Raw genomic sequence first — 60948 nt, 5'->3', positions numbered from 1 at the left:
GGCACTGTAGACATGAAAAAATGGTTCATTTCAGAACACCGATGATTTATCCTTGTTAGACTTCTTTATTCCTGAGCCTAGACGCGCCGATAGCGTGCAGACAGACCGGGCGGATACACTAGGCCTAAGCTTCGCTGGGTACAAATCTCGGCGCGGGTAGCTGGCGAAAGTTAATATGTGTGTATTTGAGCCTCAGGACTTTTTTTAATACAATAGGAAAAGTGGAAGCGCGCGAATCACCTCAGCTTTGTTATCGGTGCAATAATGTCAGTCAGCGGTAGGCTTCGAACACGGGGTCCGTTCGAGCGCCTCTCAACGACTTCTGGAGTTCATGGCCACACCACAACACTGTGACAACGGCGACAACTTCCAGTCATATGTTACGTGCAAACTACTAAAAAACGGGGCGTTCTCTGCGTTTGTGGGGTTTCATTCAAGAATTTAGCTATCCGCACAATCAAAAGGGAAAATTCAAAAAACGAAAGTGATCTTCAGTGTCAAATGTGCATGAATAAACAGGGCAGCTCGCCCACCTTTTTGCAAACTGCGACATGAAATAAAGTTTTATGACCCGAAGATATAGCGTTATTTAGGACAACAGACTAGTATCAAGCGATAAAGTTGCACAAACAAACTTTCATATTCAGAACTGCAGCGAGAACCAGTGCCTGTACAGCACAAGCCAGTGCACCCCAGCGTCATGGCAGTGGAATCAGCGTCTTTTCCAGTGTGACTCAACTCTAATCCAGCGTTCTCACTGATGTTCCAATGAGTCCCAGCGAGCGCCAGGGTACCCATTGCGATGCAGTTTCAAAAAACGCGCTGGTTTCACACTGGAAGGCACTGGAAGGCGCTGGTTTTTGCAATAGGGAAACATCTTGCCTGCAGGCAGAAATGATACCGCTTGAGAAAAGAGGGCGATGGAACGCGGCTTTCTTCAAATGAGGGGTCAGACCATGTCACGCTGTCACGTGTCTGTCCATATGCAAGACACCAAATCCCCTCGTCCTTGTTAAAGAACTCATTTCATCAAATTTATTCGGATATTCAAGGTGCCATCGGGAGCCAATTTACTTATGAACGATTCCGAAAGCCCCACTGACGTATCCTCCGGCGTTCCCCATGCAAGGGCCCGCGATCTCCAAGAGTTAACGCCGGAGGGTCCCCTGAGAATAATTTCGAAGTCGTAATCTTCGGGTCCTGGCGTCAGTGTAAGCACGTTCAAGTTGGCCTCGGAATAAAACTGGCCCGTACGCTCGTGCGTGACAGCCAGCACGCTCTCGTGATGCAGCAGGAGGACCGCCCGCACGCTGTTCTGCTTGTTGGTCGGATCTTGCAGTACGAGCTCCGCGTGGTCCTCTGCAGGACACAAGAGAGGACACTCAGCAAAAACTGGCATCAGGAACCACATCACGGCCTAGCTGCAACACCCTTCGCCACTTTCTAGCATGTTTGAGAGCGGTAATGTCGCTGCGTGCAAGTTCTTAGTCACTTTTTATCGCGACAGTGTCAAGGGCCCCTTGTCGCAAAAACTCCGGTGTCGGCTTCAGACGTCGCTTGACAAAGAATCGTTCCGAGCCGCAACCATGCAGTCGCTGAGCATGGAGCACAGGCCTTGCTGAACTAATTGAATTTCTCATAGTAAGATGCGTCATGAAAATCGTTATGTACAACCCAAACCCAAGCTGCCGACATGATAGCGTCGGACTGTAATAAGAAGGTGCCATAAAACGTGATCCTGTAACGCGGGGCCCCGCACATAAACTCCTCCTCCAGCGTATCTACCGTTCATAGAGCGACGCGGCATGCTCGGTGTCGCCATACCCTGCTCCTCCGCTTACCGCCTCAATTGTTCCGCTGCACCCTCCGCCTTCGCCATTCTCCTCGCGTTCTCTTCGTTATCGCCGTCTTTCATCCCTCGCAGCGCTCCCCGTTCGCTCTCTCGATCGTCGCTGCATTCGTTCGCTCAGATACGCTGACGGACAACGCCGACGCCGAGGGACGTCGAAACTCAACGCAGAAACGGTCGCCTAAGGGAGACGCTCTCAAACAACTGATTTATTTTACGAGCTACTACATCCTTTGTCGTGTGCGGCACGTAAGTGTGAGACCTTTTTTCATTCTCATTAGGCTGACGTGTCTTCCTTTTTATTTAAGATGGGGAGACGGTATTCAACAACAAATAATGCTGAGGAGGTACATGCCATGATGAGGCTGTGTAAAACATGCGCCTTAACGGGTAAGCGTCAGTGTGCTCCTGATGGCCCCTTCACAATTCCGAATAGCTGAACATGAAGGGTCGAAACATTCACTCACATCCGTTTTGCGCGTTAACATGCTTCCTGAGTCCATGTGATATATATAATTTTTTTTCGACGTTAGCACTGAAGTCCATCAATGACAACTATATTTTAAAAGGTCGAAATCGATGCATTGCGGTCCCCTTGTCCACCTGGCACCTTAGAGCAGTACTCCTGCACAGCTAGCTCCAGATTGCAAAGGCCAGTTTCCATGCTGATGCTACGGTGACATGCAGCGCAAGTTATCACTCCCAATCGTTACATTGGAATAAAGTTCGTGTTCTCTTTCTTGATGTACTAACTTACCGTGCACTTCCTTAACCGATGCGGCGTGCCGCAATGCCAGATGACTAGGCAGGTCATTGATGGAATTCACATAACCGCAGGTCGGAAAAAGGCACCGGACTTGCCTGCATACAAAAAAAACATTTCACCAGTTATTATCTTTCAGGTTGCACCAGGAATCCCGCTTGTTTTACAGTGAAGCTGTTTATGAGTTTAGAAGCTCACGAACACTTTCCATGCCTCCTTCACGATTTTCTGAGAAATACAAATAAACCCTCAAGTTTATATCTTGAGAAAGCAGAAAATATTGTAGCGGTGATAGGCGGCCAACATTTGACTACGTCGGTTATTTGGAATTGATGAAATATTGCTAAACCTTTGTTACCAGCCGCTTTAGAGTCTGTATACGAAACACATTAAGCTTCTATGCCCTTGGGGGGGGGATGGGGGGGGAAGGGGGTTCGGCGAAGAACTGCAGTAATTTCATAATTAGAAAGAAATTGACGCCACGCCATAATTGACGTTTATGGAACGTTTCAACTGGTGTAGGCTATTTTGTTTTAAAAATATTTATCGAATTTTTGTGATACTTGTTTATTCCCTATTTTGATATGTTCTACGAAGCTGGTAGTCTAGTTTTCCTGTCGCCTTTGAGACCTACGTGAATCTCGCCGCTTTTATTGTATTAAAGTATAGAATCACGTTAGGAATGACGTGCAATCAATGCTTCAGGAGAGTTAACTGCTGGGCTAGTTGGTGATCTGGCGCAAAATATTTTCAGTATGCAAAATCAATGCTTCATTTGCGTTCAATAATTATACCCTTTGTAAAGAATATTTATTGCACGGCAATAAGTTCTAAGCTTAGGTAAGGTTTTCCGGTGGCCTTACGGAATTTCTAATTATTGCATTCCACGGTACCAAGAGCCAGGATGTCAGTGGTGATGCTTTTGTCATGCTTAGCACACCTCAAAATTTTTAACGTCATAGCCACCATGCAATGGACATCTATTTAACTATAAAAGTACTACTCTAATAGCTTTCAACATTACCTTGCGCTGGTCTCCACGAAGCAAAGTTTTGTGTTTGGGAGCGGCAAGTGCTGAAAGATATTTTTTGCAAAATATATTGACCACCTAATTCACCCTATATGATATTATTTTTAAATCTTTATCGCGTTTGGAGGAAAGGTCCGTTTTAGGAACAATAATAGTCACGAAAAATAAAACTACACCACCCCTAACAGCCGAACAACATTAAGCTGGGGGGGGGGGGGGGGTGTAGCAGCATTGTCTCTTCAGGTTCTTTTTCGACCTCGGCCATAAAGCACATTTCTCCATCTAAATCCCGCAGAAAAGGATGCACACACAAAGGCCCGCGCACTTGTCATCGAGAGGTGATGACTGTCTTGGTGTCATTCAACCTTCGCAAGCTAGAGGCGTGCACATGGTTTGACGAAAAGGGGGGCTTTAGTTCGGCAGTGGTCAAGGCGAAGCGGGTGGATTCAAAGAATGTCACATGCTGTCGCCATCGATATCAGTTCATTTGCGACGCCGGCGTGGTATGGTCAAAGCGATGTAAATGTTTGGTGGTGTATTGTAGCAGCAATTTAGCTATCTCTGCTGTGGCTTATGATTATGCTGTGTCGTGGCTGAATCAGCAACAGAGGCACATAAGCCACCATGCTGGCGAAACCCACGGCGTTTTCATCTTTCCGTTACGTGGACGTTTCAGCAACTTCGCTGCCAACTGCGATACAGGAAGCGTACAAACACTACGTTATCACCAATGTCGCGATGACTTAATGCGTGTTAAATAATGTATAATCATGCACTCCGCCCTTACGTTTTCCTACTCAGGCTGTACAGGATGAGAAGTCGTGAAATATTTAGCTTATAATTTCAAGCTTGCCTGTCTTACTTGTTTAAAGCACACATCTGATTGTCAGACAGTAATACACAGCCTAACTGCTACTCACTTCCTTTTTTCTTTCAGGATACAACAGCCAGAATTGCAGAGCAATGAGGTCACAGAAAGAAACATATCTATTATAGGTAAGGTGCAACGTAGTCAAATACTTGCTTACCTGAAGCCACATATGGCTTCATGTGTGGCCATCAGGTCAAGCCTGGAAACTGCAGGGCAGCCGGCTGCCCAATTGCGACACCGCGTATATGGAAGCTGCATTAAAAAGTAGGCAAGTTTACTAATCGTAAAAGGCACAAAAATAAGGGTCAGCATTCTATAGCTGATAAATGGCACGCGTTCACTGCTATAATAACACGTATCTCATAAATACGCCAAGGAGGGCGACTGCTAGTCTGTGTTTCAAGGAACATGCGCGCTTCTAGCGGTTGTCAGGCATCCCAAGATCTCGCAGAAGATGTGAATGTGCACATTTCTTGTCATTCACAAGTTCTTAGAAACAATAAAATTTCAATGAACGGTAAGCAGCTCTTCCTTCTGTTTAGTTATTTGTATTTCTCTTTTTGTAAATTTCAAATCGGACGAAGTGCGGGCTCGCATCCACTCACCGTTGCCACTCGCTCAACAATATCAAAAGTCGGACCGCGCTTCGTCATCTGCTTCGGTTATCGTGCCACTTTTGACGATGGGAATATGAGCAGGATAGGCGTGATCAGGCGTGCAAGGAACGGAAGACGCAGGAAACCAGGTCAACTAATCATTAGACGAGGATAGGTAAATCGGGATGTCACATGTCTTATGCGGCTCTAAGGTGTTCTAGCACCACCATTGTCACTTCTGCGAAGTTTTGCAGGTTTCTGAATGAGACCAGGTAAGCACAAGTATATATCGCTAATTTCTGTGCAGGTATTCATTTTGCAAGAGTAAAACCGTTCTGTGAAAGCCTGCGTGGACTCTCATAGGACCAGTGTCACTTGACTCATTCGTCATGACGACAGCCCGTCTGCTGTCGGTGAAATAGGTGTAACGAAGGGATTGAATGCGTGTACGTCGATTTTGTTCACTCTTTGTTGACATGCACAGCCAAAGCAAGTAGTTCAAATGATAAGAGCTATTATAGGCAGCTTCCTTTCATGCAGCTTAACGTATGCAGTTTAAAATTCTGCCACTTTTTACTTCTAATACTGCCGCTGAAATGCGTGTATTGAACTGAACTTTCTATGAGGCACAATAAATGTGCACCATCATAACAGACGTGACAGCGTCAATTGCCCTATGACCAGCTCGTGACGATATTTATTTTCGCATTGGTTTCGATCTTGTAGAATCTATGTTCGCATATTGTGTACAAGTTTGAGTTGTCAATGAAGATTGCTTCTGCAGGCCGATACTTTCGTCTTTTCCCAGTACAAAATGTGTCAATGAAAAGAAAAACATTCGAATTTAACTTGTGTTGAGTTTTCGCTAAATAAGAAATAGACCCGCTTTACTTGATCCACTTCAGAATACACGAACGAAATTAACGATTGATGGTGCCATCAAGTTATTTTCTTTATCCTACCTCCCCCCGCAAGTTACGAATTTCAAAGTGACTACTTTCACGACATGACGAAATTTAACATTTTATCTGGGAATATTGGCGGTTAATGAGCTTTGCTATATAAACATTTCTCATAACTATTCGGCATTTGTGTGAATGGAAGTTTGCAAGGCAAAGGCGGCGGAAAAAACAGCGCTTCGTAAACACGGACCACTTCAGCGGGTTCTACTCCGCAATTCGGACAGTGTCGCCGTGCGCCCATGGGGGCCTGCAACAGAGAACCAACGCATCCCCCTTGCATACGAAGTGGGAAAAGAGGATTCCCGTGGCATCCCTCTTCCTCGTCACTGAGTACCCTTTCCTTGTACCTTTCGACCTTATCAGAGACGTTAAGAAAACATGGCTTTGATGGCGAATTCTTTGTAGTTGGATACCCGGCTACCAGCAGTCTGGTGGTACCCGGTTGCCTATACGGCTACCTATACGTGCCTATAACCTGCTTCCGCCGTCTATAGGCACGCGACAGAGAGTACCAAGGGAGGAATGGGGAATTTCGGAACCCTGGTTTCATTAACACCCCACAATCAGGGCAATTTAAAAAGAAGAAAACCATGATTGAATGGGGTACCCGCCAAGGTGGAGTAGCGAAAATGGAGTTGCGCAACTGATCGCGAAGGCGTGGGATCAAGTCACACAAGCCGCATTTAAATAGGGGCGAAATCTCAAATCGCCCGTGTACCATTCCTTGGGTACACGTTAAAGAACCCCAGGTATTCAGGATTGATACGAAGTCTAACACTACGGCATGCCTCTTAATCATAACGTGCCTTTAGCATGGAAAATCTCACAAAAAGGAACGGAAAATGTAAGTGAGCGAGTAATCTGACGACATTGCGGCTTCGGATAGAGTTGTAGAATCGGAAGCGTTGGGGCGATAGCAAAGAATTGTGTCCACAAACGAGGAAGGTTCGCAACCATAAAGAACAAACAAGTGAGAGAAGCCCGTGGTAGACTGAGTGGTGCCTTTGTAAGCATACTGCAACAAGGGGGGGGGGGGGGGGGGCATGTGGTCCCAGTTGGTGTGGTCATGGGAGATGTACATGGCGAGCATGTCGCCGAGAGTACGATTAAAGCGTTCAGTCATACCATTGGTTTGCGGAAGATAGGCACTTGTAGTTCTACGGACAATGTTGCATTAGCTAAGGAGGGTTTCTACAGCTTCGGATAGAAATGAACGACCACGGTCAATCAGTAGCTTGCGAGGCGCACCACGTCGAAGGACAAGGTTGCTAAGGATGAACAAGCCGAGCTCACGTGCTGTGGCCGCCGGCAGCACTGAAGTTTCGGCGTAGCGCGTGAAGTGGTCCACAGTGACGATAACCCAGCGGTTACCATCTGGGCTGTGTAGAGGTCCGTACAAATCAATGCCGATACGGTCGAAAGGTCAGGAGGGACAAGTCAATCGTTGGAGCGCCCCTACTTTCTGGTGAGGTGGGCTCCTACGGCATTGGCACTTGGAGCACGAGTGGACGTGCTGTCGAGCGAAGCGCTGCATTCCTCGCCAGTAGTATCGAAGCACAGAGGCACAGACGTCGGAGCGTATGTGGCGAGGAATCAATAGCAACCATTCACGGCCATCACTTAAGTAGTTGAGGCGGTACAGAAGCCCTTCGCGGAGGCCAATTCGACTAGGTACAAAATGTCCTCAATGACAAAGGCGAGCTGAGCATGCCACTGCAGGTTCAATGTGGTACGCGCTTGCAGTACGCAGGGAGACGTCGGAAAGCGGAATCGCGTTCTTTGTTAACTTGCGGGACAGTTCTCCACTAAGAACAGAAACAGCGGCTCCAGTATCAACGAGTGTTTGCCTGGAAACAGCCTCGATATTCATGGTTATTTCGTTCGAAGGTAGAAATCAAGGCCATGAAGTTGTCGACATGAGCGCAGTTCTTGCCTCCGGCACTGCGATGCCGAGTACTGCGAATCCGGGAACGGAGTTCCAGATCGAAAAGGAAACCAGCGCCTCCAACAATTGATAGACCTTGTCCTGCGGCTTCGCCGTCACTCTGCACCGACTAAAGTGAGCATAATTTCAAAATAAGAGATTACTATCCCATTACAAAATACATGAGTAGCATGAACAAGACTTAGGACGAGAAGGAGTAGCACGCAGAACACGTCATAAGTCAGTTCAGCTCTTGTAGTCCTGTCTCAGTAGGGATTCTTTTTACTTGCCATCTTCTACACTTACAGAGATTCCCTCATAACCCTGACGTAAACCCTGACGTGGGTTTACTTGACGTAGGCACTCTTTTCGTCCTTGTAGAGCAGTGCAAGTGGCACATACCCAGTTGCCCAAGTTGGCATCAGAGATTTTCCATGAACAGCGGTGCCTGCCCGGTCCCGCATCTGCTGTTAGTGTTGTTAAGAACGGCCAGCTGCAGTGCAAGTTTGCCAGCCAGTTACACCAGCGGTGGCAACCTCATCTTGGAATGCCGCCTCCAACCTCTAGCCACGGCGTGGCTAAGTCGACTTTGTGTCGGTCACAATACGCGCATCCTCCACTCTCCGTCACTAGGATGCGTTGTGACTGAAGGAGTTCGACGAAGAAGGCTTTGTGCGCAACACGACAACGCGGACCTGATCTCCTACGGGCGGGGGAGTTGCCGCGGAAACGCCCACGGAGGCTCCTTCCCACGCACCGACCAAGACGCAAGACAACGCGCTACCCGGAACGGCTCCGAGTTCTACGAAATTTGTGTGGTGTCGGTTTCGGACCGTGAACACGTGTGTGTGTGCATGTGTGTGTGTAAACCATCATGCGGAGAGGCGGCTAGTTTGAGATGACTATACGGACGTTCGCGTCACCTTGTATCGCGGGGCGACTGATAGTTTAAAAACTGCGGTTGTGCGGACGCTCGACACACTTTTCTTAAGCAGTCATGCTGGACTGAGACACTCTCTCAAGCAGTCGTGTTAGACTGACGTACTTTCTCTCGCAGTCATGCTAGACTGATGAACTGCATGTAAATACTGTAAATAAACCCGTATTCCTTGTTCTCGATGAGAAGCAGTCCTTCCCTTCATCCACGTCCTCAGCGTGGATAAGTTGGACGACGGCATGGGCCAGCTACCTTCGAATTCATGCTGCAGGGACTCCAATCTTGACAACGGATCACGAGCGATGGGATTGAGCCCCCAATCCTGACAGTGTACGTCAAATTTCTTGATTTGGGGAAATTTCTAAGGCAGAATCCAAGATTGCTCTTTTTCTAGAATTGTCTTGATTCGTTAACATGCCATATCATACACCTTAAGAAAAGTTTACACCCTTTGGAGTGCCCCTTCTGCTACGCAACAATAATCGTCATCTGCCTTGATGCGTTACCTTTCTTGAAAACGCCGCGCGCGCTACCTTCCTGTCGGGAATGCTATCATGCTGATAACGCGCATGCAGTTCGTTGCTGGAAAGTACCGGCCTCGCAGCGTTAAAGAAAGCAAACGCATCAAGGCAGATGACGATTATCGTTGTGTGGCAGAAGGGGACGCCAAAGGGTGTAAACGTTTCTTAGAGTGTAAGCGCTTACTGGGGATTTGTTCACCCAGCAAAAGCAAAAATACTTAGTTCATACATCAACGAGTGTTCTGAGGCCGAGTTTAGAGGCTGGAAAATTTGAGAAACATTCTCTTTTTCAGCACAGATGAAAAAACAATTTTGAACTTCCGTCAATACTGCGTGATGCTCCCTTCTTGCAGGTTTTGTTAATTTTTGTCAGGAGAATAGCTGTGATATTCTGTGGTAATATGTTACAATCGATGCTATTCAACCACCAACTCTCCAGCTGAGTAACCTTACAGCCACAGACTAAGTTTTCGTTGAAAGCTAACCCCGAGGTGAATTTCTGTGGCAGAATCCACAAGAACCGTGTGTGACAGATAGGGTGCTTCCGCATTTTATTTTTTCGTGTAGGCAACATTTTTTCCCGCAATAGTTAGATTGCATTGTCATCGGTGATCTGGCAGAAAACTGACATCTTTTTTTGATCAGAATTATCAACGGTCGTCGTATGTGCTCGGCCGTGTGCGCGCCCTTCCTACACGTTCAGCTACTTTGAGATCGGCGGAGGAGATGGCGCGCCCGGTGTTGCGTACCACTCTATGCAATGGCGAGACGAGCGTTCGCGAATAACACCGCAGACAGCAGCGCGTATTACTCTCGCGTATTGCATGCACTATGAAGTGTAGGCACGGGATAGCCGCGACCAACGACGACAATATCTGTTAAGAAAAGGAACACAACACGGACACGAGCGCAGTTACACGGTACAAAAGAGCATAACGTTCGCTTATTTCATGCAATCGCCTTGATAAACGCATGTTTTATTACGCATCCTATCTATATGTCCCTGCGTTCTGGCAGAACACTCTAAGAAAAGTTTACACCCTTTGGCTTGCCCCTTCTGCCACACAAAAATAATCGTCATCTGCCTTGATGCGTTTCCTTTCTTTATCGCTGCGAGCCCGGAACTTTCCAGTAACGAATGGCACGCGCGTTATCAGCATAGAACAGTTTACACCCTTTGGAGTGCCTCTTCTGATAACGCGCGTGCCGTTCGTAACTGGAAAGTTCCGGGCTTGCAGCGATAAAGAAAGGAAACGCATGAAGGCAGATGACGATTATTTTTGTGTGGCAGAAGGGGCAAGCCAAAGGGTGTAAACTGTTCTTAGAGTGAAGAAAAACCCGAAAGCTGGGGTTTGTTGATCAGCCAATTCTACGAGCACTTAAAATATGTATATATTACGTGTCGCACTGTAACTACAATAATAGCCGCAATCAATCTCTGGAGGTGTGTGTGTGTGCTGAAGTACCCTTTGTTTTGCCTGCATAGACACATCACGTGGTCTGCGAGCTTAGGAAGCCACTTTGCGTTTGCGTTGTGTGATAGTTGCGTCACGTGTAAAGCCGAATCGCAATAGACGTACAGATGGACAACAATCTGAATGGATACTTTTATTCGGTGAGAACTGCTGCTAGCACAGAAATAGCTCCCAAAGAAAACTGCTATGTCTACGGCTCTAAGAATGTTCAGCGAGATAGTTCGCAGTTAAATAGCATCGACTGTAATGCAATCCCTCAAAGTATCACTGCTATTAGAAACAATCATGTTTATTGGAGAGATAGAAGCAATTTCGACATTTTCAGATGTATAACCAGACCCTAAAGTTGCAAGTCGCTTTCCACTGTGCTCCCTAGCAAGCAATTGTTAATTTCTGAAAAGGAGGCCACAGGTAGAGCATACACACACATACTGAAATTGTATGAGAGAAGTATGAGCGAAATTGGCGCCGCTAACATGACGGCGTCTTCAAAAACTTGCTTACCGAAATGTACCGAACTTTTCACGAGCGGCCATGCAATGCAGGCTCAAAATTTCTGAACACCCGGACTGCCACTTCTTGCACTTTGTGTATGGGATCTGCATAAAATAGTAGGCAAGGTAATTATTCCTACAAGGCACGAAAATAGGAGTGAGCAGTTTGGCGCTTGTAAATAGCTCGTGTTCACTACTAAAAATTAAAGGGTCCCTGAACCACATTTCTTGAAGCCTAAAGTGTAACTTTGAGTGAGTACGGTACCTACCCAGAATATATTGCTGAAATAGTTACGTTCGCCCTCAGTTATCTCTTGCGTAGGAGTATAGAGGAACGCCGGTAGCGATAGAGTGACCGAACTCCGCCTACTGAGTACGCCAAGTGGGACGTACGGCAAATCGATGTATTTACGCTATGCAGAAGAGGCAGTTGTGTGTGGCTACGCACAGCTGAAAGTTCACAGTAGGGCTGGAGTTCGGGCTCCTGTGCTCCAGCCTGGCCGTGCCGTGTGGTGCGGACCGGCTTTGCCTCACGGGGACAGTAGGCAAAATCAGATTACGCATTGTGTAGTGCTCAACACGAAGCTCAATACGAAGCACGCTTAGCTACGAGCGCTCGGAAGTGAGCGAGCACTGGCGCGTTTTTTGAATACGTGCTAACCGTCATTCATAGCGAGGCGTGGTAGGCACAGCGTGCATGTGGTGTTGGTTTCGTTTCGCGTTATTGAAAGCATGTTGTGCTTTCAGACTAATTGAAGTTAGCGAGAGCTGACGCCTACGGCACCCGAATAAGCAGTGTGGCCAAATTTTTTTTTTAATGCGAAGGTAAATGCCTCAGGGCATACAGGGGTATGGGATGGTTTTGAATAAGGATGATTAAAAGAATGAAAAAAGGTTTGCTGACCTAATGAAGACGAAGAGGGATCTATAATGCGGTCCCTGTGTCCAAGCAGTGCAATCGCTCGGATTATGCAGCGAGAGTGCCGCTGCTGCGAGGTGTCGGAGCCTCGTCGGTTTCAGTGCAGGGCACACCCACAGCAGGTGGTGGATGTCGGCTTCAGCATTTCGCGACTTGCAGAGTGGACACTCAGGACGAGGATATAACGGGCGAAAGTACGGCCACTTCCTATAGTCACGGCAGGAGTGAGGGCAACGCCGACCCGGATCCTCCGAACGCCACCTCCTCTGCACGGGTAAGACCACGGGGGAGGTTTATCGCACACGGAGGTGTGAGAGCACGTGTGCGGCGCCGGAGGTGCTCCTTTCTTGTTAAAAGGAGGGTGGCATCATCTAGGTGAAAGAGTTGAGGCAGTGACGACGGAGAGGCCGCTGGACGGGTCGCAGAATCCGCACGGCCTTGGAAGCTTATAAGGTCGCGTGGGATCCACTCGACAGATATTGGCTGCGGGATGCGTGCCGCCAGAAGATGGATCTCTTGGCATATGTCAGGGCTGCGACTGTCGCGTCGCAGAAGACGCGTCGCCTGGAGGGCATAAGTGCGGATGACGATGCGGCCGTGGGGACCATGGGAAAGGCGGCCACAGAGCACAACGCTTCTCGGACAGCAAGGAGCTCAGCACAAAAGGAGGATGGAGGTTCTTGGATTTGAAACCGGGTGGTCTTATTAAGGGCAGGAGCGCATGGGCAATAAATTGCAGTGGTTGTTTCACAGTCCTGAATGCTTGCATCAACGTAAAGGACGATGGAGCCAAGTGCAGGTGGGCATCGTGAGCTATAATTCGGTGACGAAGCGGCGCGGCCGCGTGAGTTGATGTCGGGCGATGTATATTAGTTGGCTTGTTATCACTCAGCTGTACAAAACTCCAGGGACGAAGAACTGGCGATGGTGGTGGTAGAAGCGAGTTCGAGAAAGCGTAAGCCCTGAGAGCACACGTTGCGTGTGAAAGGCTGGCCTTGAAGCCTGCGAGCATCACGCCGCTGCTGCACCAGCTCATCCAGTGTGTTGAACTGTGCATTTTCTTGGAGAGCCACGATCGGGGTGGAAGAAAAGACTTGGCAGGCGGAATGGGGTGACGCTGGGTCTTCGAACATTGACACGGCAAACAGCAGCGAACCCAATCGCGAACTTGCGCGTTTAGCCGAGGCCAAACGAAACGACTGGAAAGAAGCTTCTGTGTCGCGCGTATGCCAGGGTGCGACAGGTTGTGCACGGTTTCGAATAGACGTCTGCGAAGGGATGCCGGAATGTATGGTCTAGGTATGTCGTTAGAAGTGTCGCAGACAACGGACGTGCCATCTGGAGTCACAACGACGTCTTCCAATTTCACGGACGTTGACGAATTCCGGAGTGTACGAAGTTCAGTGTCGTCACGCTGTTGACTGGCGACTAAGTCGGCGTCGATGATGAAAGGTTCCGATGTCACCGTGGAAATGACATTGACACGATTAAGAACGTCGGCTGGAACGTTGTCGGTGCCCTTGATGTGGCAGAACGTTGTTGTAAACTCGGAGATGTAGGAAAGGTGTCGAATCTCGCGGGGCGAGTAACAGGATGCCGAGCGATTCGTTGCGTGCACAAGGGGCGTGTGGTCAGTCAAGACAGTGAATGCACGGCCTTCGAGGAAGTGGCGAAAATGCTTGACAGCCAGGTAAACAGCGAGTAATTCAGGGCCGAACACGCTGTAGCGGGACTGCGCAGGCTTCAGTTTCTTGGAGAAAAAAGCGAGTGGATGCCATGCATTGTTGATGAATTGCTGCAGAACGGCACCAATGGCGTTGTTTGAAGCGTCGGTCATGATGGCAGTGGGTGCGTCTGGCTTTTGGTGTCTAAGCAGCGTAGCGTCGGCGAAAGTAGACTTCATTCTTGTCAAAGCGTCAGTGGCCTCTTCAGTCCACTGAAGCATTTGTTTGCGTTTGTTTACCAGGAGAGCGTCTAGCGGAGCCATAAGTCGTGCGCACTCCGGAATGAATCGGCGGTAGAAAGTGAAAAATCCGAGAAATTGGCGAAGCTTGGTGAGTGTGGTCGGTCGGGGAAGATTTTCGATGGCACGAATCTTCGACGGCTGAAGTCGAATGCCATACCCCGCACATAAACTCCTCCTCCAGCGTATCTACCGTTCATAGAGCGACGCGGCATGCTCGGTGTCGCCATACCCTGCTCCTCCGCTTACCGCCTCAATTGTTCCGCTGCACCCTCCGCCTTCGCCATTCTCCTCGCGTTCTCTTCGTTATCGCCGTCTTTCATCCCTCGCAGCGCTCCCCGTTCGCTCTCTCAATCGTCGCTGCACTCGTTCGCTCGGATACGCTGACGGACAACGCCGACGCCGAGGGACGTCGAAACTCAACGCAGAAACGGGCGCCTAAGGGAGACGTTCTCAAACAACTGATTTATTTTACGAGCTACTACATCCTTTGTCGTGTGCGGCACGCAAGTGTGAGACCTTTTTTCATTCTCATTAGGCTGACGTGTCTTCCTTTGTATTTAAGATGGGGAGACGGTATTCAACTACAAATAATGCTGAGGAGGTTCATGCCATGATGAGGCTGTGTAAAACATGCGCCTTAACGGGAAAGCGTCAGTGTGCTCCTGATGGCCCCTTCATATTTCCTAATGGCTGAACATGAAAAGTCAGAACATTCACTCACATTCGTTTTGCACGTTAACATGTTTCCTGAATCCATGTGATTATGATTAATTGTTTTTTGACGTTAGCACTGAAGTCCATCAATGACTACTGTATTTTAAAGGGTCGAAATCGATGCATTGCGGTTCCCTAGTCCACCTGGCACCTTAGAGCAGTACTCCTGCACAGCTAGCTCCGCATTTCAAAGGCCAGTTTCCATGCTGATGTTACGGTGACATGCAGCGCAAGTTATCACTCCCAATTGTTACATTGGAATACAGTTCGTGTTCTCTTTCTTGTTGTACTGACTTACCCTGCAGTGCAATCACGTTGACGCCGTGCTGCTGCGTCAGGTGGGCAGCCAGCTGGTTGAGGTTGCGGATCCAACCACAGGAATTGTAGCAACAACGGACCTGTCTGCATCCAAAAAAAAAACCATTGCACCACTCATTATCTTTGAGGTTGCACCAGGAATCCCGCTTGTTTCACAGCGAAGCTGTTTATGAGTTTAGAAGCTCACGAACACCTTCCATGTCTCCTTCGCGATTTTCTGAGAAATACAAATAACCCTCAAGTTTATATCTTGAGAAAGCAGAAAATATTTTAGGGGTGATAGGCGGCCAGCATTTGACTACTTCGGTTATTTGGAATTGATGAAATATTGCTAAACCTTTGTTACCAGCCGCTTTAGAGTCTGTATACGAAACACATAAAGTTTCTATGCCATGGGGGGGGGGGGGGGGGGGTCGGCGATGAACTGCTGTAATTTCATAATTAGAAAGAAATTAACGCCACGCCATCATTGACGTTTATGGAACGTTTCAACTGGTGTAGGCTATTTTGTTTGAAAAATATTTATCGAATATTTGTGATCCTTGTTTATTCCCTATTTTGATATGTTCTACGAAGCCGGTAGTCTAGTTTTCCTGTCGCCTTTGAGACCTAGGCAAATCACGTAGCCTTTATTGTATTAAAGTATCGAAGCACGTTAAAAATGACGTGCGATCAATGCTTCGTTTGCGTTCAATAATTATACCCTTTGTAAAGAATATTTATTGAAGCGATGCACAATGCCATTCCGCCATTATCTGCAAGGATGCAAGGAGTCCTAGAAAAACTGGCATTGAGTAGAAAATCAATAATATTGGCCGGTATAGCAAGTTTGATGTATGCCAAGCGTTGACGGTGCGCTAATTGGAAGCATTGCAAATAAGAATTCAACCCTAATTTTCCTCTTCTGTCATTAGCGCAGTACGAGGTGGGTAGTGTGTTGCCATCGTATTCTCGATGAACTCCAGAAAACTACGTTCGTACTTGGTGAAAAGGGGACACGTTATGTGTAATTGCAGGCTACCATTAATGTCCGTCGTTTAATTTCTTCCTTTGCAATAAATAACGTATTCATATGCTCCCGTGTTTTATGGGTAAGCTTTAACAGCAGCGCAAAATTGCTCTCGCTGAATAGCAATAACACATTCCGCCAAGTTTTAAATCTAGCGAAAATAGGGGAGAATGCTATGAAGAATCGGCATACGAAGCAAAATACCTGCGCAAAAAATACTGCCTTTACAAAAGATTCCTGACAAAGTGCCTGAATGTGTCTTACAGCCGAAATCAGCTATCCCTGGCAAAAAATCTCTATTATATTAATATTTAGAACTTCTACACAGTGTATCTTTACTTTACGGTCAATATATTTAAATTTACATTCTGGTAACATTTGTTCATATACTGTCAAAACACTTCTTTCTTACTTTTGTATGAAGGATAACTTAACTGCACCATTTAGAGACTTCTTCTGGGTTTTATATGAAGGATATTTTAAATACATTGTTTTAAGTATTCCTCCTTACTCTTATATAAAGAACATTTTTAATACACTGTTAAAAATTGTCATTCTTACTTTTGTATGGAAACATTGTACACCGTTACTAGGGTTCCAATTTAATTCTGTATAAAGAATATTTTAACCATCAACATACTTTCTTCTAACTCCTGCCTAAATACCCAAATTATTACTCCGTCAAAAGGATTGTTAGTTTTGTGTAAAGGATGTTTTATTAGTATACACCAAAATATTTTTTTTTCTGTTGGCGTTCTGAGCATGTAGTACGTCACAGCTTGTATTGTTCGCCGAAAAATATTTAGAGTAGGAAGTGACTTGAGAACTTTCGATGAATTTTTCTTAGGCACAATTATGTCGATATATGACGCACTCACGAATCAAGCCCTTTCTTTAAAGCAGCATTCCAATCCAAGTCGACGGCCAATTATTGACGGATTGCTACTAAAATGTTTAAAGGAATGTGTTAGTAAACTGCTATTAAAGATAATTTTTTATGGGTTCTACGTGACTAAGTGAGCCTACGGTGAAGCCACCGCAGTCCGAAAAAATTAGCTCGCGCTACACCAGTGGACCGGTCTGGCCATAGTGGAGTACTATGCAGGCCGCGCACCTGGTGCACAGACTTATCTCAGCTTTAGGGCGGACAATTAGAGGGCGATTTGCGCTCGAGCTGCACCAGACCCTGGCCGCACGCGTCCGGTCATGCGGAAAACTGCACATTTCGCGCACTGGTGCACAAATATAGTTGTACAGGCGCCCAAATCTTTAACTGGCGTGCGGGAGCGGCGACTTTTCCGTGCGTCAGCGCCGTATGACGGGTCGAGGCTGGAAACAGCCTAGCAGACGATGGGCCCAGCTGAGCGCGCTTTGTCCGCATGCGCTTAGCCTCAGACTGTTTCCAACCTCGCCCCGCCATACGGCGCTGACGCACGGAAAAGTCGCCGCTCCCGCACGCCAGTTAAAGATTTGGGCGCCTGTACACTGGGCCGGCACATACAGTGTACACTGAAGTGCGTGTACCAGTCTGCAAAATCAGCAATCGCTTGACCACACGCGTGTGGCTTGAGCGTAAATCGGCCCTCACCGCGCACTGCTTCTGCAAGGCCACCGATTTCCTTTCTAACGAGATAATCAGGTCAATGCACTCCGCGATATAAATAGTACGTCTTAATCTGGAACATGCCAGCACGTAGCGTCACAATATCTGTTAAAGCAAGAGAAAGAGAGCCGAAACTCAGAGTAGCATGGTGCTGGAACGTTGCCTCTAAAACACTAAAAGGTTGCAAAATACAGCCCCTGCTGAGTGAGAGCGTGTTGACATGAGAAAGCGCAGAGGGCGAAGACCGAGAAGCGCGCAACTCGTTGCAAGTGTCAGCTTTCTGTGAAGAAGAATGTAATGATCCTTGCTGCATAAAAAAAAAATGCAGCCTGGTTCGCGTCCCTATTCGCTCGCTTTCGTCTCTGCCTGTTACAGACGGCTCCTCCACATTAGAGGAAACTATTAGGACGTTGCATCGAAGCTAAATCAAATTAATTATAAATTTCAGCTGATCTGCTTTACGGGTGATTTTGGCTTGATGTGTGAAACCATATCGATTAGCGATAATTACTCCACTCCTAATATTCAGTGCTTTTGCTTCGTAGCACGGCAATAAGTTCTAAACTTAGGTAAGGTTTTGCGGTGGCCTTACGGCATTCCTAATTGCTGCATTCCACGGTACCAAGAGCCAGGATATCAGTGTTGATGCTTTTGTCATGCTTAGCACACCTCAAAATTTTTAACGTCATAGCCACCATGCAATGAACATCTATTTAACTATAAAAGTACTACTCTAATAGCTTTCAACATTATCTTGCGCTGGTCTCCACGAAGCAAAGTATTGTGTTTGGGAGCGGCAAGTGCTGAAAGATATTTTTTGCAAAATATATTGACCACCTAATTCACCCTATATGATATTATTTTTAAATCTTTATCGCGTTTGGAGGAAAGGTCCGTTTTAGGAACAGTAATACTCACGAAAAATAAAACTACACCACCCCTAACAGCCGAACAACATTAAGCTGGGGGGGGGGGGTAGCAAAATTGTCTCTTCAGGTTCTTTTTCGACCTCGGCCATAAAGCACATTTCTCCATCTAAGTCCCGCAGATGAAGTTGCACACACAAAGGCCCGCGCACTTGTCACCGAGAGGTGATGACTGTCTTGGTGTTATTCAACCTTCGCAAGCTAGAGGCGTGTACATGGTTTGACGAAAAGCGGGGCTTTAGTTCGGCAGTGGTCAAGGCGAAGCGGGTGGATTCAAAGAATGTCACATGCTGTCGCCATCGATAACAGTTCATTTGCGACGCCGGGGTGGTATGGTCAAAGCGATGTAAATGTTTGGTGGTGTATTGTAGCAGCAATTTAGCTATTTCTGCTGTGGTTGATGATTATGCTGTGTCGTGGCTGAATCAGCAACAGAAGCACATAAGCCACCATGCTGGCGAAACCCACCGCGTTTTCATCTTTCCGTTACGTGGACGTTTCAGCAACTTCGCTGCCAACTGCGATACAGGAAGCGTACAAACACTACGTTATCACCAATGTCGCGATGACTTAATGCGTGTTAAATAATGTATAATCATGCACTCCGCCCTTACGTTTTCCTACTCAGGCTGTACAGGATGAGAAGTCGTGAAATATTTAGCTTATAATTTCAATCTTGCCTGTTTTACTTGTTTAAAGCACACATCTGATTGTCAGACAGTAATACACAGCCTAACTGCAACTCACTTCCTTTTTTCTTTCAGGATACAACAGCCAGAATTGCAGAGCAATGAGGTCACAGAAAGAAACATATCTATTATAGGTAAGGTGCAACGTAGTCAAATACTTGCTTACCTGAAGCCACATATGGCTTCATGTGTGGCCATCAGGTCAAGCCTGGAAACTGCAGGGCAGCCGGCTGCCCAATTGCGACACCGCGTATATGGAAGCTGCATTAAAAAGTAGGCAAGTTTACTAATCGTAAAAGGCACAAAAATAAGGGTGAGCATTCTATAGCTGATAAATGGCACGCGTTCACTGCTATAATAACACGTATCTCATAAATACGCCAAGGAGGGCGACTGCTAGTCTGTGTTTCAAGGAACATGCGCGCTTCTAGCGGTTGTCAGGCATCCCAAGATCTCGCAGAAGATGTGAATGTGCACATTTCTTGTCATTCACAAGTTCTTAGAAACAATAAAATTTCAATGAACGGTAAGCAGCTCTTCCTTCTGTTTAGTTATTTGTATTTCTCTTTTTGTAAATTTCAAATCGGACGAAGTGCGGGCTCGCATCCACTCACCGTTGCCACTCGCTCAACAATATCAAAAGTCGGACCGCGCTTCGTCATCTGCTTCGGTTATCGTGCCACTTTTGACGATGGGAATATGAGCAGGATAGGCGTGATCAGGCGTGCAAGGAACGGAAGACGCAGGAAACCAGGTCAACTAATCATTAGACGAGGATAGGTAAATCGGGATGTCACATGTCTTATGCGGCTCTAAGGTGTTCTAGCACCACCATTGTCACTTCTGCGAAGTTTTGCAGGTTTCTGAATGAGACCAGGTAAGCACAAGTATATATCGCTAATTTCTGTGCAGGTATTCATTTTGCAAGAGTAAAACCGTTCTGTGAAAGCCTGCGTGGACTCTCATAGGACCAGTGTCACTTGACTCATTCGTCATGACGACAGCCCGTCTGCTGTCGGTGAAATAGGTGTAACGAAGGGATTGAATGCGTGTACGTCGATTTTGTTCACTCTTTGTTGACATGCACAGCCAAAGCAAGTAGTTCAAATGATAAGAGCTATTATAGGCAGCTTCCTTTCATGCAGCTTAACGTATGCAGTTTAAAATTCTGCCACTTTTTACTTCTAATACTGCCGCTGAAATGCGTGTATTGAACTGAACTTTCTATGAGGCACAATAAATGTGCACCATCATAACAGACGTGACAGCGTCAATTGCCCTATGACCAGCTCGTGACGATATTTATTTTCGCATTTGTTTCGATCTTGTAGAATCTATGTTCGCATATTGTGTACAAGTTTGAGTTGTCAATGAAGATTGCTTCTGCAGGCCGATACTTTCGTCTTTTCCCAGTACAAAATGTGTCAATGAAAAGAAAAACATTCGAATTTAACTTGTGTTGAGTTTTCGCTAAATAAGAAATAGACCCGCTTTACTTGATCCACTTCAGAATACACGAACGAAATTAACGATTGATGGTGCCATCAAGTTATTTTCTTTATCCTACCTCCCCCCGCAAGTTACGAATTTCAAAGTGACTACTTTCACGACATGACGAAATTTAACATTTTATCTGGGAATATTGGCGGTTAATGAGCTTTGCTATATAAACATTTCTCATAACTATTCGGCATTTGTGTGAATGGAAGTTTGCAAGGCAAAGGCGGCGGAAAAAACAGCGCTTCGTAAACACGGACCACTTCAGCGGGTTCTACTCCGCAATTCGGACAGTGTCGCCGTGCGCCCATGGGGGCCTGCAACAGAGAACCAACGCATCCCCCTTGCATACGAAGTGGGAAAAGAGGATTCCCGTGGCATCCCTCTTCCTCGTCACTGAGTACCCTTTCCTTGTACCTTTCGACCTTATCAGAGACGTTAAGAAAACATGGCTTTGATGGCGAATTCTTTGTAGTTGGATACCCGGCTACCAGCAGTCTGGTGGTACCCGGTTGCCTATACGGCTACCTATACGTGCCTATAACCTGCTTCCGCCGTCTATAGGCACGCGACAGAGAGTACCAAGGGAGGAATGGGGAATTTCGGAACCCTGGTTTCATTAACACCCCACAATCAGGGCAATTTAAAAAGAAGAAAACCATGATTGAATGGGGTACCCGCCAAGGTGGAGTAGCGAAAATGGAGTTGCGCAACTGATCGCGAAGGCGTGGGATCAAGTCACACAAGCCGCATTTAAATAGGGGCGAAATCTCAAATCGCCCGTGTACCATTCCTTGGGTACACGTTAAAGAACCCCAGGTATTCAGGATTGATACGAAGTCTAACACTACGGCATGCCTCTTAATCATAACGTGCCTTTAGCATGGAAAATCTCACAAAAAGGAACGGAAAATGTAAGTGAGCGAGTAATCTGACGACATTGCGGCTTCGGATAGAGTTGTAGAATCGGAAGCGTTGGGGCGATAGCAAAGAATTGTGTCCACAAACGAGGAAGGTTCGCAACCATAAAGAACAAACAAGTGAGAGAAGCCCGTGGTAGACTGAGTGGTGCCTTTGTAAGCATACTGCAACAAGGGGGGGGGGGGGGGGGGGGCATGTGGTCCCAGTTGGTATGGTCATGGGAGATGTACATGGCGAGCATGTCGCCGAGAGTACGATTAAAGCGTTCAGTCATACCATTGGTTTGCGGAAGATAGGCACTTGTAGTTCTACGGACAATGTTGCATTAGCTAAGGAGGGTTTCTACAGCTTCGGATAGAAATGAACGACCACGGTCAATCAGTAGCTTGCGAGGCGCACCACGTCGAAGGACAAGGTTGCTAAGGATGAACAAGCCGAGCTCACGTGCTGTGGCCGCCGGCAGCACTGAAGTTTCGGCGTAGCGCGTGAAGTGGTCCACAGTGACGATAACCCAGCGGTTACCATCTGGGCTGTGTAGAGGTCCGTACAAATCAATGCCGATACGGTCGAAAGGTCAGGAGGGACAAGTCAATCGTTGGAGCGCCCCTACTTTCTGGTGAGGTGGGCTCCTACGGCATTGGCACTTGGAGCACGAGTGGACGTGCTGTCGAGCGAAGCGCTGCATTCCTCGCCAGTAGTATCGAAGCACAGAGGCACAGACGTCGGAGCGTATGTGGCGAGGAATCAATAGCAACCATTCACGGCCATCACTTAAGTAGTTGAGGCGGTACAGAAGCCCTTCGCGGAGGCCAATTCGACTAGGTACAAAATGTCCTCAATGACAAAGGCGAGCTGAGCATGCCACTGCAGGTTCAATGTGGTACGCGCTTGCAGTACGCAGGGAGACGTCGGAAAGCGGAATCGCGTTCTTTGTTAACTTGCGGGACAGTTCTCCACTAAGAACAGAAACAGCGGCTCCAGTATCAACGAGTGTTTGCCTGGAAACAGCCTCGATATTCATGGTTATTTCGTTCGAAGGTAGAAATCAAGGCCATGAAGTTGTCGACATGAGCGCAGTTCTTGCCTCCGGCACTGCGATGCCGAGTACTGCGAATCCGGGAACGGAGTTCCAGATCGAAAAGGAAACCAGCGCCTCCAACAATTGATAGACCTTGTCCTGCGGCTTCGCCGTCACTCTGCACCGACTAAAGTGAGCATAATTTCAAAATAAGAGATTACTATCCCATTACAAAATACATGAGTAGCATGAACAAGACTTAGGACGAGAAGGAGTAGCACGCAGAACACGTCATAAGTCAGTTCAGCTCTTGTAGTCCTGTCTCAGTAGGGATTCTTTTTACTTGCCATCTTCTACACTTACAGAGATTCCCTCATAACCCTGACGTAAACCCTGACGTGGGTTTACTTGACGTAGGCACTCTTTTCGTCCTTGTAGAGCAGTGCAAGTGGCACATACCCAGTTGCCCAAGTTGGCATCAGAGATTTTCCATGAACAGCGGTGCCTGCCCGGTCCCGCATCTGCTGTTAGTGTTGTTAAGAACGGCCAGCTGCAGTGCAAGTTTGCCAGCCAGTTACACCAGCGGTGGCAACCTCATCTTGGAATGCCGCCTCCAACCTCTAGCCACGGCGTGGCTAAGTCGACTTTGTGTCGGTCACAATACGCGCATCCTCCACTCTCCGTCACTAGGATGCGTTGTGACTGAAGGAGTTCGACGAAGAAGGCTTTGTGCGCAACACGACAACGCGGACCTGATCTCCTACGGGCGGGGGAGTTGCCGCGGAAACGCCCACGGAGGCTCCTTCCCACGCACCGACCAAGACGCAAGACAACGCGCTACCCGGAACGGCTCCGAGTTCTACGAAATTTGTGTGGTGTCGGTTTCGGACCGTGAACACGTGTGTGTGTGCATGTGTGTGTGTAAACCATCATGCGGAGAGGCGGCTAGTTTGAGATGACTATACGGACGTTCGCGTCACCTTGTATCGCGGGGCGACTGATAGTTTAAAAACTGCGGTTGTGCGGACTCTCGACACACTTTTCTTAAGCAGTCATGCTGGACTGAGACACTCTCTCAAGCAGTCGTGTTAGACTGACGTACTTTCTCTCGCAGTCATGCTAGACTGATGAACTGCATGTAAATACTGTAAATAAACCCGTATTCCTTGTTCTCGATGAGAAGCAGTCCTTCCCTTCATCCACGTCCTCAGCGTGGATAAGTTGGACGACGGCATGGGCCAGCTACCTTCGAATTCATGCTGCAGGGACTCCAATCTTGACAACGGATCACGAGCGATGGGATTGAGCCCCCAATCCTGACAGTGTACGTCAAATTTCTTGATTTGGGGAAATTTCTAAGGCAGAATCCAAGATTGCTCTTTTTCTAGAATTGTCTTGATTCGTTAACATGCCATATCATACACCTTAAGAAAAGTTTACACCCTTTGGAGTGCCCCTTCTGCTACGCAACAATAATCGTCATCTGCCTTGATGCGTTACCTTTCTTGAAAACGCCGCGCGCGCTACCTTCCTGTCGGGAATGCTATCATGCTGATAACGCGCATGCAGTTCGTTGCTGGAAAGTACCGGCCTCGCAGCGTTAAAGAAAGCAAACGCATCAAGGCAGATGACGATTATCGTTGTGTGGCAGAAGGGGACGCCAAAGGGTGTAAACGTTTCTTAGAGTGTAAGCGCTTACTGGGGATTTGTTCACCCAGCAAAAGCAAAAATACTTAGTTCATACATCAACGAGTGTTCTGAGGCCGAGTTTAGAGGCTGGAAAATTTGAGAAACATTCTCTTTTTCAGCACAGATGAAAAAACAATTTTGAACTTCCGTCAATACTGCGTGATGCTCCCTTCTTGCAGGTTTTGTTAATTTTTGTCAGGAGAATAGCTGTGATATTCTGTGGTAATATGTTACAATCGATGCTATTCAACCACCAACTCTCCAGCTGAGTAACCTTACAGCCACAGACTAAGTTTTCGTTGAAAGCTAACCCCGAGGTGAATTTCTGTGGCAGAATCCACAAGAACCGTGTGTGACAGATAGGGTGCTTCCGCATTTTATTTTTTCGTGTAGGCAACATTTTTTCCCGCAATAGTTAGATTGCATTGTCATCGGTGATCTGGCAGAAAACTGACATCTTTTTTTGATCAGAATTATCAACGGTCGTCGTATGTGCTCGGCCGTGTGCGCGCCCTTCCTACACGTTCAGCTACTTTGAGATCGGCGGAGGAGATGGCGCGCCCGGTGTTGCGTACCACTCTATGCAATGGCGAGACGAGCGTTCGCGAATAACACCGCAGACAGCAGCGCGTATTACTCTCGCGTATTGCATGCACTATGAAGTGTAGGCACGGGATAGCCGCGACCAACGACGACAATATCTGTTAAGAAAAGGAACACAACACGGACACGAGCGCAGTTACACGGTACAAAAGAGCATAACGTTCGCTTATTTCATGCAATCGCCTTGATAAACGCATGTTTTATTACGCATCCTATCTATATGTCCCTGCGTTCTGGCAGAACACTCTAAGAAAAGTTTACACCCTTTGGCTTGCCCCTTCTGCCACACAAAAATAATCGTCATCTGCCTTGATGCGTTTCCTTTCTTTATCGCTGCGAGCCCGGAACTTTCCAGTAACGAATGGCACGCGCGTTATCAGCATAGAACAGTTTACACCCTTTGGAGTGCCTCTTCTGATAACGCGCGTGCCGTTCGTAACTGGAAAGTTCCGGGCTTGCAGCGATAAAGAAAGGAAACGCATGAAGGCAGATGACGATTATTTTTGTGTGGCAGAAGGGGCAAGCCAAAGGGTGTAAACTGTTCTTAGAGTGAAGAAAAACCCGAAAGCTGGGGTTTGTTGATCAGCCAATTCTACGAGCACTTAAAATATGTATATATTACGTGTCGCACTGTAACTACAATAATAGCCGCAATCAATCTCTGGAGGTGTGTGTGTGTGCTGAAGTACCCTTTGTTTTGCCTGCATAGACACATCACGTGGTCTGCGAGCTTAGGAAGCCACTTTGCGTTTGCGTTGTGTGATAGTTGCGTCACGTGTAAAGCCGAATCGCAATAGACGTACAGATGGACAACAATCTGAATGGATACTTTTATTCGGTGAGAACTGCTGCTAGCACAGAAATAGCTCCCAAAGAAAACTGCTATGTCTACGGCTCTAAGAATGTTCAGCGAGATAGTTCGCAGTTAAATAGCATCGACTGTAATGCAATCCCTCAAAGTATCACTGCTATTAGAAACAATCATGTTTATTGGAGAGATAGAAGCAATTTCGACATTTTCAGATGTATAACCAGACCCTAAAGTTGCAAGTCGCTTTCCACTGTGCTCCCTAGCAAGCAATTGTTAATTTCTGAAAAGGAGGCCACAGGTAGAGCATACACACACATACTGAAATTGTATGAGAGAAGTATGAGCGAAATTGGCGCCGCTAACATGACGGCGTCTTCAAAAACTTGCTTACCGAAATGTACCGAACTTTTCACGAGCGGCCATGCAATGCAGGCTCAAAATTTCTGAACACCCGGACTGCCACTTCTTGCACTTTGTGTATGGGATCTGCATAAAATAGTAGGCAAGGTAATTATTCCTACAAGGCACGAAAATAGGAGTGAGCAGTTTGGCGCTTGTAAATAGCTCGTGTTCACTACTAAAAATTAAAGGGTCCCTGAACCACATTTCTTGAAGCCTAAAGTGTAACTTTGAGTGAGTACGGTACCTACCCAGAATATATTGCTGAAATAGTTACGTTCGCCCTCAGTTATCTCTTGCGTAGGAGTATAGAGGAACGCCGGTAGCGATAGAGTGACCGAACTCCGCCTACTGAGTACGCCAAGTGGGACGTACGGCAAATCGATGTATTTACGCTATGCAGAAGAGGCAGTTGTGTGTGGCTACGCACAGCTGAAAGTTCACAGTAGGGCTGGAGTTCGGGCTCCTGTGCTCCAGCCTGGCCGTGCCGTGTGGTGCGGACCGGCTTTGCCTCACGGGGACAGTAGGCAAAATCAGATTACGCATTGTGTAGTGCTCAACACGAAGCTCAATACGAAGCACGCTTAGCTACGAGCGCTCGGAAGTGAGCGAGCACTGGCGCGTTTTTTGAATACGTGCTAACCGTCATTCATAGCGAGGCGTGGTAGGCACAGCGTGCATGTGGTGTTGGTTTCGTTTCGCGTTATTGAAAGCATGTTGTGCTTTCAGACTAATTGAAGTTAGCGAGAGCTGAGGCCTACGGCACCCGAATAAGCAGTGTGGCCAAATTTTTTTTTTAATGCGAAGGTAAATGCCTCAGGGCATACAGGGGTATGGGATGGTTTTGAATAAGGATGATTAAAAGAATGAAAAAAGGTTTGCTGACCTAATGAAGACGAAGAGGGATCTATAATGCGGTCCCTGTGTCCAAGCAGTGCAATCGCTCGGATTATGCAGCGAGAGTGCCGCTGCTGCGAGGTGTCGGAGCCTCGTCGGTTTCAGTGCAGGGCACACCCACAGCAGGTGGTGGATGTCGGCTTCAGCATTTCGCGACTTGCAGAGTGGACACTCAGGACGAGGATATAACGGGCGAAAGTACGGCCACTTCCTATAGTCACGGCAGGAGTGAGGGCAACGCCGACCCGGATCCTCCGAACGCCACCTCCTCTGCACGGGTAAGACCACGGGGGAGGTTTATCGCACACGGAGGTGTGAGAGCACGTGTGCGGCGCCGGAGGTGCTCCTTTCTTGTTAAAAGGAGGGTGGCATCATCTAGGTGAAAGAGTTGAGGCAGTGACGACGGAGAGGCCGCTGGACGGGTCGCAGAATCCGCACGGCCTTGGAAGCTTATAAGGTCGCGTGGGATCCACTCGACAGATATTGGCTGCGGGATGCGTGCCGCCAGAAGATGGATCTCTTGGCATATGTCAGGGCTGCGACTGTCGCGTCGCAGAAGACGCGTCGCCTGGAGGGCATAAGTGCGGATGACGATGCGGCCGTGGGGACCATGGGAAAGGCGGCCACAGAGCACAACGCTTCTCGGACAGCAAGGAGCTCAGCACAAAAGGAGGATGGAGGTTCTTGGATTTGAAACCGGGTGGTCTTATTAAGGGCAGGAGCGCATGGGCAATAAATTGCAGTGGTTGTTTCACAGTCCTGAATGCTTGCATCAACGTAAAGGACGATGGAGCCAAGTGCAGGTGGGCATCGTGAGCTATAATTCGGTGACGAAGCGGCGCGGCCGCGTGAGTTGATGTCGGGCGATGTATATTAGTTGGCTTGTTATCACTCAGCTGTACAAAACTCCAGGGACGAAGAACTGGCGATGGTGGTGGTAGAAGCGAGTTCGAGAAAGCGTAAGCCCTGAGAGCACACGTTGCGTGTGAAAGGCTGGCCTTGAAGCCTGCGAGCATCACGCCGCTGCTGCACCAGCTCATCCAGTGTGTTGAACTGTGCATTTTCTTGGAGAGCCACGATCGGGGTGGAAGAAAAGACTTGGCAGGCGGAATGGGGTGACGCTGGGTCTTCGAACATTGACACGGCAAACAGCAGCGAACCCAATCGCGAACTTGCGCGTTTAGCCGAGGCCAAACGAAACGACTGGAAAGAAGCTTCTGTGTCGCGCGTATGCCAGGGTGCGACAGGTTGTGCACGGTTTCGAATAGACGTCTGCGAAGGGATGCCGGAATGTATGGTCTAGGTATGTCGTTAGAAGTGTCGCAGACAACGGACGTGCCATCTGGAGTCACAACGACGTCTTCCAATTTCACGGACGTTGACGAATTCCGGAGTGTACGAAGTTCAGTGTCGTCACGCTGTTGACTGGCGACTAAGTCGGCGTCGATGATGAAAGGTTCCGATGTCACCGTGGAAATGACATTGACACGATTAAGAACGTCGGCTGGAACGTTGTCGGTGCCCTTGATGTGGCAGAACGTTGTTGTAAACTCGGAGATGTAGGAAAGGTGTCGAATCTCGCGGGGCGAGTAACAGGATGCCGAGCGATTCGTTGCGTGCACAAGGGGCGTGTGGTCAGTCAAGACAGTGAATGCACGGCCTTCGAGGAAGTGGCGAAAATGCTTGACAGCCAGGTAAACAGCGAGTAATTCAGGGCCGAACACGCTGTAGCGGGACTGCGCAGGCTTCAGTTTCTTGGAGAAAAAAGCGAGTGGATGCCATGCATTGTTGATGAATTGCTGCAGAACGGCACCAATGGCGTTGTTTGAAGCGTCGGTCATGATGGCAGTGGGTGCGTCTGGCTTTTGGTGTCTAAGCAGCGTGGCGTCGGCGAAAGTAGACTTCATTCTTGTCAAAGCGTCAGTGGCCTCTTCAGTCCACTGAAGCATTTGTTTGCGTTTGTTTACCAGGAGAGCGTCTAGCGGAGCCATAAGTCGTGCGCACTCCGGAATGAATCGGCGGTAGAAAGTGAAAAATCCGAGAAATTGGCGAAGCTTGGTGAGTGTGGTCGGTCGGGGAAGATTTTCGATGGCACGAATCTTCGACGGCTGAAGTCGAATGCCATACCCCGCACATAAACTCCTCCTCCAGCGTATCTACCGTTCATAGAGCGACGCGGCATGCTCGGTGTCGCCATACCCTGCTCCTCCGCTTACCGCCTCAATTGTTCCGCTGCACCCTCCGCCTTCGCCATTCTCCTCGCGTTCTCTTCGTTATCGCCGTCTTTCATCCCTCGCAGCGCTCCCCGTTCGCTCTCTCAATCGTCGCTGCACTCGTTCGCTCGGATACGCTGACGGACAACGCCGACGCCGAGGGACGTCGAAACTCAACGCAGAAACGGGCGCCTAAGGGAGACGTTCTCAAACAACTGATTTATTTTACGAGCTACTACATCCTTTGTCGTGTGCGGCACGCAAGTGTGAGACCTTTTTTCATTCTCATTAGGCTGACGTGTCTTCCTTTGTATTTAAGATGGGGAGACGGTATTCAACTACAAATAATGCTGAGGAGGTTCATGCCATGATGAGGCTGTGTAAAACATGCGCCTTAACGGGAAAGCGTCAGTGTGCTCCTGATGGCCCCTTCATATTTCCTAATGGCTGAACATGAAAAGTCAGAACATTCACTCACATTCGTTTTGCACGTTAACATGTTTCCTGAATCCATGTGATTATGATTAATTGTTTTTTGACGTTAGCACTGAAGTCCATCAATGACTACTGTATTTTAAAGGGTCGAAATCGATGCATTGCGGTTCCCTAGTCCACCTGGCACCTTAGAGCAGTACTCCTGCACAGCTAGCTCCGCATTTCAAAGGCCAGTTTCCATGCTGATGTTACGGTGACATGCAGCGCAAGTTATCACTCCCAATTGTTACATTGGAATACAGTTCGTGTTCTCTTTCTTGTTGTACTGACTTACCCTGCAGTGCAATCACGTTGACGCCGTGCTGCTGCGTCAGGTGGGCAGCCAGCTGGTTGAGGTTGCGGATCCAACCACAGGAATTGTAGCAACAACGGACCTGTCTGCATACAAAAAAAAAAAAACATTGCACCACTCATTATCTTTGAGGTTGCACCAGGAATCCCGCTTGTTTCACAGCGAAGCTGTTTATGAGTTTAGAAGCTCACGAACACCTTCCATGTCTCCTTCGCGATTTTCTGAGAAATACAAATAACCCTCAAGTTTATATCTTGAGAAAGCAGAAAATATTTTAGGGGTGATAGGCGGCCAGCATTTGACTACTTCGGTTATTTGGAATTGATGAAATATTGCTAAACCTTTGTTACCAGCCGCTTTAGAGTCTGTATACGAAACACATAAAGTTTCTATGCCATGGGGGGGGGGGGGGGGGTCGGCGATGAACTGCTGTAATTTCATAATTAGAAAGAAATTAACGCCACGCCATCATTGACGTTTATGGAACGTTTCAACTGGTGTAGGCTATTTTGTTTGAAAAATATTTATCGAATATTTGTGATCCTTGTTTATTCCCTATTTTGATATGTTCTACGAAGCCGGTAGTCTAGTTTTCCTGTCGCCTTTGAGACCTAGGCAAATCACGTAGCCTTTATTGTATTAAAGTATCGAAGCACGTTAAAAATGACGTGCGATCAATGCTTCGTTTGCGTTCAATAATTATACCCTTTGTAAAGAATATTTATTGAAGCGATGCACAATGCCATTCCGCCATTATCTGCAAGGATGCAAGGAGTCCTAGAAAAACTGGCATTGAGTAGAAAATCAATAATATTGGCCGGTATAGCAAGTTTGATGTATGCCAAGCGTTGACGGTGCGCTAATTGGAAGCATTGCAAATAAGAATTCAACCCTAATTTTCCTCTTCTGTCATTAGCGCAGTACGAGGTGGGTAGTGTGTTGCCATCGTATTCTCGATGAACTCCAGAAAACTACGTTCGTACTTGGTGAAAAGGGGACACGTTATGTGTAATTGCAGGCTACCATTAATGTCCGTCGTTTAATTTCTTCCTTTGCAATAAATAACGTATTCATATGCTCCCGTGTTTTATGGGTAAGCTTTAACAGCAGCGCAAAATTGCTCTCGCTGAATAGCAATAACACATTCCGCCAAGTTTTAAATCTAGCGAAAATAGGGGAGAATGCTATGAAGAATCGGCATACGAAGCAAAATACCTGCGCAAAAAATACTGCCTTTACAAAAGATTCCTGACAAAGTGCCTGAATGTGTCTTACAGCCGAAATCAGCTATCCCTGGCAAAAAATCTCTATTATAATAATATTTAGAACTTCTACACAGTGTATCTTTACTTTACGGTCAATATATTTAAATTTACATTCTGGTAACATTTGTTCATATACTGTCAAAACACTTCTTTCTTACTTTTGTATGAAGGATAACTTAACTGCACCATTTAGAGACTTCTTCTGGGTTTTATATGAAGGATATTTTAAATACATTGTTTTAAGTATTCCTCCTTACTCTTATATAAAGAACATTTTTAATACACTGTTAAAAATTGTCATTCTTACTTTTGTATGGAAACATTGTACACCGTTACTAGGGTTCCAATTTAATTCTGTATAAAGAATATTTTAACCATCAACATACTTTCTTCTAACTCCTGCCTAAATACCCAAATTATTACTCCGTCAAAAGGATTGTTAGTTTTGTGTAAAGGATGTTTTATTAGTATACACCAAAATATTTTTTTTTTCTGTTGGCGTTCTGAGCATGTAGTACGTCACAGCTTGTATTGTTCGCCGAAAAATATTTAGAGTAGGAAGTGACTTGAGAACTTTCGATGAATTTTTCTTAGGCACAATTATGTCGATATATGACGCACTCACGAATCAAGCCCTTTCTTTAAAGCAGCATTCCAATCCAAGTCGACGGCCAATTATTGACGGATTGCTACTAAAATGTTTAAAGGAATGTATTAGTAAACTGCTATTAAAGATAATTTTTTATGGGTTCTACGTGACTAAGTGAGCCTACGGTGAAGCCACCGCAGTCCGAAAAAATTAGCTCGCGCTACACCAGTGGACCGGTCTGGCCATAGTGGAGTACTATGCAGGCCGCGCACCTGGTGCACAGACTTATCTCAGCTTTAGGGCGGACAATTAGAGGGCGATTTGCGCTCGAGCTGCACCAGACCCTGGCCGCACGCGTCCGGTCATGCGGAAAACTGCACATTTCGCGCACTGGTGCACAAATATAGTTGTACAGGCGCCCAAATCTTTAACTGGCGTGCGGGAGCGGCGACTTTTCCGTGCGTCAGCGCCGTATGACGGGTCGAGGCTGGAAACAGCCTAGCAGACGATGGGCCCAGCTGAGCGCGCTTTGTCCGCATGCGCTTAGCCTCAGACTGTTTCCAACCTCGCCCCGCCATACGGCGCTGACGCACGGAAAAGTCGCCGCTCCCGCACGCCAGTTAAAGATTTGGGCGTCTGTACACTGGGCCGGCACATACAGTGTACACTGAAGTGCGTGTACCAGTCTGCAAAATCAGGAATCGCTTGACCACACGCGTGTGGCTTGAGCGTAAATCGGCCCTCACCGCGCACTGCTTCTGCAAGGCCACCGATTTCCTTTCTAACGAGATAATCAGGTCAATGCACTCCGCGATATAAATAGTACGTCTTAATCTGGAACATGCCAGCACGTAGCGTCACAATATCTGTTAAAGCAAGAGAAAGAGAGCCGAAACTCAGAGTAGCATGGTGCTGGAACGTTGCCTCTAAAACACTAAAAGGTTGCAAAATACAGCCCCTGCTGAGTGAGAGCGTGTTGACATGAGAAAGCGCAGAGGGCGAAGACCGAGAAGCGCGCAACTCGTTGCAAGTGTCAGCTTTCTGTGAAGAAGAATGTAATGATCCTTGCTGCATAAAAAAAAAATGCAGCCTGGTTCGCGTCCCTATTCGCTCGCTTTCGTCTCTGCCTGTTACAGACGGCTCCTCCACATTAGAGGAAACTATTAGGACGTTGCATCGAAGCTAAATCAAATTAATTATAAATTTCAGCTGATCTGCTTTACGGGTGATTTTGGCTTGATGTGTGAAACCATATCGATTAGCGATAATTACTCCACTCCTAATATTCAGTGCTTTTGCTTCGTAGCACGGCAATAAGTTCTAAACTTAGGTAAGGTTTTGCGGTGGCCTTACGGCATTCCTAATTGCTGCATTCCACGGTACCAAGAGCCAGGATATCAGTGTTGATGCTTTTGTCATGCTTAGCACACCTCAAAATTTTTAACGTCATAGCCACCATGCAATGAACATCTATTTAACTATAAAAGTACTACTCTAATAGCTTTCAACATTATCTTGCGCTGGTCTCCACGAAGCAAAGTATTGTGTTTGGGAGCGGCAAGTGCTGAAAGATATTTTTTGCAAAATATATTGACCACCTAATTCACCCTATATGATATTATTTTTAAATCTTTATCGCGTTTGGAGGAAAGGTCCGTTTTAGGAACAGTAATACTCACGAAAAATAAAACTACACCACCCCTAACAGCCGAACAACATTAAGCTGGGGGGGGGGGGGTAGCAAAATTGTCTCTTCAGGTTCTTTTTCGACCTCGGCCATAAAGCACATTTCTCCATCTAAGTCCCGCAGATGAAGTTGCACACACAAAGGCCCGCGCACTTGTCACCGAGAGGTGATGACTGTCTTGGTGTTATTCAACCTTCGCAAGCTAGAGGCGTGTACATGGTTTGACGAAAAGCGGGGCTTTAGTTCGGCAGTGGTCAAGGCGAAGCGGGTGGATTCAAAGAATGTCACATGCTGTCGCCATCGATAACAGTTCATTTGCGACGCCGGGGTGGTATGGTCAAAGCGATGTAAATGTTTGGTGGTGTATTGTAGCAGCAATTTAGCTATTTCTGCTGTGGTTGATGATTATGCTGTGTCGTGGCTGAATCAGCAACAGAAGCACATAAGCCACCATGCTGGCGAAACCCACCGCGTTTTCATCTTTCCGTTACGTGGACGTTTCAGCAACTTCGCTGCCAACTGCGATACAGGAAGCGTACAAACACTACGTTATCACCAATGTCGCGATGACTTAATGCGTGTTAAATAATGTATAATCATGCACTCCGCCCTTACGTTTTCCTACTCAGGCTGTACAGGATGAGAAGTCGTGAAATATTTAGCTTATAATTTCAATCTTGCCTGTTTTACTTGTTTAAAGCACACATCTGATTGTCAGACAGTAATACACAGCCTAACTGCAACTCACTTCCTTTTTTCTTTCAGGATACAACAGCCAGAATTGCAGAGCAATGAGGTCACAGAAAGAAACATATCTATTATAGGTAAGGTGCAACGTAGTCAAATACTTGCTTACCTGAAGCCACATATGGCTTCATGTGTGGCCATCAGGTCAAGCCTGGAAACTGCAGGGCAGCCGGCTGCCCAATTGCGACACCGCGTATATGGAAGCTGCATTAAAAAGTAGGCAAGTTTACTAATCGTAAAAGGCACAAAAATAAGGGTGAGCATTCTATAGCTGATAAATGGCACGCGTTCACTGCTATAATAACACGTATCTCATAAATACGCCAAGGAGGGCGACTGCTAGTCTGTGTTTCAAGGAACATGCGCGCTTCTAGCGGTTGTCAGGCATCCCAAGATCTCGCAGAAGATGTGAATGTGCACATTTCTTGTCATTCACAAGTTCTTAGAAACAATAAAATTTCAATGAACGGTAAGCAGCTCTTCCTTCTGTTTAGTTATTTGTATTTCTCTTTTTGTAAATTTCAAATCGGACGAAGTGCGGGCTCGCATCCACTCACCGTTGCCACTCGCTCAACAATATCAAAAGTCGGACCGCGCTTCGTCATCTGCTTCGGTTATCGTGCCACTTTTGACGATGGGAATATGAGCAGGATAGGCGTGATCAGGCGTGCAAGGAACGGAAGACGCAGGAAACCAGGTCAACTAATCATTAGACGAGGATAGGTAAATCGGGATGTCACATGTCTTATGCGGCTCTAAGGTGTTCTAGCACCACCATTGTCACTTCTGCGAAGTTTTGCAGGTTTCTGAATGAGACCAGGTAAGCACAAGTATATATCGCTAATTTCTGTGCAGGTATTCATTTTGCAAGAGTAAAACCGTTCTGTGAAAGCCTGCGTGGACTCTCATAGGACCAGTGTCACTTGACTCATTCGTCATGACGACAGCCCGTCTGCTGTCGGTGAAATAGGTGTAACGAAGGGATTGAATGCGTGTACGTCGATTTTGTTCACTCTTTGTTGACATGCACAGCCAAAGCAAGTAGTTCAAATGATAAGAGCTATTATAGGCAGCTTCCTTTCATGCAGCTTAACGTATGCAGTTTAAAATTCTGCCACTTTTTACTTCTAATACTGCCGCTGAAATGCGTGTATTGAACTGAACTTTCTATGAGGCACAATAAATGTGCACCATCATAACAGACGTGACAGCGTCAATTGCCCTATGACCAGCTCGTGACGATATTTATTTTCGCATTGGTTTCGATCTTGTAGAATCTATGTTCGCATATTGTGTACAAGTTTGAGTTGTCAATGAAGATTGCTTCTGCAGGCTGATACTTTCGTCTTTTCCCAGTACAAAATGTGTCAATGAAAAGAAAAACATTCGAATTTAACTTGTGTTGAGTTTTCGCTAAATAAGAAATAGACCCGCTTTACTTGATCCACTTCAGAATACACGAACGAAATTAACGATTGATGGTGCCATCAAGTTATTTTCTTTATCCTACCTCCCCCCGCAAGTTACGAATTTCAAAGTGACTACTTTCACGACATGACGAAATTTAACATTTTATCTGGGAATATTGGCGGTTAATGAGCTTTGCTATATAAACATTTCTCATAACTATTCGGCATTTGTGTGAATGGAAGTTTGCAAGGCAAAGGCGGCGGAAAAAACAGCGCTTCGTAAACACGGACCACTTCAGCGGGTTCTACTCCGCAATTCGGACAGTGTCGCCGTGCGCCCATGGGGGCCTGCAACAGAGAACCAACGCATCCCCCTTGCATACGAAGTGGGAAAAGAGGATTCCCGTGGCATCCCTCTTCCTCGTCACTGAGTACCCTTTCCTTGTACCTTTCGACCTTATCAGAGACGTTAAGAAAACATGGCTTTGATGGCGAATTCTTTGTAGTTGGATACCCGGCTACCAGCAGTCTGGTGGTACCCGGTTGCCTATACGGCTACCTATACGTGCCTATAACCTGCTTCCGCCGTCTATAGGCACGCGACAGAGAGTACCAAGGGAGGAATGGGGAATTTCGGAACCCTGGTTTCATTAACACCCCAGAATCAGGGCAATTTAAAAAGAAGAAAACCATGATTGAATGGGGTACCCGCCAAGGTGGAGTAGCGAAAATGGAGTTGCGCAACTGATCGCGAAGGCGTGGGATCAAGTCACACAAGCCGCATTTAAATAGGGGCGAAATCTCAAATCGCCCGTGTACCATTCCTTGGGTACACGTTAAAGAACCCCAGGTATTCAGGATTGATACGAAGTCTAACACTACGGCATGCCTCTTAATCATAACGTGCCTTTAGCATGGAAAATCTCACAAAAGGAACGGAAAATGTAAGTGAGCGAGTAATCTGACGACATTGCGGCTTCGGATAGAGTTGTAGATTCGGAAGCGTTGGGGCGATAGCAAAGAATTGTGTCCACAAACGAGGAAGGTTCGCAACCATAAAGAACAAACAAGTGAGAGAAGCCCGTGGTAGACTGAGTGGTGCTTTTGTAAGCATACTGCAACAAGGGGGGGGGGGGGGGGGGGCATGTGGTCCCAGTTGGTGTGGTCATGGGAGATCTACATGGCGAGCATGTCGCCGAGAGTACGATTAAAGCGTTCAGTCATACCATTGGTTTGCGGAAGATAGGCACTTCTAGTTCTACGGACAATGTTGCATTAGCTAAGGAGGGTTTCTACAGCTTCGGATAGAAATGAACGACCACGGTCAATCAGTAGCTTGCGAGGCGCACCGTGTCGAAGTACAAGGTTGCTAAGGATGAACAAGCCGAGCTCACGTGCTGTGGCCGCCAGCAGCACTGAAGTTTCGGCGTAGCGCGTGAAGTGGTCCACAGTGACGATGACCCAGCGGTTACCATCTGGGGTGTGTAGAGGTCCGCATAAATCAATGCCGATACGGTCGAAAGGTCAGGAGGAGTGAGCATAATTTCAAAATAAGAGATTACTGTCCCATTACAAAATACATAAGTAGCATGAACAATACTTATGACGAGGAGGAGTAGCACGCAGAACACGTCATAAGTCAGTTCAGCTCTTGTAGTCTTGTCTCAGTAGTTAGTCTTTTTATTTGCCATCGTGCACACTTACAGAGATTCCCCCATACATTTTGTACACTCATGCAAATGGGGGTACTTGGTTAAAAAGCTGCGTTTCGCCACCTTGACGAGGCCCGTTGCCCCTTAAGTCAGTGCTTGGAATCTGTGCAATTACCAAGCATTCGTTCATTAAAAAAAACAGCAATAAAGACAAATAATGAAAATTGACAAACGACAAAACCGATACTCAAAGAGAAAGAAAGAAAGCAAAAGCGGTGGAACCCATCTCATGATGAATGTCGACGGTAATGCGTTACCATTAAATCAATATAGCGACACAAGGTACTGCCAACGCCGAAACTAGTTATGCATGATGCGTGTACTCCAGCGAGACTCGTCCTTCGCGCTCCCCTAATAAAACTCCGCGACACCAGGCGCCACTGTCCACGAAGGTTGCACGTGGTCTCTGAAATACATGTGGCGCCGGTGCGTACCAGCGCTGAGAAACGCATCATGCGGCGATCGGGCTCCTCTAACGCATTTCATTAAAGACATGCTGCGCCATGTAGTAGCACTGCCGAGGAGTCCGCGCGTGGATTTTGGCACAATAAGCGCAGCGCGCTGGTGTGAACGCTCATAATTATTTCCTCGACGGGCGCACACTCAGCGGCACGCACCCAGGGTCCGAATTTGGCGACAGGTTTCTTGAAGAGCGGCACATACCCAGTGCATTCATGGCCCAGCTCGCTGTAGCAGCGGCGTGAAAGGCGTTCAGTTAAAAGTGAAACATATGTACCCAGTCCTTCTCCTTCCCGCTCCTTCCCACGCACCGACCAAGACACAAAACAACGCGCTACCCGGAACGGCTCCGAGTTCTACGAAATTTGTGTGGTGTCGGTTTCGGACCATGAACACGTGTGTTTGTGCATGTGTGTGTGTAAACCGTGCTGCGGAGAGGCGGTTAGTTTGCGATGACTAAACGAACGTTCGCGTCACCTTGTATCGCGGGGGGACCGATAGTTTAAGAACTGCTGTTGTGCGGATGCTCGACACACTTTTCTTAAGCAGTCATCCTGGACTGAGACACTCTCTCAAGCAGTCGTGTTAGACTGACGTACTTTCTCTCGCAGTCATGCTAGACTGATGAGCTGCATGTAAATAATGTAAATAAACCCATCATCATCATCGTCATCATCATCATCATCATCATCATCATCAGCCTGGTTGCGCCCACTGAAGGGCAAAGGCCTCTCCCATGCTTCTCCAACAACCCCGGTCATGTACTAATTGTGGCCATGCCGTGCCTGCAAACTTCTTAATCTCATCCGCCCACCTAACTTTCTGCCGCCCCCTGCTACGCTTCCCTTCCCTTGGCATCCAGTCCGTAACCCTTAATGACCATCGGTTATCTTCCCTCCTCATTACATGTCCTGCCCATGCCCATTTCTTTTTCTTGATTTCAACTAAGATGTCATTAACTCGCGTTTGTTCCCTCACCCAATCTGCTCTTTTCTTATCCCTTAACGTTACACCTATCATTCTTCTTTCCATAGCTCGTTGTGTCGTCCTCAATTTGAGTAGAACCCTTTTCGTAAGCCTCCAGGTTTCTGCCCCGTAGGTGAGTACTGGTAAGACAAAGCTATTATATACTTTTCTCTTGAGGGATAATGGCAACCTGCTGTTCATGATTTGGGAATGCCTGCCAAACGCACCCCAGCCCATTCTTATTCTTCTGATTATTTCCGTCTCATGATCCGGATCCGCCGTCACTACCTGCCCTAAGTAGATGTATTCCCTTACGACTTCCAGTGCCTCGCTGCCTATTGTAAATTGCTGTTCTCTCCCGAGACTGTTAAGCGTTACTTTAGTTTTCTGCAGATTAATTTTTAGACCCACTCTACTGCTTTGCCTCTCCAGGTCAGTGAGCATGCATTGCAATTGGTCCCCTGAGTTACTAAGCAAGGCAATATCATGAGCGAATCGCAGGTTACTAAGGTATTCTCCATTAACTTTTATCCCCAATTCTTCCCAATCCAGGTCTCTGAATACCTCCTGTAAACACGCTGTGAATAGCATTGGAGATATCGTATCTCCCTGCCTGACGCCTTTCTTTATTGGGATTTTGTTGCTTGCTTAATAAATAAACCCATATTCCTCGTTCTCGATGAGAAGCAGTCCTTCCCTTCATCCACGTCCTCAGCGTGGATAAGTTGTACGACGGCATGGGCCAGATACCTTCGAATTCATGATGGACTCCCATCTTGACAACGGATCACGAGCGATGGGATCGAGCCCCCAATCCTGACAGTGTATGTCAAATCTCTTGATTTGGAGAAATTTCTAAGGCAGAATCCAAGATTGCTCTTTTTCTAGAATTGTCTTGATTCGTCAACATGCCATATCATACACCTTAAGAAAAGTTTACACCCTTTGGAGTGTAAGCGCTTACTGTGGATTTGTTCAGCCAGCAAAAGCAAAACTATTAACTTCATATATCAACGAGTGTTCTGACACCGAGTTTAAAGGCTGGAAAATTTGAGAAACATTCTCTTTTTCAGCACAGATGAAAAGACTATTTTGAACTTCCGTCAATACTGCGTAATGTTCCCTTCTTGCAGGTTTTGTTAATTTTTCTCAGGAAAATAGCTGGGTTATTCTGTGGTAATATGTTACAATAGATGGTATTTAACCGTCACCTCTCCAGCTGAGTATCCTTAGAGCCACAGACTAAGTTTTCTTGGAACGCTAACCACGAGGTGAATTTCTGTGGCAAAATCCACAAGAACCACGTGTGATGGATAGGGTGCTTCCGCATTTTATTTTTTCGTGTAGGCAACATTTTTTCCCGCAATAGTTAGATTGCATTGTCATCGGTGATATGGCAGAAAACTGGCATCTTTTTTTAATCAGAATTATGACCGGTCGCCGTATGTGCTCGGCCAAATTTATCTGAACGCACCCTTCCCACACGTTCGCCGCCTTCGAGATCGGCGCAGGAAATGGCGCGCCCTGCGTTGCGTATCGCTCTATGCAATAGCGAGACGACCGTTCGCGAATAACACCACAGACAGCAGCGCGTATTACTGTCGTGTATTGCATGCACTACGAGGTGTAGTCACGGAATAGCCGCGTACAACGACAACAATATCTTTTAAGAAAAGGAACACAACACGGACACGAGCGCAGTTACACGGTACAAAAGAGCATAACGTTCCCTTATTTCATAAGATCGCCTTGATAAACGCATGTTATATTACGCATCCTATCTATATGTCCCTGCGTTCTGGCAGAAGAAAAACCCGAAAGCTGGGTTTTGTTGATCAGCCAATTCTACGAGCACTTAAAATATGTATATATTTGGTCTGCGAGCTTAGGAAGCCACTTTGCGCTGGCGTTGTGTGATAGTTGTGTCACGTGTAAAGCCGAATCGGAATAGACGTACAGATGGACAACAATCTGAATGGATACCTTTATTCGGTGAGAACTGCTGCTGGCACAGAAATAGCTCCCAAAGAAAACTGTTATGTCTACGGCTCTAAGAATGTTCCGCGAGATAGTTCGCAGTTAAATAGCATCGACTGTAATGCAATCCCTCACTGTATCACAGCTATTAGAAACAATCATGTTTATTGGAGAGATGAGAAGCAATTTCGACATTTGCAGAGTATAACCAGACCCTAAAGTTGCAAGTCGCTTTCCACTGTGCTCCCTAGCAAGCAATTGTTAAATTCTGAAAACGAGGCCACAGGTAGAGCATACACACACACACTGAAATTGTATGAGCGAAATTGGCGCCGCTAACATGACGGCGTTTTCAAAAATTTGCTTACCGAAATGTACAGAACTTTTCACGAGCGGCCATGCACTGCAGGCTCAAAATTTCTGAACACCCGGACTGCCACTTCTTGCACTTTGTGTATGGGATCTGCATAAAAAAGTTGGCAAGGTGATTATTCCTACAAGGCACGAAAATAGGAGTGAGCAGTTTGGCGCTTGTAAATAGCTCGTGTTCACTACTAAAAATTACAGGGTCCCTGAACCACATTTCTTGAAGCCTAAAGTGTAACTTTGAGTGAGTACGGTACCTGCCCAGAATATATTGCTGAAATAGTTACGTTCGCCCTCAGTTATCTCTTGCGTAGGAGTATAGAGGAATGCCGGTAGCGATAGAGTGACCGAACTCCGCCTACTGAGTACGCCAAGTGGGACGTACGGCAAATCGATGTATTTACGCTATGCAGAAGAGGCAGTTGTGTGTGGCTAGGCGCAACTGTAAGATCACAGCAGGGCTGCAGTTCGGGCTCCAGTGCTCCAGCCCGGCCGTGCTGTGTGGTGCGGACCGGCTTTGCCTCACGGGGAAAGTAGGCAAAAATCAGATTACGCATTGCGAAGTGCTCAACACGAAGCTCAATACGAAGCACGCTTAGCCACGAGCGCTCAGAAGTGAGCGAGCACTGGCGCGTTTTTTGAATACGTGCTAACCGTCATTCATAGCGAGGCGCGGTAGGCACAGCGTGCATGTGGTGTTGGTTAAGTTTCGCGTTATTGAAGGCAAGTTGTGCTTTCCAGACTAATTGAAGTTAGCGAGAGCTGACGCCTACGGCACCCGGATAAGCAGTGTGGCCATTTTTTTTTAATACGAGGGTAAGTGCCTCAGGCCATACAAGGGTATGGGATGGTTTTGAATAAGGATGATTAAATGAATGAAAAAAGATTTGCTGACCTAATGAAGTCCAAGAGGGATCGATAATGCAGTCCCTGTGTCCAAGCAGTGTAATCGCTCGGATTGTGCAGCGAGAGTGCCGCTGCTGCGAGGTGTCGGAGCCTCGTCGGTTTCAGTGCAAGGCACACCCACAGCAGGTGGTGGATGTCGGCTTCAGCATTTCGCGACTTGCAGAGTGGACACTCAGGACGAGGATATAACGGGCGAAAGTACGGCCACTTCCTAGTCACGGCAGGAGTGAGGGCAACCCCGACCCGGATCCTCCGAACGCAACCTCCTCTGCACGGGTAAGACTACGGGAGAGGTTTATCGCACACGGAGGTATGAGAGCACGTGTGCGGCGCCGGAGGTGCTCCTTTCTTGTTAAAAGGAGGGCGGCATCATCTAGGTGAAAGAGTTGAGGCAGTGACCTTGGAGAGGCCGCTGGACGGATCGCAGAATCCGCACGGCCTTGGAAGCTTATAAGGTGGCGTGGGATCCACTCGACAGATACTGACTGCGGGATGCGTGCCGCCAGAAGATGGATCTGTGCAGAGCTGCGACTGACGCGTCGCAGAAGCCGCGTCGCCTGAAGGGCATCAGTGCGGATGACGATGCGGCCGTGGGGACCATGGGAAAGGCGGCCACAGAGCATAACGCTTCTCGGACAGCAAGGAGCTCACCACAAAAGGAGGAAGGAGGTTCTTGGATTTGAAACCGGGTCGTCTTATTAAGGGCAGGTTCGCATGGACAATAAATTGCAGTGGTTGTTTCACAGTCCTGAATGCTTGCATCAACGTAAAGGACGATGGAGCCAAGCGGTAGGTGGGCATTGTGGGCTATAATTCGGTCACGAAGCGACGCGACCGCGTGAGTTGATGTCGGGCGATGTATATAAGTTGGCTTGTTATCACTCAGCTGTACAAAACTCCAGCGAGGAAGAACTGGCGATGGTGGTGGTAGAAGCGAGTTCGAGAAAGCGTAAGCCCTGAGAGCACACGTTGCGTGCGAAAGGATGGCCTTGAAGCCTGCGAGCATCACGCCGCTGCTGCTCCAGCTCATCCAGTGTGTTGAGCTGTGCATTTTGTTGGAGAGCCACGATCGGGGTGGAAGAAAAGACTTGGCAGGCGGAATGGGGTGACGCTGGGTCTTCGAACGTTGACACGGCAAACCGCAGCGAACCCAATCGCGAGCGTGCGCGTTTAGCCGAGGCCGAACGAAACGACTGGAAAGAAGCTTCTGTGTCGCGCGTATGCCAGGGTGCGACAGGTTGTGCACGGTTTCGAATAGACGTCTGCGAAGGGATGCAGGAATGTATGGTCTAGGTGTGTCGTTAGAAGTGTCGCAGACGACGGACGTACCATCTGGAGTCACAACGACGTCGTCCAATTTCAGGGACGTTGACGAATTCCGGAGTGTACGAAGTTCAGTGTCGTCACGCTGTTGACTGGCGAGTAAGTCGGCGTCGATGATGAAAGGTTCTGATGTCAACGTGGAAGCGACATTGACACGATTCAGAACGTCGGCTGGAACGTTGTCGGTGCCCTTGATGTGGCGGAACGTTGTTGTAAACTCGGAGATGTAGGAAAGGTGTCGAATCTCGCGGGGCGAGTAACAGGACGCCGAGCGATTCGTTGCGTGCACAAGGGGCTTGTGGTCAGTCAAGACAGTGAATGCACGGCCTTCGAGGAAATGGCGAAAATGCTTGATAGCCAGGCAAACAGCGAGTAATTCATGGTCGAACACTCTGTAGCGGGACTGCGGAGGCTTCAGTTTCTTGGAGAAAAAAGCGAGTGGATGACATGCATTGTCGATGAATTGCTGCGGAACGGCACCAACGGCGTTGTTTGAAGCGTCGGTCATGATGGCAGTGGGTGCGTCTGGTTTTTGGTGTCTAAGCAGCGTGGCATCGGCGAGGGCAGACTTGATTCTTGTGAAAGCGTCACTGGCCTCTTCAGTCCACTGAAGCACATGTTTGCGTTTGTTTACCAGGAGAGCGTCTAGCGGAGCCATAAGTCGTGCGCACTCGGGAATGAATCAGCGGTAGAAATTTACATATCCGTGAAATCGGCGAAGCTTGGTGAGTGTGGTCGGTTGGGGAAGATTTTCGATGGCACGAATATTGGACGGCAGAGGTCGAATGCCATTAGCGTCGACGATATGACCGAGGAACTCGAGTTCGGTTCGACCGAATTCACTCTTGCCGGCGTTGATGAGTATTCCTTTACTGGCAAGGCGTGAAAACAACAACCGCGAGTGGTGAAGATGTTCTTCTGCCGAAGAGCTTGCGAAGAGAAGGCGTCAATGTATGCAAAAACGAAAGGCAACCCCCGGGTGACGGAATCGATGAAACGCTGAAAGGATTGGCCCGCGTTCCCCAAACCGAAAAGAATGCGGAGAAATTCGAAAAGACCGAAGGGTGTGGTGATGGCGGTCTTGGGAATGCCTTCTTCAGCGACGGGTAGTTGATGGTAGGCGCGAACGAGATCGATCTTAGAAAAGATCGTCGCACCGTGCAACGCAACCGTGAAGTCCTGAATGTTCGGTAGAGGGTAGCGATCTGGAACTGTGACGTTGTTTAGTGCCCGGTAATCGCCGCATGGGCGCAAGTCACCCGTCTTCTTAGGCACCCTCTGAAGTGCCCAGTTACTGAAGGAAGGGCGGATGATGCCAAGTTGCAGCATGTGTTCGAACTCCGCCCGAGCGATCTTGAGTTTCTCCGGGGACAATCGCCAGGGTCGGAAATAGACCGGTGGGCCGGAGGTGACTATGTGATGGCACACGTCATGTTGCACCGGTCGCGTCCAGTTGGGCAGGCGTGTCAAAGTGGGAAATTCGCGTAGGAGCACGGCGAAAGGTTCGTCCAACATGGCAGAAATAGGCGCTATGGGGGATGTGCCTGATGATGGGACGCCGGGAACGGATAGCTGGGTCACGGAGTTGATGAGACGGCGTCGCTGGATGTCCACAAGGAGTCAGTAGTTATGCAAGAAGTCTGCTCCAATGACTGCACAATGGACGTCTGCAACCAGGAAAATCCAGCGGAACGCTCGTCGAAGGCCAAGGTTTAGCATGACGGAGCGTGACGAGAAAACTGGAATCCTGGTGCCGTTGACGGCTTGCAAAAACGACACAGGTGTCGCTTTTCGGTCGGAGTTTTGGGCGGGGAGAATGCTGATGTCAGCACCTGCGTCGACTAAGAATCGTTGTCCCGTAACTCTGTCCGTCACGTAGAAAAGGCGACTTGTGTTTTGGGCCGGACCACTCGCGCCGTTAGAGGTCGGCCGGCCTGTTTCCCTGCCAAGCGCAGGGACGCCGACAGTGACGAGCATCGTTTCCAAAACGGCGGTGGTAGTATCAAACGCCAGGCGTTGTAGTTGAGGTTTCATTGCGGATGCCCGTGCGTCTTGATCAGCTGGAACTACGGCTGCGTGGGCGACGAGATGTGCGGCGATATTCCGCTCCACAGATGATGCGTTCCAGGCGCTCACTCAAGGAGTCGAGAGGAGATTGCACTGCGGAAGAGCAGGGAACAGTTTGCAGAGTGGTTGTATTGTCACCCGGAGACGGTGCCGTGGCTGCGATGGTTGGGGTGGCTACTTCCATGACTTTGTCGGCCAAAGCGGCAAGTCCGGTGAGGTCCATGGTAGAGGCTTTCGCCAGGACAGTCTTCACAATAGCCGGGAGTCGTTGGAAAAACAATTCGCGCAACAGCGTTTTGTCGATGGATCTCGCGTTGTTTCCGAGCAGCTGGTGCATTCGGCGAAGAAGTTGACTAGGGCGTCGGTCACCGAGATCTTCAGCGGACAGAAGCTGTTGGATGCGAGAACGCTGTGAAGCTGCTGTGCGCTGTAGCAGTGCTCCCTTGAGATCGTCATAGGCGGCGGCAGACAATGGGGAGTTCAACAAATCTGCTACCTCGTCAATGGCGGCGGGCGAGAGCGCTGCGACGGCGTAATGGAACTTCCGAGGCTTGAGAGCGGACACCAGCGACTTGAAATTGCGCTTCGGCCTGTAGAAACCACGCCGAAAGATGCTGGTCCCAGTACTGTGGGAGACGGACAGCGATGGCGGAACAGGAGGGCTCAACGCGTTCCGCGGAGGGGTTCTGGCCTTGAACTCTCGTAGCGTCGGTTTAGTCCATGGTCGTCTCTACCACAGGAGCGTATGGCGGTATCACGTCCGGAGTCACCAAACTGTGGCGACGAGCGACCACGTAGACCGGTAAAGTCTCGGGCTCTTGCAGGAGAGGAACAACCGACACCCGATCGCTTAGAGTAGCATTCTTTTAACAATCTCCTTCGGAACACTAGCCCGTGCCGGAGCGCTCCCGCCGCGCGTGCCTCGTGTAGACGCGAGCGTCTACGTCATCTCTCGTGCGACGCCGATGCTGCTGCCGCTACAGAGGCACCCCTGTGTAGCGGCAGCAGCATCAGCGTCGCACGACAGATGACGTAGACGCTCGCGTCTACAAATTGTATAGGCGGCTGAATATAGCCAGAAATTCATCGTACGCTTGACTAGCACCTTTACTGTTATAAGAAGAAGACCAGTCTGTGCGCAAAGCAAGCGCGCGAAAGTGTTCCATATTTTCGCCCGACAGGCATCTGTAGCTGAACGTGGTACCAGGTAAAGTTCTTTCGTGAATATAAAATGAGCACGTTATGAATATTGGACAAAGATCGCTGACATCATAGCTGATAGTCCCGGCTGTGAAAATGTCTGCACCAGCGTTAACAATGAAATTGTCGAGACCTGATTGACAAGATGGTGCCGCGCGAGTAGGTGTCGTAATAACGCTGCAGAAACCGGAAGAATTTATTACCTAAGTTACTGCACGAGTTGGAGCGCTTTCATCAAGCACGTTAATGTTGAAGTCACCACGAAGAAGCACTTTGTATGTGTGAAAAGTAGTATGCTCTAATAGCTATTCAGTAAATTCTAAGAAATTAGATATATTACCAGTAGGTGGTCGGTACATCACAACAAACAGGTTATTGTCAGGTTTAACGCTTAGCACTTCGTAATGCGGCGTGACGCAGGTGAATTCCACAAGCACATCACACTGTATGCTGTGCTTGACATGCAATGCTACACCGCCTCCCCCCCCCCCCCCCCCGTTTATCGGTGTGATTAATAAAGAAATGTGTGTAACCATCAATGATCAGTGTTTCACTGTGTTCCTCATACCACGTTTTAGAGAACATGATACTGTCAAATGGAAAAGTAAACTCGGCTAGAAACACAGTTATTATGTCGTGCTTATAGGCAAGTGAACGTGAATTCACGTGATGCGCGGAAATGTTTTTTGCGTGTGCGGGCGGAGCAATTTCGCTTGGTAAGCTATACTCACGATACATCGTGCAGTCAAAAGAGAGCGAAGTTAAACTTCTTTAGACGCTGCAATTTAGGCTATCTTTTTAAGGTCTGTCTCTGAGGCAATGTGGACGACGCTACTGGCTTCAGTCTTGCTTGCAAGTACTTTCCCATTTCGCGCCCAGACAAAGCACCACTGACATTCGCGCTTTCTTGCTGATGCCAGCGAAACAAGACGTTTCAAGGTGGGGCAGAGGTGCTCATTAATAAATACTCTGGTATCATCAGGAATTTCAACATGATTGTTTCGCAACCTAGCCTACCGCGCTTCTTCAAGAACACTGTCCCTCTTCTGTTTGCTCTTAAACTGGACAACTATATTAGATTTTCCAGCTTTTCAGGTGGGCACACGGTGACAAACTTCAATGTCACAAGGAGTTATGGGCTCAGCTAGCACATCAATTTTCCCGACAAGTTCAGTAACGCGTTTATTGTCCTGTTGCACAAGTCCCTTAATTTCCATATTGGACCTGCGCGAGTATTGCTCCGATTGAACAATCCTCTTCTGAAGTTCTTGAATAACGTCTTCATTTTCCTTGCTCCTAGCACAAAACCTTTCATTCGCTTCTCTACGCCTCTTTTTCATGTCCTCAAATCCATCGCTCATAAATTTAACGCTGTCCATGAGAGACTTCATTTCAGCACTTTTATTCTACTTCCTTCCTCTGCTTCTGTTCACTGTCCAACACGCTCAGCTTCTCCTGCTCTAAGTTATCTAGCCGTGAACCTAGCACGCACATCCCACAGATAAAGGCTGGACCCTTCGCTTCGCGTACTGACTCAAATCGCGTTTCTTCCAACGCGTAACAGCGCTTGCACTCAGAACAGCGCGCGCGTGTGTTCCACCTAGTACCAACCATTACCTCGCACTAAAAAGGCACAGTACAATGTAACCCTAGATGTGGTAAAAAATTGTAATTATTCGTTAGCTACTTATATCTAAGCAAAATTATTGAAAATGAAAAGTATAGGAAAAATAGGTTATAAAGATTGCTCGGCTAACCTAGCACCAAAAAAGAAAACAAACGGGCGAACTATCAAATAAGAAGCTTATCGCTTTGGCATGTTGCTCCGCCTACGTACGCTAAGAAGGCTCCTCCACTCGGCAAGACAGTTCCCTTCCGAGTCACTCGAGAGGGTGACGCTGAGGTCCATATGTAACACAAGTGAACTTGTTTCAGCAACATACCCAAGCTTCCACGCTAAGTTGTTTAATCCAGGGAGCTTAAGTGATGCCGGCTAACAGCGCCCCTCAGGGCCACCAAGTGCACTCGCCGGACTATGTTGCTGTGAGGCGCCCTGAATGGCACGGCCGGAGAAAACCCTGCCAGCGCGCGCCATCTTGGAGGTCGTTAACCCGAACTATATTACACTGTAATCTCACTCGCCTGTAATGGACGACACGCTAAGGCACCCAGGAGAGCCCTGCCAGCCGGCGACCGCCCGTAGATGGAACTCAGCGCTAGCATCCGGTTGCGTCATCCTTATCCATGGCGGCCCTTTGACCGGAAACTGGCTGGTGGTTGCGTTGCGGTGTCGCTCGACGTGGTCAACCAGGTCTGGAGCGAAAGATCAATTTTTAGGAGCAGGGCGATGTCGGCCCCTGGGCGCCGTCGCCTCGAACGGGGTTGGAATACGCGTGCCACGGGCCACGCGCGAAACTCGCGTGCCACGCTTCTGCTGCTGATGACGATGCCGAGCATTCGAAACACCAATGGGTCCGACCGGTGGGCCAGTTGGTATACGGCATCATTTACGCAGTAGTGCAGAACCACATGCACGACGAAAGAAAGAAAGCGCCGTGTCCCGTCGTTTTTTTTTTTCGCCGTCCATGCGCTTCTGCGCTACTGTGCAAATAGCCAAAACATCTCCCACATAACCCACAACGGAATGCCTGCCGTTGTGGTGGAGAGGTTTTGCCGTAGCGATGCTAAGTTCGAGAGCGAGGCTGAAAGGCCGGACGCGGGATCCGCATTTCGATGGAGGCGATATGCAAAAAGCCCGTGTAGCGTGCACTGTGTTTACATTAAAGAACACCAGGGGGTCAAACTTAATCCGGAGTCATCTGCTCCACAGCGCTCTTCATAACCACGTCGTCGTTTTGGCCACGATTTTCTTAAAGCCCACAACGGGGCATCATCCACGGAGCGGGTGCATGACAGAACAAGATGAAATGGGAATATTATTCCGGTGCAATGCACGTGGTAGAATTTATGCGAGGCAAGACTTTAGTAAAGCGGTGGAGTGATTGCTATAAAATTAAATGCAACGCATATGATATGCTTAGTACCGCATAGAGCCCCATCGAGTACAATACAATCTACAACACAAGACAGCATTTATTGTTTAAATATATAAAATTAAGTTATGAGATTTTACGTGCCAAAGCAAGATGTGATTACGAGGCATGCCGTAGGTGGGGGACGCTAGGAATTTGGGCAACCTGGAGTTCTTTAACGTACACTTAAATATAAGTACACGGATGTTTTCTCACTCCGCCCCCCTCGAAATGCGGCCGCCGCATGCCAGAATTCGATCCCGCGACCTCGTGCTTTGCAGCCCAACACCACAGCCACTAAGCAACCACGGTTTTTTTTTTCTTATTTGCCTTAATTACAACACCATGCAAACGCGTACAAAGCAGGTCACTTCGTGCAGAAAAATTATATTACATCATTTGGTGAGACCATACTGATTTAAAAGGCCCTCAAAGAGGATATTAAAGACACCAAACTGTCAAGTTCCTGAAACCACTCTGGCGGTTCAATCATGTGCTTGAGGGCACCACGCGTGTACGTAAGACTTAGGTGTTCCCTCGCAGACCTTTCATCTACGCGGGCATTCCTGACATTCACGCGCGTTTTCCACACGCTGCTCATACACAAAAGCATTATCAAATCAGCCGGCACTCCCCCAGTGTCTGCGCATGGTAAGAACGGAATACCGAATGACTTATCGATAGTTCTTTCTTCTGAGTTCGTTTTAAAACATCCCAGTCATGGCAATCCAAGAAGATGTGTTCAACAGCTTCAGGTTTCTTACATATGATGGAGTCAACAGACCATGGAACAAAGAAGCCCTTGCTTTGTAGCCATGACTTCACAAGGAGAGTGCCAGAATGCAAATGAAAGAAGTAGGTTTTCACTGAAGATCTAACCCGAATTTTTAACGCGTTTCAGCTCATTGCGTTCAGCTCCTAAGTTATACATCGTGCGGTATACAGGATGCGGCAAGAAACATCAACCAGATCACCATAGAGTTTCTTACGCGCCACAGTATACAAAAAGTGATACGAAAAATGCACTTTCAGTAGAGAAAAGGACATCACAACTTCCCTCAGAAAACCAATTGGTGTTGGAGTTTGTTCACTTATTGATGAAACAACCCATTTAGGCAAGGAAGAATTTGATCTCCCTTGAATAACAGTGCGCAGAATTATATCACTCTGGTCCCTTAAGAAAAAGGACTTACTAACAATCTGTTTTAAAAACAAATGTGTTAGCCCTAGTACCCCCTGCTTCACCGAATGAAACTACTCACACCGGCTAGTTCTTTCCCAAGAGGATCTCCATATATATACCGCAAACACTCTATCAAATTTCTCCAAAGGAATTCTTGCTATGCATAACACTTGTAGTACATAGACTTTTGTAGCTAAAAACAAATTGCAAACACGAGCTCTTGAAAACATCAAAAAATTGTGCCGAGCCCACTTTTCTGTATATGATCTTTCACTCTATTTACTTCTTAGATCCAATACGCTGCACTGTCACGATAATGTTGCAATGGCACCCCAAGATATTTTCCAGGGGTAACGCTCCAGTTCATGGTGCAAAAGTACTCGGTTGCCTGTGGCCAGCTGCCGTGCCATAAACCTAGGCACTTAGTCCAGCTGACAACACTTCCAGTTGCGGCGCGAAATGAAACAACCTCTTTCATGGTTTTATCCATGCTGTCTGTATCACGGAAAAAATAGCACGTCATCTGCATAAGCCAAAGCTCTAGTCTGAATTCCTGCATACAAAAACCCACGAAAAAATTGGCTTTTAATTATTTTCAAACAAAAAGGCTCTAAATACAAGGCAAATAAAGAGGCGACAATGAGCATCCTTGTTTTACTGATAATTCCACTTTTATACTGGTGCCAGATTTCCCTATTAATTACTAACATTGCAGTGCAATCTTTGTGCACCTTTCCTACTCCAGGTGTTGTCACTGCACTGGCTTTAACATGTTCTAAAAGCCAGAAAATGACATCATGCACGACTGTCAAAAGCCTTTTTCAGGGTCAATTTGTATCATAGCGACTCTGTCCTCCCTTTCATCGCGTCATTCCAGTATCGGCCTTCCAGTATGTATATTCGAAAATATTGATCTGCCTTTGATACTGCATGTCTGATGGGGGCCCACAAGTTCTTTTATAACACTATGCAATCGACGCATCAGTACTTTAGTGTAAACTTTATAGCCCGTATTTCTCAAGCTTATTGGTCTGTAGGCTTCAATCGCCAAAAGTCTCGCACGATCTTTCACTTTTAGGAATTAAAATAACGTGCGATGTCCGAAAACGAGTTATTGTACATCTCCTTTATCACGAGGTGTAATGCTACCGTTATTCCACTTTCAAAGCTGCTATAGAACGCCTCTCCAAGACCATCAGGCCCCGATGACTTGCCGGGACAAAGTTCGTCAATCGCATCCTCGAGTTCTGAAAGGCTTATTGGTCTGTCGAGCGCCTCGCAATTCTCCTCTGATAATGCTGGAATTAATGGCAAAAATTCAATTCTAAAACTTTCAATATCACATGTCTTCTTCCCCATCAAACTTTCAAAATAAGACTAAAATCCGTGCTGAATTATTCCAACATCATTAGTGACTTCGCTTTGATACCTTATTTCTGTTATTTCTTTGGAAACTGCATGTTTCTTCTCGTCACTTTCTACTAGCTTGGTAAGCGTCTCTCTCATCCATAAACTCTCTGCCCTTGACATTAATAGTGAACTCCTGTACTTTTCTTCATCCATGACTTCAAGCTACGATATAACGTTTTTGATTTATATCGAAAATAATCCAATTTAGGTGCACGTTAAAGAACCCTAGGCGGTCAAAATTTCCGGTATCCTCCACTATGACGTGCCTCATAATCAGAAAGTGGTTTTGGCACGTAAAATCTTATAAATAAAAACAATAATCCAGGCCAACAGCTTTCTGCGCAGAGCATGTATTTTAACCTGAGGTGCAATTCCTTTCCAGGTTTTTTTTTATGATTGACTACGTATGCTCTTTCAATTGCGGTGAATTTAACGTCTCTTTTGAAGAGTTCCCAATCTGCAATGAACGCTGACGTAGTTGTGCTGGGCAAATTTTCGAGCTTTTCTTCAACTGCCTTTGGGAAAACATGGTCTTGCAAAAGCTTTTCATTCAGCTTCCATAAGTCCCAACTGAATTTTGATGCTTTCTGTTTCTTTCCTATTGTTGACATAATCAGGCAATGATCGCTAAAACTAACACCTAACACCTTATAACTTGAAAATAAAGGTACAAAGGTTAACGGAGCGTAAATTCTGTCTAGCCTGCGTTGACACTGACCTTGGTAGTGCGTATACATGGCATGGTTTTCGCTTCACAACACATAGCCAATGTCTTGAAGTTCTTATTCCCGTAGAAGCGAACTTAAAAGCACGACACTTTTATAACAAACACTGGTCAACTTAGATTTATCTTCTGGAAAGCAAACACAAATAAAATCACCCAGTAAAAGACATGCCCTTCACAAATCAAGTACTGTTGAACATCACCAAAAAGGACTTCCTGCTCCCGAGCTACGTTCGGAGCATGAACACATAGCCCATATCTGGGGCGGAAAACGTTAACTATTTGCTCCATGTATTCATCAGTCGCAATTTTTGCTTCCTAAACGGCCAATATGTCAATACTATTTTCAATAAGAATATGGTTAGCTTAGCATTGCGTTCTACGCCCGCTTAACCCGCGCGCGTTCAACGTCACGACACAATAACCAGTCGAAAAGTTCATTGTCATTTAACGAAAGAAGAATATAAACAGGTTACCGGATATCGTCTGTCTCACATCTGCTACGATGACTCGACGGTTTCGGGAGGCGGACCATGATTTTCTGGACTTCAAAGCACAATGACGACGGCCGACGCACGTCCTGCCCACAAACTGAAGTCCCCAGACTTCACAACTTTTGTTATCCCAGGAACGCCTCCGCGTGAACGGAGGCGTCTGGGTTGTAGGTAGCGCGGCGTTTCGCCGGAACGCCGGGCTTGGGCTTGAACGCCAGTAGGCGTCCCGGGGTAGTTTTCGGAGGAGGCTCGTCACTCCCGGACTCTGTCTTTGTCCTCATGCTCATCCACCTCTTCGTGAAGCCTCTTAGCAGGTGCACTACTTGATGTTGTCATCACGGTCTTGTCAGTGTCGTGCTGTTCTCCGGTCATGACTTCTGCTGAGGTGCAAGTTTCTTAGGCCTCATTTCTCTCGACCTCTATTGAGTTGGTTCTACCGTGTCATCCCACGTGTCTTTCCAGCCATCCAATGACTTGGCGTCATTACCAGGCGTTGCCTTTTTCAAGGGCGTTAACACCGAGGGATGGACCTCGTCGTGGCCGAAACGACACCAAAGACCACAGCGTGGTAAACGGCACTCGCGCCGTATGTGCTCGAAGCCACGACATCAGAGGTAGAGGGGAGCTCTGCCTGGGACGTGCACAAGCGCAACATCTTCCGCTACTCGCAGCTGGTGGGGCAGGTCCTCAGCGGTGATGGCCACCTCCAGCTTAATAGTGACAGAACGGGTGGTCGACCCTTTGTCAACGCATCCTTCTACCCGCCAGCTGTCCCTGGTGATCTCAGTCACCTTTTCAAAAGGCGACAAAGCAGTGCGGACGTCGTCGTCAGGTGCACCGTGAAGAAGCCAGTAGAACTTCGTACGGACGCCTCGGTCACACGGGTCGACAACCGCACAGCGGTGATCCTTGGCATCAAAATCACCTGCAGCGAGAATCCTCTTTTATCCTTCTTCATCCTAGAATGTAAACGCCCACAGATGGTTCATTTTATATGCACCCAGCGCAACCATTTCCGGCATGAGAGACAGCCAAGTAAGAGCGTCTAGATAATGTTACACTCTGTAAGGCCTCGCCTTAACGTCACCATGTAAAAAAACCGTATGCAGAACGGACGTACCTGTTGGCAGCGTTTGTAAAATCAGTTGGTAGTCCTGTTGACCTGATACCATGGCCGAAATGGGCCGCTGAAGCTGCTCCTGAAGAACCCGATATTTCGCTTCCGCTCACCTCGCTGGCTGAAGAGGAAGTCCAGGCCACGGACGCATCTATCGTCAAGCGATCTGAAACGCCCTTATGAATTTATTGCGGGCGCGAAACGCGTCGAGACGCTTGGCGCGTTTCGATTTGGCCACATCAAGAAGCTCAATCGTTGCAATTAGTAGCGATTGTGCGTGTTCGCGGCGTCTTCTGCACTTCAAAGAGTATCGATTGCTCTGAAAGTTACGACAATAATACTTATGTAGCGTGATACACAAAGCCACAAGAATGTATGAATCCACAGGCACGAAGATCAGACAAATCCATGTACTTCCCATCATTCCTATGGTAGGGCAATGACTGCAGCGTCAGAGTTCCCTCTAGTATGTTGTAGAAAACTCTATGGTACGTACAACGCTTCGGCAAAGACACAACAGCTTACGTGTGGGAGTGCGAATTCGTTATATAGACCCTTTACGGAAATGTGTTTACAGTGCAGCTCTTAGGCGCCCGTTCCTGCGTTGAGCGTCGGTGTCGGCGTCCCTCGTAACGGAGCGAACGAGCGCAGCGGGGATGAAAGACGGCGATAGCGAAGAGAGGACGAGGGGGAGGGTGCAGCAGAAGCATGTGGAGAAAAGCGCAGGAGAATATTATAGCGAGAGGGTGAGGAGAAAAGAGAAATGCCGGCAGCGGTCAGGCTTGCTGCGAGTGCGGAAACATAGTGCTGGCCGGAGCTTCGCAACGCCTGCGCATGCGCATGCGCTACTTCGCCGCCGCCGCTCGCGCCCAAGTCCGACGCGGCCTAATCATAGACATGTAAAACGCAAAAGGAACGTTTTTCTGAGATAACCCGTGGACCGATTTTAATGAAAGTTGTTGCGTTTGAAAGATAATGGTGAATTCTAGTGGCTGTTGGTCGCAGAATTTCGATTTAGGGGCTGAATTTCATGGAATGGATTTCCAAGAATTCGAAAGCTTGAAAAAAATATAGACGCACGAAGTTTACAAATTAATAGCTCTGCTTCAAAAACAAATATTGCGGTTCTGTAAACGGCATACATTAGATCATTGAAAGCAGACAAACTCGATATGTCATTTTATATCGTACGTGAATTTGATACATCGTGTACAAGGGTTCTGCAAAAGCTGTATTTCGCCTTTACTAGATTTTGCAGAGTCATGTGTGATGTATAAATTTTGTCCGCTTTAGATTTACTATTAGATGCAATTCACATAATTGTGATATTGATTTTCGTTGCTCAGTTACAGAGTTGTAAAGTTGATAGTTACGTTTTTTAGAAATTTGCGATGTTTGTCAATTTTTATTAAGAAATTGACGACATAAATTGAAAATTCGACACCAACAGTCACTAGATTTTAAGTAATCCTTTTAAATGCAACAAACCTCGTCTAATTTGGTGCAGTGGTCGACGAGAAAAACGAATTCTCCTTTTGCATGTAAATAGATAGGAGCACCTGAGCTAAAGCTTCCTCTTAATGATGTCATTGACAGTTGCACCACCCTTGAACACAATTAGGTGGGAGGTGTTTTGCACGAGGCCTATTCGTATGTGGGCAGCCATTTTGGCATTCGATATCTGCTAGTCTACTTTGCGGGGACATTATAGAAGCGGAAAGGCAACATAGTAGATAATATGGAGAACATACGAATACCGCTTGTATTACTGCACAATTATCTTAAATAGCGATCTTCTTTCACGCACATGGATAACTGTGACAGGACAATACTTTGACAACTAATGAAAAGTACTGTATATGTCGTACCGAAAGGTGTGCTTGGCCCGGTGGCCAGTAAAAAGGGCGCAATATAGTAGCAGCTTCGGCGATAGCATGCTAGCGGACGACGACGCAGATATGCTGTGCACAATTCCAGTGTCGTGCATTTTGTCTCAAGGTGCAAAACCAACCAATTTGCGCCGGCATTCGTTCGCTGCTCTTTGTTTTCTATTGCTTCATTGGTGGATCACGTGGCGGTTGTTAATCGCGGTTATTATGGGTGATTTTGTCTGTATGTATGGTGACCGAGCCGGATTGACTTCGAAAAAGGCCAACGATGGAACGGCCAATGGACAGCTGCGTGTATATTAAGGACAAATTGGTGCTGAAAGTTTGCTGAAAGCAACAAGAGAACAGAAAATACGAGTCAGTGAACCGTTTTTGCATAGAGGCACATTATGTTGATGCGATTTTGTCTGTGTGCGTATGGTGACCGAGCCAGATTGACTTCGAAGGAGGCCACAGATAGTGGGGTCTTCGGGTCTCGCAGGAGTACCGACCACCACGGGTTCGAGCTTAGCGAGCCACAGGGCCGCGTCAGCCGTCAGCCTCTAGCGACGCTGCGCGCGAGCTCAGGCCACAAGGGGCTACCGAGCGACGCACGCAAAAACACAGTATTGCCCTAAAATGAAGGAAACCGTTTATTGCCTCCAACAGCACCCAACACTGCACAAACGCCCGGTCCCGGGACGGCGGAGAACCAAAGGGGTCCCGCACCAAGGGCGAAAAATACAGCTAGGGGCGCCTGTAGCACGTCGCTGCGAGAGCACAGGCTCAAGCTGGGACACGCCGTTAGGAAAAGTCCCGGCGGCTATGCTACTTGCTCTCGCGATAACCAATGGGCCAACTCGCGAGAGCTCGGGCAATCTCCATCGGCTTGGGCCTCCGATGAGTGCGGCTCGGCGTGGTACGACCTCGCGCGAGCACTAGGCACCCGTTCTTCGGCTTAGCGTCGGGATAGGAAACAACACGAGGTACGCGCTCCCCGCACGGGCAAAGGCACCGTGCGTGAGCTCAATCCTAGTCACAAAGGTGTCGGCGGATGAGAGAGAGCATCGTACGTACCGGGTGCTGTCCAAAGGAGGAAGAGACCCGGTACCGTCACGGCAGTAGCCACCAGGGGCCACTGCGTGACGTCACTAGCTCCGACCTCACTGCGAACCATGGCGAGTGGAGCGCCACCGCTAAAACTGGTTCGGAGCAAGAACGGCATGGATTTTTGGATTGCAGACATGGGTGAAATACGCCCGCGCAATGGCGCGTCGAATTCCCCAAATCCCCACAAGATGGAACGGCCAATGGACAGCTTCGTGTATCTTAAAGACCAATTGGTGCTGAAAGTTTGCTGAAAGCAACAAGAGAACAGAAAATATGAGTCAGCGAACCATTTTTGCATAGAGGCACATTATGTTGATGCGGTTTTCGCGAGGTTGCTGCGGTGCTGTCGATAAAACGTTTCCAATGTGCTCAAGCATCACTGCTGTTCATGTTGCGGACATTAGCACCTGAAGCATATTAGAAGCAGCATAAGCTAGCGCAAAGCATTTTTTTTACTAATCGGAGCTTGTGAGAGATTCGGCATGACAGTCTGCTATTGGTTCCACTCTTTCAAACAATACGCGAGAATGTAGTCATCGGCGCTATGTCCAACGATCATTCTGATATCGCGTATGAAATCTTCAGTATTGAGGAGAAGTCCCTATTGTATACATGTAACAGAATGCATATGGGTGTATGCGTAGCACCGGCAGGTTGAAGAAAAGCATTCTTGAGTCCTGTACTTTGTTTTAGAAAGCGTAGTGGTTAGTCGGTTTGTTCAAATTGTAACACACATAGTCAATGAACCAGCACTGGTGCCTACATTTCCAGTGCTTCCTCACTTCACATACACGCGACACAATGTTTTAATCTTCTGAAAATTCACTTGTCAGTAGTTCATCATCAGCATTAGTGTTTTTTCTCCTTAGCTTTTTCAATGTGCTATGTGGTAGCATTTGGTGCATGTTCCATATCATGTGCTCAAGTTCACGCTGTGGCCACATTTTTTTTGTTGTGCTATGTTTTTCATTGCCGTTGCTTAGGTACTCTGACTTTACTTAGTGCGCAAACGCCCAGTGTACATAAAAAATTCCGGAATTCCGGCGCAGGATGTGGGCTTTGGAAGGACCAGTTGATGAAAAAATATCAATGTCTGTGCTGCACAGAAAGGCTTGTGGCAGACCTAAAAGCATCGAGAGATACGGTGCCTGCCCTGTTGGCATTGCACCAGCCCGCTTCCCTGAAAGAACTTAAGTGCTCAAGAAGTACCTGACTAATCTACTCGGTAATTAGTCTGTGCTTATTTTCATCAACTTTGTAATAATATTGGTGTTACGTCTCCCTACATTGACAAAATGTCCAAATGGACACTGTTATTTGTAAGCACCAATATCAAGCAGCTATACCATAATGAAATGAAATGCAAGTTTTGTTCCTGTTCAACTGTCATATAAATTTGTTTTGGAGACCATACACATTCATGATTATGATTTCTGATTTTCCCTTTATATATGATGCGCGAAGTCATCAGTTGCCCATGATGCGTTGCCATTGCGATGTGAGCTTATTACTGTCCACAATTTGTGATGCACCGCTTTCGTAGCATTTGTAGCCAGAACCTTAGTTTGCTGAAGCTACTTTAGCATGAGCTAGTGCGTACATTAAGAAATATTCTATAATATTATGGTTAATCGCAGCTTGTCTGGAGTAACGGTAGTGATGTACTCTATACCGTAGTTTTCAGGATCGTCATTGTGACAGTCTGCATCATCATTTCGCCTAATATGGGGTCCTACAAGACACGCTGTTACCCTGCGTTTTGTTCCTCGGTCATTTGGTGAAGTTCTTCAAGCCAGCACGAGCATATCTTCCTTCTTATCCTCGTGGCCCACTTCTTTTATACACAGATGACATTATCAGCATACAAAAAGAAGCACCCAGCATAACCTCTGCGACAATCGACGAGCTATCTTGAAGACCGATGCAGCTAGTTGCGGGCGATTTTGTTTCAGTGGAATTTCTTTGAACCTCATTTACATCCCCGTCCTTATGCGCTCATGAGTTCTTGCTGATATAGAGAATAATCGGTTACCTCAAGATTACTTCCCATGCCTAGCAACTTTAAATATAGAGTATGACTCTTGAACGATGTGTACCCTAAATTCCCACAATTTAATGCAAGAATTCCTATGAACGGGCAATTACTGCCCTCCCAACCCAACAGAAATGCACCTGGAATTCTACCCTGACCGCATATTCATCCGCAATGCAAACCAACCTGGGAGAAATCCCTACCAACGGTATTTCGCATACGCGCCGATGTGCGAACATCAGGGGTTAGTACGATGTATACCGTCTTCCAGGTCACGACAAAGATACACATTCAACTTAGCAATGGACCTGGTCCGTTGTCAAAAGCGTCGATGGGTATAAAAGTAATTACATCCAGCAAGTTGAGGAAATATATTAATACGCATTATTTGATACACAATGCATGTAATTCAATGTTGTGCAAAGTTGTCCAATTGCGTGAGAGAATGCGGGAACATTGTGAAGCTTGCAAGAAGCGCGAACGGGCACCCTATAACGCGCTACTGATGCCAGCGACAGGGCTAGTGTACGTCTAGGTGAAAATTGTCTCGACCGCTATGGCGCTGATCAGAATTCGAGACACGCCCTGTATATATAGGAAGGTGGGGGGTCACGTTCGTCCAACCACATTGGGTGGGCGTGTATACGTGTGTTTGTGCGTGTATGCGTGCGCGCATGTGGGTGTGTGGGTTGTGGAGGGAAACCGAATGGGGGCTCGAGACCACGACGAATAATTGTGTACGTTTATTTTGATAGCTTTTTTTATTTGCGCACTTTTATGCAAAAGGACCACGTTGTAGCTGGAAAGAAACACTCCACGCGTCCACCCGCATATTTACAGCCATGAATTCATTTCACCCAGTCTCTTTCCATTTTGGTGACATAAGATTCATTTTGCCATTATT

At 47.4% G+C, this 60948-nt stretch overlaps 1 protein-coding gene across 3 annotated transcripts; it reads right to left on the bottom strand.

Annotated features, from left to right (window-relative positions):
• Positions 1–1006: 1006 nt before the first annotated feature.
• On the bottom strand, positions 1007–55145 carry LOC135904635 (uncharacterized). 3 transcript variants are annotated; one of them, XM_065435498.1, is made up of 13 exons: positions 55038–55145; positions 53900–54876; positions 49217–49387; positions 41581–41675; positions 34799–34893; positions 30384–30487; positions 26497–26591; positions 19733–19827; positions 15320–15423; positions 11433–11527; positions 4671–4765; positions 2607–2710; positions 1007–1359 (listed from the first exon to the last, which is right to left on the bottom strand). In XM_065435498.1, exons 11-13 carry the CDS (start codon positions 4700–4702, stop codon positions 1022–1024), a joined length of 474 nt encoding a protein of 157 aa, XP_065291570.1. In that variant the 5' UTR covers positions 4703–4765; positions 11433–11527; positions 15320–15423; positions 19733–19827; positions 26497–26591; positions 30384–30487; positions 34799–34893; positions 41581–41675; positions 49217–49387; positions 53900–54876; positions 55038–55145; the 3' UTR covers positions 1007–1021. The 3 variants fall into 3 exon arrangements, 2 of the variants coding, with proteins under 2 accessions (XP_065291570.1, XP_070390145.1); XM_070534044.1 differs by having other exon boundaries at positions 53900–54842; positions 55038–55127; XR_010565173.1 differs by lacking the exons at positions 49217–49387; positions 53900–54876; positions 55038–55145 and adding an exon at positions 42474–46620.
• Between the last annotated feature and the right edge of the window lie 5803 nt (positions 55146–60948).

This window comes from Dermacentor albipictus, chromosome 2 (assembly GCF_038994185.2).
Source record: "Dermacentor albipictus isolate Rhodes 1998 colony chromosome 2, USDA_Dalb.pri_finalv2, whole genome shotgun sequence".
NCBI lineage: Eukaryota > Metazoa > Arthropoda > Arachnida > Ixodida > Ixodidae > Dermacentor > Dermacentor albipictus.
Note: the sequence above shows the minus strand (reverse complement) of the source record. Positions and strands in the feature narration are given on the sequence as shown.

Coding starts and splice junctions, on each gene's coding strand:
- LOC135904635 (XM_065435498.1), bottom strand. CDS start 4,702: ATGGCCACACATGAAGCCATATGTGGCTTCAG. Junction 2,711..4,670: donor GAAGCCATATGTGGCTTCAG/GTAAGCAAGTAT, acceptor TTTTGTATGCAG/GCAAGTCCGGTGCCTTTTTC. Junction 1,360..2,606: donor ATCGGTTAAGGAAGTGCACG/GTAAGTTAGTAC, acceptor TGTGTCCTGCAG/AGGACCACGCGGAGCTCGTA.